The sequence below is a fragment of the Mercurialis annua genome, linkage group LG3 (assembly GCF_937616625.2).
Source record: "Mercurialis annua linkage group LG3, ddMerAnnu1.2, whole genome shotgun sequence".
Lineage (NCBI taxonomy): Eukaryota > Viridiplantae > Streptophyta > Magnoliopsida > Malpighiales > Euphorbiaceae > Mercurialis > Mercurialis annua.
This window is the reverse complement of record NC_065572.1, coordinates 12221224-12293312: the sequence shown is the minus strand read 5'-3', so window position 1 is coordinate 12293312 and position 72089 is coordinate 12221224. Positions and strand designations below refer to the sequence as shown.

Below are 72089 nucleotides of genomic sequence, written 5' to 3'. Positions count from 1 at the left end.
CCTCAGCTCTGGAACTGCTGGAAGTGCGATAGTCGATGAGGACAGTCCGCAGCTTTTGGACAGTGGGGATTCATTCTTTCAGAATGATAATTATGGGGATGAATGTGTAATCCCAGCAGATGGCATACTCTCAGAGGAAGATGACGGCAGTGATGATGGAGGGAGTTACTTCTCCGATGTGTTTGCCGCCGCAGCTGGGCAGCAGGAAGAGCCCTTGGTATGGTGGATGTGGTCATAAGGAGTTTTATTTTTATAATAATGTAATGCTACTATTATATTCCAGTTGCTTATTAAAAGAATGAAAGATAATAGAAAGGTAAACGGACAGTTAGGTGGCTGAGCTGAGATCTTTGAAAAGGATTTAAGGCCTAAATTAATAAATAAACTTGAAATGTTCTAAGTCAAACATGGCTTGAGCTAACTATTGTATCATTTCTAAATGAATTACTAGTGAATGACGTGATTGAAGCTTTGTTTATCATTCTGTGCGAAATAAGAGCATGAATTGACTATCTATAAATGTATCAAGAACAAGAAGGCAATACCTGCATTGCGTTGTATCTGATCAAGATGTCCGACTCGGATTATCGGAGAAATATATTGTCGATCGCAAATGAAATCTACACGGAAGCGTATAAGACGAGAACATGTCATTACTGACAACAGAAGCATTAGAACAATACAATTCATGAACCTGTGAGATACTTAAAATCGAGAGGATAAGAAATACTAAAGGAAAGAATGGTCATAAGAATAATAACCCCCAAGTTTCAACATTTAAAGTGACAAGCAAATAACACATAAATTGCAATGCATCACATAAATTAATACTAAACATTTTTTTAAGAACATAATAAAACATATAAGCGTAATCATCCACAAATACTCCACCTTTTTGACTTATTCCGTTTATATCCTAAACTTTTATCGTCAATTTTACTCTTTCTTTTTTGAATTTTTGGTTTCAATTTATACTCATTTATTCAAATTGGAAATTTTTTACTCGAAAAAAGATTTGAATGTCCTTCAAATTTGGCACGTGGTATAAATAAGACCTTAATGTTCTTTTTTAATTATACTAAAAATTGAGACCATGTGTCAAATATAAAAGACATTTGAAACTTTTGAAATATTTCGATTGGAAAAGATGGGTAGAATTAAAACAAAAAATTGAAAAATGAGGTAAGAATAACGCTTTTAAAATTTTGGGATATAAACGAAAAAAGTCAAAAAGAAATAAATACTCGTTAATGGTTAAGCTTAAAACATATCTACAAGGTCATTTTGCTGTAAGAAGAACCGGTGGCTTTAGTTTTTCTAATATATGGTAAATGCAACTTGATACTTCATCTTCCATTTATAGAATATTTTTGACTTAATTCTTGTTTTTTTACCATCCTCGATTAAAATCTTTTAAAGAAAAAAAATAGTGAAATATAAAATGTTTGTTGTAATAAAAGAATCTAAAACTAAGTACCGGGACAGAGAGCATATCAAATTTCTTAAGTTTATGTTCCTAAAGCCTGAGCATGAAATGGTATCACATTAATCCCTGTATGCCAACACCACACCTCGGAATAAAGAAATTAAAACTTGCTAAGACTTTGCATACAGTTGAAGATTTCTATACTATTAAGGCATTCATCTAACTAAGGGGTGGGGTCTAACTGTCCACTCAACAACAATATTTCCATGTGAAGGGCTTCAACCTCACGTCACAAGCCACTTCCAACTTGCTATTATTAGAATCTGTTCCTCCCACTCTCTCTTACCTTTCTTTTGATTTCTTGTCCTATTCCTTCCATCTCTCTCTGTCATAGCTAATGCCCCCTCTTTTGACAATATTCTTGGTTTTGTGAACCTCCATGTTCGTTCAATCATGACTCTATCTATGATCAGACCTTAACATTCGAGAGCACTAAAATTGCAGTGTGTAATAGCATCAAGTCTATAAAATCTCACACGGAAGAATGCGTCAATAAGATTAGATTCCGCTATCACTAAAGAGCTGTCAACTAACTACTACTTAAATGATGGTCAAAAAATAAATTAGAACCGGATAAAAAATATATCACAAAGAGCTTCTAAAGGAGAAGAAACTGAGAGCGAAAAGAAACAAACCATAAAATTAATGAATCATAATTCTATCATGAAATATCCAGAGAATATTTAAATCAGAAACTGACCAATATTCTGCGAGAGGTTCATCAGCCACGCTCTGCGTAGATAGGTTAATCAGCTGCCATATGCCTACATAGGTTCATCATTTACCCCATGACTATCTCGGCTTCGCAATTTCTCTGAAATTCTGAAGCTTTATAAATCCATAAAACAGGGGGGTAAGAGCTTCAGTGAATTTTCAGAATGCAGAATTGAAAAAAAAAAGCTTATTACTTATTGCAAATGAGATATGAAGGAGCAAGAAATGACTTCATTTGTTGTCTAATCATATTGCTACCCCAAGATATCAAAAAAAAAAAACAACTGCCCCTGTCTAGTTAGCAATCAAATTTGAGGCAAGACTTATAGCACATGAAATATAAACACCTAAACAGTTTGCACAGCAAGGTTTCCATTTGCTATTGGTACTAAGGGACTTCTAGTCAGAAAAAACCAATTACCTGCCAAATATGCAGAAGCAGTTCCAGGCTTTTTAATAATCACTCAATGCTTTGTGCAGTGACCCATAGTAAAAGGCCAAACTCGTTGGAGAATTATCTTATTCTCATTTGACCGCAAGCTCCTTGTTCTCTTGTTTTTATGTAAAGTAATACACACCTAGAAAAGGTAGGACTAATATGCTGCACGAAGAGTTAGATTGAGAGAGAACCACTTCTTTTTCAGATTAAAGACAAAAACCTCAATTTATACAAGGAAAAAACGTTAAAATTTGAAAACCCAAATGAGAGACAACTGCAACGTGATAGATCTTTATTCCTTTCTGTAATGTGACATATGAGGGACAAATTGAAATCTATAAAGAATGAAAAATTGCCTAAATCTAATAGTATACAGATCTTTTCCAGTTGCTCCCTTTCCAAATCAAACTTCTCCATGTATGTATATGGAACTTCTCAAAAGAAATTAATTTTCCTTTCATCCTATAAGCAACAAAACAAAATTTGCAGAACAAATGAGTCAAAAATTGTGAAATTGCTTATGCTACAGGTCCTTGTGCTTTCAACTCTGAAATAAATAATTCCACATGGTCAGCTCCAGAATCCATCATCTGTGTTAGCATGTCATCTCTGTATATGGATCAGAATCAGCGCAGCACAATCAGCAGAAACTGTACATTAAGACCGGATCAATCTTAAGAAAAACAACCCACATTGTCATTTTGACACCAATACCACAGCGTCTCCAAAAACACAGCCCTGGCGCCCCCTTCCATTCAACTATAGATTCCATTGCAACCAATAAAATTTCCACATCAACTCCAAGCCGGCATATGCTGAAGTTACCCTTCAGGTTCTTTCCTTTTCTTGTTAGATGTCCTTGTTATCTTGCACTTTTCTGCAGACTCTAAGTCATGCAATGGCTGCTGTTTTACCATGCTGCTAGGCTTCAAATTTTCACTTGGACCTAGACTGAAGGTCTTCTCATAAATAATGCAAGCATCAAGGGAGTATATACGTAGAGCAAGGGATGCAACCGTGGACGTTTTGGCAGCAGCAGTAAGAGATGACCAGTACCACCACTCATTCCGCAAATACTCTGTCTTAATCATCTCCTCCAACATAACTGTTGCTTGGACCATCTGGGGAAGCGAAAACAAGACAATTACAAAGGAGAAATAGCTAAACATACATTGGGAGCAAGATTAAAATCTATCTCATTATTTTAATAATAAGAGAAATAAGATTAAACAGATCTAGCAAAAGATGGAAGCAGAACCAATTAAAGAAGAGTTCAGGAAAAATGTTTCACAATGTTTAGAGACATCCAAGTTCCAAAATAGACATTTAGACATGCCAAAAATAGTACACACATTTAAATTGATTGTAATAGAAGGCCAGACACGAACTAAAAATCAATTGATTTGAATTAATGAGAATTATTGATTTCATGTTTTCTCAGTAAATTTCACAGCCAGATAAAGCAAAATGAAAATGAAAATAAAAAACAAAAAAAAAAGCAGGTGAAAATTGAATTATCACCAATAATAGTTCCTGGTGGCAGCTAGTGTTTGAAAAACCTAAATATAACAGATAAAATCAACAGCTAAAAAGAAATTTCTACTACTGAACAGTGACCAACATTACTAATACAACACTGCCATTGTGGCCAAATTTCTGCTAAAACACCCACATTAAATTTGTCAAAAAAAAAAACCCACATTAAAAGACACCATTCCTATGTACCACTACAGTCATCATAACCACGGGTAATAACACATGCACGCACATATTCTTTCTAATTTGTTTTTTATTTAAACTTCCACTTTCTGTGTTAGCCTGGTGAGGTTATAGTGAAACATAAAATCAATAGCTTCCCTTCAATTAGAGACATGAACATGATACAAAAGTAAATCCAAGGAGGGTCTACGAAATATTTAAATGTAGCTTTAACAGACAGAGAATCATAATAACCTGATATATGGACTCTGAAAATTTAACATGTGTACGCCAGGCCCATCTCCTACTCACATGTCCCTTTGCTGGTCTCAGGGCTTCTTCATGAAGTGCAGCTTCCATGTCAAGCAAATCGATCTTTAATTTTTTTAGGATATATGAAACTTTACCAACTAATGGCCTTAAAGAAGCCTCTGAGACAACACAGTAGTGACCAGGTCCCATTTCAAATGAACTATTGTCTAAAGAGGACTTTTCCTCCCATTGTCGCAAACGTCCTAGAGATGGCTTATTGGTTTTTACTACTCTGTCAATTTCCTGTGTAGAAGCTTTCCTGGTACAATTGTTGGATAAGCTCTCAATACCTGCATTGCTTTCCCTCCTACTGCCTTGTGTAAACACGCGCCTTTCATCAGTATAGCACTCATCATCTAGAATTATGATATCCTTCTCAGGAGATATCGCCATTAACACAGAATCATCGAGGTAAGGAGAGATAGATGTGATAAATGAGAGAATCCCATTCGAACCAATAAGACCAATATCCTGCACTAATTCTTTGTTGGAATCTTTAGTTGCAAACTTGGAACAGATGTCTAATAGGTCGAACGGGCATTTAATCCCTTCATTTTGAAATTTAATCATCCTTGAGCCAAGTTCTGATAGACTGCTTTTAATCTTGTTTGCTTTGCTGATGTTCTCTTTTCGAGAAACTTCAATTTTGACATTTCCACTCCCTTTTGAGGAACCATTAGTCTCTTCACTTTTCTCGTGGGGATGTGTAACTGAACTGCACCTACCATTGTTATGCTTCTCAAATTCAACATCAGTGAAAAAAGTTCTATGGCAAGAGCGGCAATGGAGTCTCGATGGCCAGATAAGCTCCAAGCAATCACACCGGTATGTTTTCTCTTCATTTTTCCATCCAGACCTCTTTCTTCGCTTTTTTGGCATGTCAGTGATGTCTAACTCAGTACAGGCACCATGCTTCTTCTCCAGAAACAACGTGGCCTTGGTAACAAGAGGATTAGAAAATGTATTTTCATCATTCTTCCTGATTATTGACCAATCTATTTGGCATTCTTCTTCATTCTGGTCTGTGGTTTGTTGAGCCTCTCGAAATCTTGGCTTTAACCATTGCATAATTGTTTCTTTCAGCTCAATTTCCTTCTGGCTGCTATCTGATAACCAGCCAATAAGCTCTTTAATCTCTGAATCAGTTTCATAAGAAACCCATGCTGAACTCACACCAACAGCAAAGTTAGGATTAAACAGGGATGGAAAACAAGCTCTTGAGCCCTCCAAATTCAAAGAGGTGTCTGTTCCAGATGAAGCAGTCTCAAACCTATAATTCTCCTGTGCAAATGTGAAACTCCCATCGACTTTAATCAGAGGACGCCCACCAGGTGTTGCCGAAGCCCAGTACATACGACCTCTGGAATCCCAACCCAAGAACTCCATCCTCATAGATTGTTTCAATAGCTGTGATTCTATGCTGCGAATCAAATGCTGCACACGGAAAACACCATCCTTAATTGTGCTCAGCTCAGTATGGTATGCTTGCGACTCGGTCATATTAGCAGAGGGAAGATTATCAACAATATGAATGTTCATCTCTGATTGGTGAGAAGATCCTGAATGATCTGGAGGTGGTATAAGAATTGAAGAATCTCTTTCCATAGATCTTTGAAAATTATCCCGGCAGAGAGTCTCGTCCCTTTGACCTAGTTGTGGCAAGTGATTTGATAAAAGCAACTGACTTTGTTTTAGGGGTTTATTGGTATCTTTAGAAGGTGCATTACTGTCATCCATGACAGCATCAAGATCTTTAATTTGAACTTGATTACAAAGAGGATCGATGGTTTGGCTATCCCGACTAGGGTTTTTCTCATAGTTATTTTCAGAAGAGTTTTCAACAAAGCCATTAACCTCATTTCCATGTTGACTACTATCTACTGATGGTGCAGCACTAAAATCAGGTGGCGGTCCAACAGACTTGCCCTGGTCCGTGACTGCAGAAACAAGTCCATCCTTAACTCTCAAAGCCAGAAACTCTTCCCTGGACTTGAGATTTTTCCATTCCACAGATAATGACCGCAATTTCTGCTGCAATTCAGCCGTGACTTCCACACACTGCTCGAGGTGCTGACGAACAAGAGCTGAGTTAAGAAATTCATCACAAAGAAACTTAAGAAGAAAGGTTCGCTGCATTCACAAAAACAGGAACTTTGTTAACCGAGAATGACAAAGAGATGAAGCAGAGAACAAGGAAGACAAACTCATGTTCAATGAAAGCAAATAGTAGTGCCTCAGAACGAAAAAAAAAATGAAAAAAATTACACCTCATTCATTGACAGAAAATTTGGATGACACACTATAATCTTTCTAAATGCACCAAATTTCACTCTCCAATCCTCAAAGCAGCAAATATCATGAAACAGATGCAAGGTTCTATCTCCACAAATAGTAATTTTTTCTTAAAAAATAATCGTTTTATGCAGTAAGTACAATTGTATGAAAGCTGTAATAAATTTTACAAAGACGCTATATTTGGCCAACAATTTATAGTTTTTCCAGCACCCTAAGGACATGATCAATGTTTTAAAACCCGGACCGCTGAAACCACTGGTTCAAGGTCTAACCAGTCCAACCGGTTCAACCACCAGTTGAACCTTTAAATTATAATAAAAATATAAATGTATATACATAAAAAAATTAATTGGCAAGAGAATAATATTCTCTTTGGGCTTTTAATGAATATGGCGGGCTGTGTAATTTTATATCAGACAGCAGCCCTTTTATATTTCATAAAATGCAATTATAATTTATTAGGGTTTTATCTTTTATGTTTACTTTTACAAACATTGTTGACCGCGCTTCTTCTAAAATCTGCGATGCTATTTCTACAACCTGTGGTGCATTGTAGAACCGGAAATCATAGTTAATTATTTTGGTTTTGTTCAAACAAATATAATTTTATACAGACACGGGCCATCTTCATCTCAAATTAAAAGCTGGTTAGTTGTTTTTGCTTATGAGTAATTGGAACACAGATCTATACTTGGATTTAGAATTATGGATATCCATTTGAAGTTTTTTTCTTTTTGATGGATCGTATCGTTGGAATAAATCTAACCGGACAGGTCTTATGGTTTAACCGGTTCTGTGGTTTCTGGTTTTTTACGGTTCAAAGAGGGCGAACCGGATTTCCGGGTTTTAAGGTACAATCGGACTGGAGTGGCCTCCGTTTCCTGGTCTAACCGGTTGAGCCGGCCGGTCCGGTCCGGTTTTGAAAACCATGTACAAGATTCACAACAATTTTAATTCAGGGAGTACTCCATTCCACATTTAAGTCTATAAATTTAGTGTTACCGTTTCCCAATTAAGGGCAGTATTTGGTCTCTAGGGTAGGTTAACAATCTAGCAAGGAAACATTGACACTAGAAAGTGTACGAAAGGATCCACAAACCTCATCTATGCCAAAATCCCAATAATCTTTTTCTTCCATTGCAGCTGCAAACTGCATAAGTGTCTCAAAGAAAGCACGAGTAATTTCTCCCTGATGCCTTTTACTGCTGGCTTGGCTAGTGATCCGAGTCCTTACTGATGCCTCTTGATTGATATGTACACCAACACAAGAAGGACAATACCAATTTCCTTCAGGAATCTTTGCAAGTGGAGGATTCAAGCAATAAGTATGATATTCAGCATCACATGTATCACATAGAAGAACACTATTATCATCCCTGTCAACACCACACACTTTGCAGATACCTTCATCCCAAGGAGCTTTTGGAATCTCACTTGTTGATGCAAGAATATTATCTAAATCCTTCTTTGTTTCTGCACTCAAGTGATCCAATTTTGCAAATTCTTCAAATTTCTGAATTAGACTGACCACCTATAACGAAGAAGAAACTTTCAGAGAGATGCAAGTAGAAGAGAAAACATTCATGTGCAAAAAAGGAGGAGATGGACCCAGGTGGCTGTTCAAGGGCATATGTGTGTAAATTAACCTATTAAAATCATCTTTTCTGTTTCCTACGTAAAATTTACAATCTTTTCTAATCCTTGTTATCCTTATCAAATGAATACTCTGATAGTAATACACTTCATGTTTCATTCCAAAGTATAAAGTGAGAATTCCAAGTTCAGATACACAGAACTAAGTTTCATATCAACAGCAAATTTAAAGATTAACAGCATGATTATCCACGACAGTATACAAAGGTGACATTAATACATATATTGAACCTACAAACTTCCAAGCATACATGTATATCTTTTGATTTCAAGCAGCAACAACATTCTAAACTGCATGAGATGATAAATAAACACAAATAACTTCACTACCCAGGGGAAATGAAGATTGGGGAAGAACTCTTAAACAAGATTTGAATATGTGGAATAATTCAGTACCTCCTTTTTATACAGGGTTTCAAAATTCTGTGATATTTTCTCAGCCAATTCAATCACATCAGACTGATCTTTAAATGCAGTTTGTACATTGTTCCATAACTGCCAGATGATAAAATAAAAAGTCAGTAGATAGGTCTTTAATATCCCACATATCATACTAAAACATGGGATGACAATTCAATCGACAAACAATGAAAAGCATCCAATAGAAGAACTTAGCACTATAAATCATATAATTCCTAAAGAAGCACCGGATGATGGGTAAAAGAGAGTATTTAAGTATTTCAATCATCCTCTATAATTAGCTACATGGATAAGACACGTCAATAAGAACTTCCAGTCAAGCAGTTCTAGTATCATAATTTTGACTGCCAAATTACAAGGAAATGTTTCAAAATCGAAATCAAAAATCATAAAGAAAGTCTGCCTACATAGCTCTAAGTCTTCACCATCTTCATAAATTGTGGACATATCAGAATTCTGAAGCAATTAAATTGGGGAGAAAAAGAATAACTGTTTGCATCAGCCACCAAGGAACTGACAGCTGTAGAATCTGCTAAAACTATTTAGCAATTAGGTTAACTTTGCACCAATAACAAAATTGTCACCATGGTTGAAAGGAAGTACATTAAAGCAGACACCACAATCTGTAACAGAAAAACCCATAAAATATGTAGGACTATCCTTCAAATTAAAATTAGAATCTTTCACCCGCATTTTTCCCCCAGGTTACAGGAAAGGAAGATCAGAAAACCCAGGCAACCGCAGTGGGATACACAATCTTTTCAGGAATCATGCAATTCAGTCTGAGCTAAATTGGAAAGTAGGCAGTAGAATACAATTAATTTCCTCAATAGGAAAAAGTTAATCAGCACAAGATGATACCCAGCATTTTATGGTAATATTACATACAACTAATTTCAGCAATTCATACACATATTTAAGTTGCTCCTTGAAACAGATAACTTATAAAATTATGTATTTAACATATGATTTTCAAATGTTTCAATAGTGCATAAACTAACTAAGCATGCTCATAAACAAGAGAAAAAAATAAGAATTAAGAAAAAAACTAGAGCAGGCCAATTGTACTCAACAGACAAACCTCTAGAACGTCCTCAAGGAAAGATTCATGTGATCCACCATAAGCTCCTACTGCCAATCTCAAATCAATAGTCCTAAAATCTAGAGGGCGAGATATCATGGCTGGAGATCCAAGAAGCCCCTCATCATCATGATCGCAAGAATTTACATTTCTTCCCAACAACGTACAGAAAACTTTTGCACCATCAGCAGCAGCAGCACGACGCAGTATGATGCGACACTGTTTCATTATGATGTCAGATACACGAATAGTAATCTTTCTTTTTTCTCTCTCATGAAATTTCTGAGGCAATCCATCACGCAGAACATCCTCGAGAACTGAAATAACAGCTTTCTGTGTTCAATCAAAAATCAGCATTCAATTCAGTAAGATGCCTATGAATAACTGGCTTTAAACAAAAATATGAACTAAGCTCCACAAGTATAGTACTATATCGTTTTCTGTTTATTTAACAGCAGGCAAGAATGTCGAGATAGAAAAAAAGGACAAGAAATCCAGATTTTTGGCTTATTGGGTATTAAAACAGAAAGCTCACACCCTCGTCATACCACGAGCGGAATCTATAAGATCAATCCATTGGTAAGCTTTGCTAAAATACAGAACTAAGGGCATCTCTCCAAATGAACATTCTTTAAATTATGGAACCATGCAATGTAAGTATAAGAGCAAGTGACACTTTGGTGCACAACATCCTAAGTCTGTAAATCAAAGGTTTCCCTGACAAAAGGAAAAAGTGTAGTACACTTAAAATGCTAGACAATGTCCAGCAGTTCACAATAATATCGATTATTATAAAATTTCAAACAACCCAACGTATGGGCACCCCGACTTGCTTTGCAGAAAAAAAAAATGGAATGAAGCATGTGTTTTCTGATTGATGAATGAACGAATTCACTAACCTTTTCAAGTCCATATCAAAACTTTCACTATAGTAAAATAAAAATTATAACAGGTTTATACGATTTGGTATTAAATTTTTAAACCAGTACATCATTTAAACATGTAAGATACAAATAGTTTAAGCCTAGGTGTGAACAATTTTTTCCCACCAAATCTTGCAAGGATCCAAATTGTTTCGGCACAGCTTTCAAGAAAACTATTGCATGTCTACACATTCAATATTACTAGTACAGCTTAAGCCTTTTCCATCATTAAAATTTCAACATCACTAAGCATTTCTAGCTGATTAACATAAATGATAACAGAATTTTCTAGTAGGGGATAGTGATTGGTGGAGAAGGCTACTAGTAACTATGATCTTGAAGATAGTATTTCACATTAAAACTTCTATTCTTATGTTAGATAAAGATTTCATGGTTTCGAATATGGTGACGGTCACAGAGTTGGAGAAGAAAGGTTTACCCTAGTCCTTAAATTAGCAGTTGAAACCATCAATTCAGCAATGAAGCCTACAATTACTCTCGCTAACTAGCCAAAATAAGTTTGTAATACTGAGTAAATTGCAAAATTCAAGACTTGAAACCTCAAACGATTTCACTGAAAAACAAGTTGTCAAAAGAAGCACCTTAGTAGGACCGGATGCATTGCCCTTGTAGACACCCTTACTGATTGAATGTTCCAACCTCTTCTTCGCCCATTCTGGAGGACATTTCTCCAATGCATTATTGACGCACTTTCTAATTCTGGTCCCAACATTGGTTGGTAGCTTTCTAACAGGTTCTAGCAGTTGTACCCACTCCGGTATATTACCATCATTCACATTGTTCTTTCCACAAGAATTACTAGCAGCAGTCTCTTCATCCTCAATGGTAAGAACATCCTTTTCCATGCTCAATGAACCATAAATTTGCTTTGTAGCCTCCGCAAGCAGCTAAACACCAAATATACAACACTAATAAAAGTTTCCATAATTCATCATATGCCATGTCTTTTTACTGCAACTAGAAGCAAAACAAAGTACATGCCAAAGAACAAAATGTAATATGTGCATTTGCACACATGCAAGGCACAGAGCATCCACATGCATAAATACGTTGGACCACATTGACTAATGGATGCAGAGCAGTAATTTATGATTCTAAGGAAGCCTCCATATCCATTAAAAGATAAAATAGTTCTAATGTGTTAAATTAATAAAGCATATAAAAAGGAAAAGGATTCAATCTTACAAGTGCATCTGCCTCCATTCCTGCAACGCCAACAAGTGAGCCACAAAACATTCCGCCGTCACCTTGTAAGCAGCGAAACACTCTACCACTTTCACGAGCAGTAATCTCAGCTGATTCGAGATTACCAACCATTGATAAGACAGCCAAGATATATCTCCGAGCTAATTCTGGCCAAGTCAGTTCATTAATGGGGAGAGTAGTAAGCTTACTTCTTCTCAATGGAGTCCAGCTATCAATGTCTTTCTTCCTTCCACGCCTAGATTTTACTTCTCCAGAATTGAAATTTGGATCAACAAGTGCAGCAACTTTGGATTGTAGCTCACCTATCAGCACAGATAGGAGTGAACTGTGAACCTCTGTCAATGCTGCACCAAAACATTTGCTGTGAGTAACAGATGCAAGTCTATCTTCAGAATAATCAAATGTCCCTCCTTTATCCACCTGCATTAACACCTGTGAAGTATCCTCATTGATGCTCTTAGATGATTCTTGGAATGAAGATGAAATTGGTCCTGTCATACCATCAACTTTGTCTAAATTTACTACTTGACCTCCAATGATCTTTCGAAAATTTTCTGAAAATTTTATGCAGTCAAACCATGGATTAATAAGCTCTTCTTCTAATTCCCTTAATGACAAAGGCTCTTTCAACCCCAGTGTTCCATGGAATCGGCATAATAACTCCCACACCTGCAAGCCACACCAATAAACTGTGAGGCCTATATGATCCTAGTAATCCAGACACTACAAAATGGGTTCCCTTAATCCGATACAGCATTAGCAATCAGCATACAAGTACCTGATATAGATCACCAACAAGAACATCAGGAAGCTTGGAGCACAGTAGCCTCCCTTGAGGTCGACAATGGTCATCTGTCTGGCAATGTTTTCCCAGTCTGGGGATTTTGCATCTCCGAGATGACTCGCCTAAATCTGCTCCACCTTTAATTTTCGCCATTATGACTCCATTTCCAACTGTTAAGGACATAGAGTGATTGCTTCTATTGACTAGGACTTCATACTTTGAGCATGCATCAACACCAGGGAGCTGTTCTATAATTTCTTGCACAAAATCTGCATCAAACCCAAATCTGTCCTGATCCAACCATTTTGATAGAGCAATAGACAAACTATCAGCCTCGCCATGGTATTCCAATGGGATGCCTATCAGCCTGGGGGAACTACAAAACTTGGCCAATGAAGCAAAACTTATTATGCCTGTTTTCTCCTCAGTATCCTGAGTCACTGACCCCGTTTCATAATCAACGTGTTTACAGTATAACTTAATCATACCTTTTTGCTTATATAATTCAAAGCAAACGTCAATTAATTTCTGAGACACCAATCTCCATGCAGAAGAAGATGAACGTGCTTCCACTGAGAACTCACCAATCTCGTCTCCCATCCTTTTACTACAGGATGGAAGGCCTTCACACCTGCTATCTAGGGAGCTATTTTGCAAAATGTCTGATGTCTGATTACTACAATTTCCAATTGATGTGTGCCTAAGGCAAGTCAATATATCATATTCTGTTGGTGGGGGAGCATATGAAAGAATCATCTCAATGCTGCTATTATTGTCATGGTCCATATCATCATAAATCACATCATTTAACTCTTTGCTGTTTAGTCCAGCAAACTGGTCAGGATTTTTGCTAGATAAGATTGTCGAAACATCAGGAAGAGGCATTGCTGAGCATGAAAACCTCCTGACCTTAAAGACAGGTCCAGAATCACCACCATCCAACACATCACATATGAAAAGAGATCCAGTAACTCTATCATGCCAACAAGATCTAAAACCTACAGGCCAAATCAGCTGATGATCATGATATGAAGGTCTCCTATCAATTTCTCCCAAAGATATAATAAAAAAATCTTCAAACTGAATAGAGAGTCTTTCCTGAAATGTAAAGCATAGTGGTTTGCAGACAAATCAGATAATCAACGGACATGCAACATCGTGAAAAAAAATAAAATTTACTTATTGTCACAGAATAAGATGAAAATGTAACCATATCACCTTAGGCTCAATAAATAGAAAAAATACTTACATCTGATGGCAAAGGCTTGGCATTTTCCTCTCTTCTAGCATAAATTTCTGTAACTTTACCAAATTCCGCATCACCTTCTATATTCTGATGACCATTGGGCAAGAGCCCTTTGTGATAGCCATTTACTGAAGCTTGTTTATCTTCACTAAAACAATTGGCAAGTGGAATTCTTTTCGACTTTCTCTTTTTGAATAAATGTGATCTTTCTTGCAGATAAGGAGACGCATCACTTCTAGTGTCAGTGTCCACTGCATTGCAACTAGGCGACAGCCCAAGATAACAAGCAACCTCAGACATTGAACCAAACGTCTTCCCATCTGGAGAAGAATAAGCTGCATATAATTCATAATCAATCATGGAATGTTTAAGTTCCACATGCCAACCTTCCTCTAATATGCCATGCCTTTCAGAAACGTATTCTTTAAGACCCTGCAGAAGAATCTCATTTGTACTGCGAGACGGTAATCTAATGGCTGTATTATTACTACTCCTAAGCCTTCCTAAAGGAAAATCTAAATCTTTCTCCTCCAAACTTCTATCTACAGTCTGTGCATGATGCAATATATCTGCATAACCCACACCGGATGCCATCATAAGCCCAGAACCTTTCTTACAGTCAAAAGGCTGAAATTCATTCCCCGCATGCATGCAGTTAGAGTATGTCACTTGAGCATCACATATACTTCCACTGGCAGAACTATCACCCAAAGCGTCCTTCCTAAGACAAAGTAAATGCAGCCACTATATATTTATTGCATCTCATATTAAATGAATTGCACACAAGAGACTGAGAAACAGAAAAATAAAATTCCAATAAATTTTAAAAAAAGAACACTAATGGATTACTAAAAACCACTAACATTTTCATCTAGTCAATGAGCATCTAAATACTCCCAAGTTGCTTGCAACAATTTTTTTTTTTTTAAAAAAAAAGGAAAGGAAGGCAGAGCTATTTGTATGGAACAAAACCATAAATCTGATTGCATTTTATTTTAATGATTGAGAAGCATCCATATTAACAAACACGAGAATAAAGGTCTTCTACAGAAATGTGGTGATAGATATGATCTACAAGGACCAAAATGTGTTGCTTCATAAGCTATGTTTTACATAATTACTTAAAAGATCACCTCAATGCGTGAAGCACAGCAAAGAACAGACGAATATGATGTAGTTGACATGTTCTCTTAAAAGTTTCAATAAATTAATACTACTAAACTCCCATGCATCACAAACAGTTCATTGATTCCTTAAGGTGTTAGCCTAGGCTATTTTAATAAAATCGGGACTCATTTCACGTAGAAGAAACCTTCTATTTATTATTTAAGAAGCACATAGTCTCCAAATACATTATTAAATTTCTTTAGTGAACTGCCAAATAAATTGTTTGAGATGTTTTACTCGCAAGACACATTGAAGAGATTAAAATACTACAAGCTGTAGTGGCCTGTAACAATTTTATGCATAAACCACAGGAAAAGAAATTAGCACTGTTTCGGAAGATCTCATCCACCATGTACTGGGCCATATTACCGATCCTCTTGTTAGCTAAAGCAATGCTCAGGCTACTTATTTAATAGAGCACAGAAAGGTTGTGCCACATAATTGAAAAGCTGCAAGCTTCGTGTGACATGTCTAAGAAGTCAATAAATAAGCACCACAATGATCAACATCTTCCAAGAATAATTGGTGTTTCTGTTAATTTCATCTTCAAGGAAACAGAGATTCCCAATTGGGTTATACACAAGACTATGCTAAAAGGAATTGACATGAATTCCCTATCTTCTACTTTCATTTGCAAGAAGATTGATTTGAAGTTAACCAAAATGCAGTCTAGAGCTATATCAACCGAGTGTTGTGAGGAAGTTTTATTGGTAATAAGCATCTAAGAAAAAAGCTTCTAAAAAATAATTTAATACAGCCAAAAGCAATTGATTAGGTTTAAAACTGTTACGAAGCCACTGCCTTGTATGATTCTAAAAGACCCAATTGTGACTATAAAGATTTCTCGTTTACGTTCATAATAATAATTCAATATCCTAATAAGCAGTTTCAAGAAATTGTTGCTTCAACCTGATAACTACATAATTGTAATCATATTAGCATCTCATTCCAACTCATTGAATTAGCAATTAGTAAAAGAAATTATATGTTTTATTATCAAAAAGATTACTTTCACTATCCAAAGCGGAGTTGCTGTAGTTTAGTAATCATCATCTCGCGGCTATTTTATTATCGTCTCTCAAGCTCATTAATTTTACTAATTTTGATCTAATTCATAGTCATCATCGTTTAATTTATTCTAGTTTATCACACTAAACACCTCATTAACACATTTAAACAAACATTCAAACAAAAAAAAACATTTAAAAGATAAACAAAAAAATAATCCAAACATAAACAATACAATACCTGACATAAGAACATTCATCACTATCAACGTCACAATCCTTAGGAGGAGAAGCGTTGATATCCAAAATTCTGTTACTCTTATTAGCACCTAAACGCCACCGTTTACTCTTAACGCCGTCATTAACGCACTCTACACATATCCAATCCCCGAACTGCTCTGCCACCTCATCACGTACTCCTGCACACGCTAAATGAAACGCTCGCTCACAGCCGTCGCAAATAACAGCCTCTTCTTCCTTGCACGCCTCCGGCTTCCCGCAACGGCCGCACGCTAGCGTGCTCTCTTCCTCCGATAAGCACGCGGCGGCTCCCGAGGCAGGGCCTGGATTCTGGTAGAAGGAACGGACTACGGAATAAGGATCGAGTTGAGCCCGGTCGGGTCGGGAGGGTGTGGATTCGGGTACGGGTACGGGTACGGGCGGAGATGAATGGGTAGGGATTTCATTGAGATCGATTGCGAGAGCAGAGCGAGTTGCTATCGCGGTTGAATCGGTGAGTTCCATTATCGGCGACGTTGCTGCGAGTGCAACGCTGTTAACATTGTTTGGCTTTTTGAATTTTGAGTTAAGTCGAGGGTTTTTGGTGGCTTTTTTTATTTTTCTTTAAAAAGAGGAGACACGTAGGCAATATGACGTCAGCTGTAACTGAAATTTTAGAGAAGATTTTTCGTAGTACATGTTCACGAACAAATGTTATTTATCTACACTAGTATCACCGTACGTGCTACGCATATGTCTCGTAATATGACTCATCAATTTTTATATTTATTATTTTAATATTTAATTTAAAATGGATAGGATAGATATAGTGGAATTTGAGATTTTTTTATTATTATAATCCTGACATTTTTTTATTTGAATGTACTGATAGGTTTATGCTTTAATTCATAGATGGTGATGCAATGAGGAGCTACAGATTTTCTTCGAGAATTTGATGGAATTTTTAAAGGGTTAATGTTAAAAAGAATCACGAACTTTACACGTTTTTTCATTTTAATCACGCAGTTTAAATTTTTTTATTTTCATGCACGAACTACCACATTTTCTCAGATTCATGCACGGTGCTGAGGTGGCACTCATTCACTGGTGTAAAATGACCTCCACCTCAGTGAATTACACCAATGGAGCCGTGACACCTCAGTACCGTGCATGATTTTGAGAAAAAGTGGTAGTTCATGCATGAAAATGAGAAAATTTAAACTGCGTGATTAAAATGAGAAAACGTGTAAAGTTGATGAATTTTTATGACATTAACCCATTTTTAAATTGTAATAATTTAAAAGAATTTTCAAAATTTAAATAAAAAAATATAAAACCTAATAATTATTAGTTTTCTAAATGTACGATAACTTCTTCATTAGTACACCGGCTCGCTGCAAAAGTAAAAAAATTGAAAATTAGAATATTAACATTTACATACTTCAATATATAAATTAAAGGACGTTTATTTTTTTAAGAAAATTTTACCCTTCAGAGTTGAAAACTTCTTTGTAGACCACATTTTTTGTATACGTATCTTTCTTGCGAAGATTACAAAACTACACAAAAAAACTAATAAAGTTTACAAAAATGCTAGCTAAACTCATTTATTACACTAGCACCTAAAAATTTTAAAAGTTTATATTTTATACATAATCACTAAATAAGAGACAATGTCTTACTCAAATAGCAAAAAAAAAAAAACATGCCAAACAGCTGTCAAAACGCGTCAGAAGAGCGTCTGACGCGCGTATTACATGTGCGTCAGTTACGCGTCAGTTTGTCAAAATTATTCAAACATGTATCGGATATGTATCTGTTATGTATCTGTTATGTATCAGATATGTATCGAGAACATATTTGATTATTATTTTTTCATATTTCTAAAATAAAAATAAATAAATTATTAATATGTATTATTTATGTGTCTCTAAGCAATATGTATAATATATATTAAATAAAAAGATATATATATCACATGTTTTAATTAAAATTCACGCATCAAATAATAGCAATAGAACATCTTTATATACATGTAATATATAAAAAAGAATTAATAACAATATTTATCCCCTTCATTAAATTTATCACCATTGATAAAAATAATAAATGTATATATTATTAATATATATTATGTATGTGTTTCAAAATTATATTATTTATATGTATTATTTATGTGTCTCAAAACTATATTTCTAATATGGAGTATTATTTATGCGTCTCAAAAACTATTCAAACGGACACAATTTACTTCAGAATCTTTTCATATTAAATACACTTTTAATGGTCTATCTTAAAATACACCAAAAATACTAATTAAATACACAAATAATATCATTTCTCTACTACTGTAATGTAGAATATTAAATACACTATTGTGCCATCAATTATATAAGAAAAATAGAGCAAAAAATCAGAAAAAAATTCAATAGATATCATGTAATGCGTACAAATACACAAACAATACATTTTTGATATGCTATTTATACATAATGCATATCAAAATACACAAATAATATATATTAAATTTAATTTTAATAATATAGCTATGATACATATTAAATATAATTTTAATAATCCATTTATTTTAATATAAAAATTACAATGTATAAATTATATATCGAAGATGTATCAATAATGTATCATAACTTAACGCCTATGTTATAAAAAAATTATAATTTTAAAAAAGTTCAATTTGCAATGTATCATAAGAGGGAATGCTTTACTCATGGTCTCATTTTCTAACACTCTCTCGAGCGTAATAATTTTAACTTTGTGATCAAAGATGCACTAGCGTATAATTATCACTTGTATGGGCTACTTCACTAGTTTAAAAATCGATTGATGTATCTACGATGTATCGATAGTGTATTATTGATGTATTTATAATGTATTAGTAATATATCTACAATGTACCGGTGGTACATCTATGACGTATCAAGTGATGTATCTATAATGTATCATTAATGTATCCAATATGTATATACATGATATATAAATAAATAAAAAGATGAACTAATAACAATATAATGTCGTCATAAAATTTATCACAAACTGAAATTAATCTTTGAGTTTATATAAAAAAAATGTAAACATTTTACAGCTTTATATTTTTCAGCTATTTAACGTTTATTTTTTGTATATTAAAAGATTCAGTAAAGTTTAAGTTTAATGATAAATAGTTATATTTCATTCAATAATTATTTAAATATATTTTTTAGTTTTATGTGATATATATTTTAATTTATATAAAATATTTCTTTTTATATTTCTTTTTTTTTGGTAAGTTTCTTTTTTTCTTTCAAATATACCTCATTTCCTATTTTACACAAGAAATAGAAAAGGAGAAGGGTTGCATTTACTAGAAATTTATATAATTATAAATATATAATTAAATTTGACATATTCTATTGTTTCTTTTGTAAAATTAATATGACAAGTAACATTTGTGTTAAATGATTATTCAATTTTGTAAACACTGCCTCCACTTCCTTTTTTTAATTAATTTACGTTTCATAATTTTAGATTTTTTTTCTCTATCAACTATTGGGGTTAATTTTGTAGAGACAACTATTGTGCTATTTATATAATGCTATACTCTATTTATAAAAAGCGATTTAACAATTAAAAGTAAGAAAATGATTAAAAAAAACTGTCAGAATTGTAAGTAGAGTTAGAAAATAACCAATAAATAAGAATGACATTTAGTGAAAAATTGAAAGAATTTGAAAAAGAAAAAAAAGGCGAGAGATAGAAATAAAATATGGAAAAGAAATTGAAAAAAAATTGAAAGAAAAAAAATAGTGAGAGAAATTGAAAGAGAAAAAATGGTGAAAGAAATTGAAAGAGAAAAAAATTGTGAGAGACGTGAAGTGTGGAGAAGAAAATAAATGAGAGAGAGACCACGTGCATAAGGGACCATGTGCATGAGTTAACAAAATTAAAGGGACCGCGTGCATGAGTTGACAAAATAGTGACATGTGTAGCTTTTTTAATCAATTATTTTCAATGGTTTGCTACGTGTAGAGCTAGGATCAAGTATGTATTTAGTGTAAATTATTTCTCTTTTAGGCTATTAAATGTAAATAACAACTTAATGTTGAGTGAAAAGAATTAGACATGTTAGCATTTTTGTAAACAATTCCCTTTTTTAGTATTTTTGTGCAATTTTTCTGTCTTTCTTTATATTTGGCTTATCCGCCTTGACCAATATTTTAGTGATCGATGCTGACACTCCTCTTAATAATGCCATACAAAGCTGTCCATGCGAGAATACATCATGCGGCAAGTAAACTCCGACGTTTGGTTTTGTCCTTGTGCCTTGTTGATCGTCATTGCAAAACATAATCTTATTGGGAATTGCTTTCTTTTGAAGTGAAAGGGGTATCCTTCATTTTCTGCTGGGAATAAATGAATTTTTGGTAATAAAACTTGTTACACTGTAAAAACACTATATATACACTATTGTTACATTGTAAAAAATAAAATAAAAGTCCATGAAAAATCTATAAAAAAGAATAAATTATTAAAAACTGAAAAATAGAGCTGTGCAATCGGTCTGTTCATTCGGTTTGGTCGACCGGACCAAAAAACCGGAAATCGAAATTGGAAAACCGAAAAAGATATTTGTGAAATTAAAAAAAAATCGTAAATAAAAAAAGTCATAAAAAAAGTCAAAAGTTGACAGGTAAAAGAGTAAATAAATTACCGAAACATGTATTTCAGGATATTACAACTAAATTAAATCATATCAACTTAAATCACATTATTAAGGCAATTCATTTTGTTTTAAAAAAATGAGTTTAGTATTTTTTTTAAATGTTTCTTATTAAATCGAATAATATAGATGTTAACTGTAACTATAAAATGTAAATTTATATAATTTGCAATGAACTGTAGGCATCATTTTTAAAAAAATAATAATAATCAAGTAATCTAACAACTGATGATATTATAAACCTGTCTCTTTTTTTTTGGTTATAATCATCAATTATTCAAACATATTACATATTACAAAATAATCATACCGTAACCTTACCTTGACTATTTTTTTATATTTTTGAAATTTGAACTTCGGAATAGTGATCTGAGCTCGGAATACTGTAAAATAAGGGTATTGCTATTCGCCGCCCCCTTTTGCTTACCACCGCACAGGCAAAAGACATTTTCTGCCCTTTTAGAAAAATTTCGAAAAAAAAAAAACCAAGATTCTCTCAACTTATTCGAACACATTCGGAAAAATATGTAAAAAGCCGAGTAAAATGACGGATAACGAGTATAATTCGTCGGGAAACGAGTATCGACATTCGGAAACAAGTTTTTCCGGCTTTTCTGGGGTAATAATTAAATTTTTTAAATATTTTTTTAAATTTTTTCAAGGGGGACGATTGGATTTCACGTTCCCTCCAGAGGAGGAGACGATTGGATTTCACGTTCCCTCCAGAGGAGAGGACGTGAAATTCAACGTCCTCTCCTCTAGAGGGGACGCCAATTTTGGGCGTCCCCTCTTCTAGAGAGGACGCTCGGCGTCCTCTCTAGAAGAGGGGACGCCCAAAATGGCGTCCCCTCTAGAGGAGGGGACGCCCAGCTTTACGTCCCCTCTTCTAGAGAGGACGTAAAGCTGGGCGTCCCCTCCTCTAGAGGGGACGCCCAACGCCGGCGTCCTCTCCTCTGGAGAGGACGCCGGCGTCCCCTTTTCCGGCCGCGACCGAAACGTCGCGGCCGGAAATTAATTAATGCTAAAAAATTTAATAATTACAGTAATTTTTTATTCCATATTATTACGACTTTTTATTACATATTATTTCGATTTGTTAAACGTAAGTATTTATGTTTTGCAGGTTGATTTAGAAGATTATGGCGGTGATGGAATTGATTACAGCGATTGGTTTAAGCTAGATCATGGGTTTGATAGTGATGTTGAAGCAATTACTTGGGCTAAGAGTACTGCTATAAAGATTGGATTTGAATTAGTCATTTCGTCACATAAGAACGAGGGGAAAAAGAAGCTTCTACGATGTGCTCGGGGTGAGCGTTACAGAGGTTCATTCACAGATTCTGATTCCTTCGTACGGAAAAATACGAAGACAAAAGCGTGTAAGTGCAAATTTAAAATTATTGTCAAATTAGGAAAGACTGCATGGTTTATACTTACAGATCCTGGTATTTCGAGTACACACAACCATGCTCTAGCTGTGTATCCTGAAGGATACCGTCAGATGAGTGGGCTGAGTGGCGAGGCGAAAGAAATTGTGCGAGATATGACTGCGGCACAAGCGAAGCCGTGTTCTATCATGGCAGCTTTAAAAGATAAAGTACCATCTGACAACCCTAGAATAAAGCAAGTGTACAACTATAGAGAGACTTTGAGAAAGTCTAGCTTTGAGGGTAGAGATGTGGTTGGGCAATTTTATCACATGGCTCAGCAAAATGATTATGTACACTGGACTCTTGCTGAGGAGGATACAGGTGTGTTGACCCATATTTTCATGGCTCATCCTGATTCAGTGAGACTACTTCGTACGTACTACTGGATCATCGGCATGGACTCCACGTACAAGACGAACAAGTACAAGCTGCCTTTTTTGAGATTATTGGAATGACTCCTTGCAACAAGAACTTCATAATTGCATATGCAATTATGAAGGATGAGACTGAAGGGAGCTACAGATGGGTATTGGAGAGACTGGGGTATTTAATTATAATTATGTTATTTGATATTTTAATGATATTCAAATTCAAATTACTTATTAAATCATCGGGCAATAATGCAGGTGCTTGATTGGGGAACATATTCATCCGAGCGCTATTCTTACTGATCGAGAATTGGGGCTTATGAGACCAGTGTCAGAGGTTTTCCCACGTTCTTCTCATCTACTATGTACGTGGCACATAAATAAGGACGTAGAAGATAGAGTGTACAGAATTAGTGGGAAAAACCAAGAGTTTGCTGAAATTTTCAAGAATAGTACATGGAAGAAAATTATCAGAGCGCCAAGTTTTGATCAATATAACATAGCTGTGGAGCACTTCAGAGATCGGTTTAAAGGTTTTCCAGGGTTGATACAGTACATTGAGGGGACTTGGATGGGACACAGAGAGAAGTTCGTATCTTGCTGGACGGACTTAGTCCTACATTTTGGAAACACCACCACATGTAGAGTCGAGAGCGCACATGCTCAGCTTAAGCAGTGGCTCAACTCTAGCACCGGTGCTCTGGACACAGTCTGGACGAAGGTCGACAAAGTTATACAGTCGCAGCTGATAGATATCCGGTAACATTCTTCTCGAGTAATATTAGTACTTATACAAACTATGTGGACATTGTTATTAACATAAATGTTTTAAAATTACTGCAGCAAAACACTTGAGGACTCCAGACGGACTATTGGCGTACATCGACGCGGTTTTCCATTTGACAAGCTCTCATGCAGAGTGTCGCATTACTGTCTGGATTTAATATCGAAAGAACTAAGGCGTATGCGAGATTTGAGTACCGATGTCTACGATCGCTGTGGTTGTGTGGTTAGATCAACACATCAGATCCCCTGTGCATGTGAGCTGCGAGCGGTGGTCGATTCAGGTATCACGCACCACTTTCATTGAATACTAATATTAAAAATATTAATATTGTTATTGAAAGCTAATATGTGTTATTTGTAGGTAACCCGATCAGCCTTGACAGTATACACCCGTTTTGGACGAAACTTGTTATTCTCGGCGATGGGTTGGACGCATCTGCGCAACCCGATTTTGCTGGTTTTCAGACTGAGGAACATCAGTATTTTCACGAGGTCGCCGAGGAGGTCATGACTAAGGATCCTTCAGTGTTGCGTGATATTTCTCGTATTGTTCGAGAGCGACTTCACCCCGAAGACTTAGGCTACATGGAACCAGAAGTTAAAACAAATGTCAAAGGTCGACCAAAGGGGAGCAAATCAACGAAGCGGGATCCGAGTCGTCATGAGTACAAGGACCGTGTACCTGGTCGTCCTAAATCTTCCAAAGCTCAGAAAAATCGTACATCCGCGTCAGGTAATTATCATCCACTAATATTCGTTATGTACGTCTACTGTAGTAGTATCCTTGTTATTTATAATAATATTTTTTTTATTTCCCGCAGCTGGTTTGCAAAATGCGGAGGTTATTCCAGGATTCCTTTTACCATTCGTTGACGAGCTTGTGGACGTGCGTGGAGACGGCAACTGTGGATTTCGCGTGGTGGCAGACCACATATATGGTGACGAGAAGATGTGGGGAATGACTAGAATGAACATTGCAAACGAAATCTCCGCCCACCCTTATCGATACGAGGGTATTTTCATTGATGGGTTGCAAGCGGCCATTACACGTATTAGCTGGGAAGGCGGAGAGTGTGGCCCTAGCTACTGGATGCAGGTATTTAATTGAATTATATAAATTTATCACAAAGTTATTATATTTTTTTAAAAAAATGATATTTATATTCTGACTTATTAAATGGATGCAGGTATTGGATGACTTGTTCCCTATTGCCACTATCTTCAATGCAGCTGTTATTTACATACAAGGCGGGACGCTACAACAGACTCGGTTCTCTTCGTTTACTGTTCTGCCTTTGCATTCCTCTGAGGTTCACTCACGACCATCCAAGGAGATAGTGATATTGTATATTAGTGGACGCGCACATTTTGTTAGGTTGAATTTGCAGGATAATTTTCCTGTCCCACCAATTCCCACGCTGTGGTTCCAGCACAGGGACCATACTGTTCAGTCTTGGCATACTTTATATGCTAATAGGAGAGAGCAATGGGATAGTTTGATAGGTATGGCAGATTGAGTTGATTGTAAAATGTTTATTCGGTAATTATGCTGATTGTGTGTTTTATTATTATACGTGTAATATTTTTGAACTCCACAGTACGTAATATTTAAAAATGTTCATGAAATTGCATAAAAACAAACACGTACATAATATAAAAAAATTCTTTAGAAACTAACATCTAAAGAAAACAAGTCCATAATCAGAAAAAAGTACTAATAATATAAACATACAACATATACTAACAACACTCAGTCAGCAATGCGCCAAGCGGGCATGATTCTCTCCAAATCCGTGCTGGCCTCCTCCGACTCAGTCTCCAACTCCGGAATGCCGTCAAAGTCGCAGTGCTGTCTATGTTGGCCGGTAATCGTGCTGACTTTTTGGATGAAATTCTCGTACCTCGTGGTCACCAGTGTCATCCACTGTAATACCACAAATAGACAAGTAAATTCAATATGTTAAATATATGTAATATTCACTAAATTATAAAATGAAAACTTACATAATCGTTGTTGCTGCGGGGAGGATGTCGTCGTGGAACATCTCTGCCAGGAAGGACACGGGGGTGCGAATGGCGCTCGAACCAGTCCAGGTAAGCTGGATGGCATCCTCCAGCAATAACGTGGGCTTCCTCAAATCCCATTAACGGCAGCTTGTACATGACCGGAAAAGCGTTCCACATGTCAACCGCAATCGTCACACTCATGTCCACAGAGTACTTGATTGACTTCCAGGACCTAACAGCCCCTATTGGCCGACAAATTGGCACAGGTACAGTCTGCACATAACCCAGCTGTCGCAGCACCCTAGACGGCATGTACGGCTCGACAATGTCCCGGTACGCTATCCAGCCATAATATGCAGTGTGCTCTACGGTGGCAGCAGGCTCGCCGCCAAAAGGGAGCCATGTGATCTGTTAAAAAATTACAAAACAAAAATTAAAATATAGCGATCGTAATAAAATAAAATTTAACTAATAGATTAACAAATTTACATACCTCCTCAGCAGTCAGCGTGTCCAAACGAGCTCGCAAGGACCGAAGTCGGGTGGCTGAGCAATCAGACGCAATAGCACTCCAGCTAGAACATCGAGGAAGATGAGACTCGATCAACAACCGCTCTCGCTGGGGCCGAAAGCATGGAAAGTACTCATAAATCCATGTCTGCAGCAGTGTCAGACAGCCAGTCAAACCGGAGCAGTCTCCTCTCGATGAGATTCCAAGCTGCCGATAGAGATAAGCTAGTGTAGCTGATCCCCAGGAAACTGTACTCGTATCTGTGACTCCTTCCCGCACCTCCCATATGGTTGCAGGTCTAATCCGATGGCCACTCTTGTCAGTGAATAGAGTGCAACCTAACGTCAACCAGATCCAGGCTATTGCCTCCACCTCTGCAGTACGGTCACGCCTACATAAGCTGATGATCGACTCAATCAGCACACCTCCCTGGGCAAAATGCTTGCTCGTCTTACTCACAAGATCCTCTGGTGAAATACCTAAAATCTGTACGCAGTAAGCCATCAGCTGAGCCTTGTTCGGCTGACCTGAAATCATAATTTCGCAATTTAAATTAATATCACGCAATAAGTACAGTAAATTTCTAGAAAAAATTGGGCAGCACTTCCCCTAAAAATGAGCATCACCCATTTTTCAGGGAAGTCCTGCAAAGAAATTACAATTGGCAAACCAAAACACAATCCACATTAAACAACTAATTTGTCTAAATATTTTATTAAATAACCTAAAACAATTAACTTATTCTAAATAACATTAAATGTAAAAAATATAACAGAATATCGCACCTGAAACCATAGCCCCAGCAACTGGAATCCGAAGAATATGCCACACGTCATGTAATGTGATGGTCATCTCCCCGAATGGCATGTGAAAAGAGTTTGTATCTGGCTGCCATCGCTCCACAAATGCAGAAAGGAGCGGGATATCCAGATGATCAAACATGATAAACGGGAGATGTGATATCTCAGTCCCGTCTATCAGCACCTTAACCTCCTCTGAGGCCGTCTCATACCACTGCCTCAGCTTCTTCAGAGCTCCATGTCTAGTCTGACACTTCAGCACGCCTCTGTCCGCCCCATCCCATAGCCGAGAAGCGACATGCCCGAGAAAACTAGGAATAACAGTGTCATCCTCGGGTCCACCAGGTACTGGACCAGTAACGGTCCACACGTCAACCTCTTCAGGTCGTCTGTTCGACCCTGAAAGTAACAGTAAACATAATTAAATTACATTTAATTTTTTAACAATATTATTAAATTAATTATAATCATTTAATTATATTTACCTGATGACGAGTCGCCAACGAACCGACCACCTGCACCCTTTTTCCGTTTAGAAATGTAAATTTTTTCACTTGGCTCGTCCTCTGGCTCGTCCTCTGGCTCGTCCTCTGAGCTCACAAAATCATCAGACTCTCTAAGATCCTCAACAGAAATGCGGACCTCATCGGGAGAAGTATGCGCTTGTTTCTTCCGTCGAGCCGAGGCAGAAACTTTACGCGTCGTAACGTGACGGGCTCCCGATCCCCCTAATTCTGGGGCCAAAAACGTCTTCCCCATACGTTTTCTGCCCTGCAATTATAATAATTTAAATTATAGAAATAATATATATTAAATTAAATAAATTTGTAAAATTATTTAATATATTTTTAAATTTAATTTTTTTTTTTAAAAAAAAAAATTATATTAAATTACGGAACGGGCGTCCGGCGTCCCCTCCGGAAGAGGGGACGCCGGACGCCCGGCGTCTCCTCCGGATGGGGGGGACGCCGGACGCCCGGCGTCCTCCCTTCCGGAGGGGACGCCAGCGTCCCTTGTCCCCTCCGGAAGGGGGGACGCCGTTTCCGGCGTCCCCCCTTCCGGAGGGGACGCCGCACGTTCCCTCCGGAAGAGGGAACGTGGGAAATCCACGTTCCCTCTTCCGGAGGGAACGTCGGATTTCACGTCCCCTCCGGAAGAGGGGACGTGAAATCCCGTTTTCTATTTTTTAAATTATTTTTTTAAAAAAAAAAACCGAAATTAATAAAAAAAAATACTTACCGGAGGTTGTCGATTTCTATCTCGTTCCAAATCCGACATTTTCGTAAAATATGAATTTGTGAAAAGTTGAATGAGTTGAGAGGATTTAGTTTTTTTTTTATGAATTGGTTATCTATTGAAAATGTGAAAAGGGTAAAATTGTCCTTTGCCCGTGCGGTGCTAAGCAAAAGGGGGCGGCGAATAGCAATCCAGTAAAATAACTGAAGAAATTTCAATTATTTCAAAAAATATTTAGAGGGTTAAGATATGGTATACGAAGGAACGAAACTTTCTTTGCCTAAAACTAAAACGGAACCTGGTAAGATTTATATAAGAAAAATATATTACCAATAAGTGGCAAAGTAATTCATGCATGGACACATGCATAGTGACACGTCCACTTTAAGATAGCTACTTATCATTTTAAATTTGAACAAATGATCAATTAACCCCTCAACTTGGCATAAAATATCAAATGAGTCATTCTCACAGTTTTTGATACAAATAAACTTAAAATTTGCGTTTTCATATCAAATAAAACCCGCAACTTGCGTTTTCGTATTAAAGATGCCCCTTTAACACAAAAAAGAGAGTGGAATTAACTAATTACAAATTCTGATCCTAATTCATCCTAATTCATCACTAATTTAACATAATTAACATTTGAATTAATTCTAATTAATAAAAATAGTAATTAATAAAAAAATAGCTTTTTCTGCCCTTTTTCCTGAATAAACCTAATTCAACCCAAGCTAGACCTATTAAACCCTAAATTAGACCTAATTAAACCTAAAATCCTAATTAAATTCTAACAAATTCTAGTTAAATTTATTAACCCAAATAAAACCCTAATTTAACACACATTAAACCCTAAAAAAACTCAAATTGAACCAAATTCCGCTGCCATCGTCTTCCACTTGCTGTCGACCAACCGCAGCTGACCCACCAACTGTAAATCCGCCAACAACCAGCAGCAGACCAAACGCATAAAATTATTGCAAAAATCACAAAAATCGGACTCCAAATATTTAATTGTTGCAAAAATCAACTTTGGATCTATTTTATTAGCAATAATCACTAACAAATATTCTCTAATAATCGAGCAGCAACCATTCGACTAGACCAACAACTCTTCATCAGTAGCATAGCAGCAATCGTGTGGCGTTCGTCGATTGCAGCCGTTCGTCAACCTTCCACCTTAGCCATTCTCTTGTTGTTCTCGGTGGTGATATTGGTGGCGTTGCGGTGTGAAGCTCTATGTAGTTGAGTTTGTTGCAACGGAAAGGACATGTTTGTTGAAGGAGAGGCTTCATTGTGTTGCAAAGATCAATGAAGAAGCTTCACTTTGGAAGCTGAGAAGACAAAGAGACAGTGACTATGAAAATCTGAAGATTAAATAAAGAAGCTTGTCTTAGGTGGCTTGTATGGTTGGAACAAGAAAGAAAAAGGGATTTGAGTGGATGGAGCAGCGGCTGGGTTTTAGATTTAGAAAAAAAAATTGAACCGAAAAAATTAGATTCCTGAATTTTTGTTTAAAAATTAATTTGATTTTTAAACTTTAAAAATAAAAGGATTATAAATGAAAATTAAAAATAATTAAATGTCAATTTGAAAAATAAAATAAAGTTAGGTGTCATTTTAACCTTTTTTACATTTTAAAATGGAGAGTGTATCTCACTTGTGGAAGTGAGCGTGGAGGAGGGCCTATTTGATATGAAAACGCAAGTTTTGGGTCTTTTTGTACTAAACATTGCGAGAGTGACTCATTTAATATTTTGTGCCAAATTAAGGGGGTGAATTGATCCTTACATTCTTTTAAGTTTACCATAATATAAAACATTATGTATATCTATTTATGCCCTTTTATCATTTTCTCACTTTTAAAGTATAATGATTTGGCTACATCATCATTTTGACTTCAATCTTTTATCCAATTCTGAAAGTTATTAGGCGGTAATATTTGGCATAACGACATTCAGTTTTCTCCATATAATTTGTAACTCTTATTTTTTCTGCTGTCATTTATATTTTGCTGTCGTTTTTCTTCTACTTTAATGTATAGTATAATAAAATAGAAGTCTAATATTGAATAGAATATAGTATTGAATAGAATATAATATTGAATTAGAATATAGAATTGTATGAATCTAATAGTATATAGAAGTCCATTATTAAAGATAATATAATAGGAGTCTTAGGTTATAATATATAGATAATTGAAATACTAACGTAAAATATTAGGCTTAATGACTAAAACACCCCCACCTTTAGCCCCTTTTGCAAATATGCCCCCTCCTAAAAATTTCTCCAATTTTACTTCAGTTTGGGGTTTTGTATTTTAATTGTACCCCAAAAAAAAATTGGCACACGCATTTGTCCACGGTGGCAGCCATGTCACGCGAATTTTGTGCAATTACCATTTTACCCGATGCTGACTCACCTTTTATTTACCAAACCATGGTTGGTGACTTGGGTGTAATTAAAACGGTGTGTTTTATTTTCTTTTCCCTAATTTACTAATTTCCTTCGTTTACCTTTATTCTTCCTCAGACCTTTAAATTTAAAACAGAAAACCCTAACTTATCAAATTCCCAAATTTGAGCAAGGAAAACACGAGGTAATTCGAAAGTTAAAATATGTGTTCAATGTCCGAATCTTTCAGGGTCCTTGAGAATGTGAACAACGAGCAGTTCAATCTTCCTCCAACGCGAGAACGCAGCACGTGTATGCATGGAAGGTTGCTTTTGTACACTTCATGGACCAAAACGAATCCGGAGAGAAGATTTTGGCGCTGTTCTAAGTCAAGGGTAAGTTTTTTTTAATCGTATCTTTTCTTCTAACTTTCATTCAAGTTAAGGGTATGTTTTTGTATTAATTTTTGTTAATGTTACCTTCTTTTTTTTGCCGATTTCAAGCTAAAAATATATGTTGTTTGATAATTTGTCCCAAATACTAAGTGAGGAGATTTATTTCAATTAACAACTGTTGAAAACCTCTAGTTGCAAAAATCCTAATTTCATACTTTTGATTATTCTGGTAAAAAAAGTAGTAGCTTTGGCTACTAGATTTGAGTGATCGACTACACCTCTAATTTTTGTTGTTTAAAAATTCACTGGCCATAGCTATGTTGTGTTTGTAATTCTGTTAATGTTTTTTATAATGAATGAACTTACTAACTTAAACTGATTGAGTGTTTTATTTGGCTATTTTGTTGTTCCATAGACCCCGGAAGACTGTGGAGCTTTTCGCTGGTATGACGAGAAGGTGTCGTATGAGGATATCATGAAGTTCACTATCCTGTTGGACAAAGCTAAAATATTGAATGATCAGCTTAAGGACAGCCAAAAAGAAATTGAAAATTTGAGCAGAACAATTAAGAATATGAAGGAGGATCGAGAGAAAGCTAAAATTGCTGTTAAGGATTTACTAGATGAGAGTGATCGACTGTTGAAGGAGAACGAAGAATTGAAATCACAAGTGGTCGGGTCTCAGTCTTGTTCCAAGTTTTACAAGAAAGCTTTGATGATGCTAATGTGTTTTTATGTTTTATTTTATTTTGCAATACCATCGCCAAGCAATAGTCATACATTGATGTTATTACCCTAGTAAGCGAACCTTGTTATTTATATGTCTTCTTGTAGGTCCTGAACGTGTAAGATGTCGAAGTTGTGGTGGTGGGATGCTGACATTATATTGAACAAGTGTACTAATTAGTGTAGTGCTTTTGTTAGTTTAATACTAATTAGCAATGTAGTTTGGTAATTTATATAATATAATGGCGTGTGATGGTATGTAAAACATTGCCTATGTTATGGTATCGACAATCATCTATGTAATATAATAGTGTATATTTATGTAATGTTATCAACAATTAGTTAATTTAGTTCTTGACATGTATCTATTGTATGTTACAGAATTAAATATTTTTATGTACACATTTCGTTTAAAGGGTTGTACAAGATGTATTAAAATATAGATGTGACGACAGTACAATAAGTGATTCTATTGATTAGTAAGCCAAAATGTTACCTGTTTAAAAAGATAAAATGTTACCTGTTTAAAAATAGTTACAATATTGATTGTGTTGCTTAGCCATAATGAGACCGATAAAGCTAACATGTATATAGATTATTATTATAAGCCATGATAAACTGTCACCCAAAATAGTAAATATGTTATATATTAACTAACCAAAAAAGCAAAGTTTATACAAACACCTTTGCTATACATATTACTTCACATCTCGGTGAAGCCAAAAAAAGGTGATCGCCCTACATATACCCATTATTTCACATCCTGTTTAAAGCCCAAAAAGGTGCCTATTGCTTCACACAATGGTGAAGCCAAAAAAAGGTTTATATTATCACCTTTTGTATACCTATTGCTTCATATCAACTTGAAGCAAACAAAAAACAAAGGTTTATACTAACACCTCTATACCCAGAAGTTACAAAATCCAAAATAGACTTCCTACTACTGTCATATCTTCTGTTTCCCTTTCCTTGCTGGAAGTTTGTTTACTCTCAGTGTCGCAGCTTGTGATGCCGTAGACTTGAACATAACAGACGTGTCCACACGGCAACCCGGATTTGTTGTTGATCCTTTCTATGATAATTTGGCATCTCGGCCACCTTCAGTAGTTGTTGAACCTTGCTGCGATAACATGGGTGGTCTATTACTTTTTTTAGCCGCAGCGGCTGTTGACACTGCTCTAGTAACGTATCGGTTGCCATCACTAGTAGCAGGCTCCATAAAGGACAACAACTCTATAAATTTAATTACAATATTCAATAACAGTCTATATGCAACACATTTAATAAAAGGCTGCACTTGTTGAATAAGAGAACATTTAATAACATCCTACACCTATATCATTTATACCCAATAATATTCAGCCAAATTGCAATCATATCATTTAGTTAAGTCTATATCCAACAATATTGAGCCAAAATGCAATTGTATCATCTAGTTAAGTTTATATGCAAAATATGTAATAGCAGGAAGCAATCCCTAATAAAAATCAAAGGTAGAATATACCAAAAAAGGATATAATTGCATTTACGACTACCAACTAAAATAGAAAATCAGAATATACCCTTGCAAAAATAAAGCCAGATGATGTATTAACACTTATCCCAATATTTTCAGCAACCTGTCAAACCAAAACAGAAAATCACAACCATGCCAGCCAAAACAAAAAATTAGAATTACTTGGTTTGTGAGGTGTGAATGGACCTCTTCTCTTTGCTCAGGAGTTGATGCATTCCTTTGACTTGAAATGGTTCTATCAAGTAGTTGTTCTTTTCTTTGTTTTCTCATTCTTGAAGCAGAAGCCACACTCTCACTTCCTTCAACCTTAGGGGATTTGGCTGACCACTTTGCACCTCTTGGTCTACCATTCTTACGCTGGAAAAAGAATCCATTAACAACAATTAGAACAATGATAATTTCAATAAAAGAATGAGAAAATGTTATACCTTGGGTCTTTCAGTAGGAGCTTTGTCCTTATTAAGACATGAACGTATGTTATGCCCTTCCATAAGGCAATGATTGCACGTCATCGCCACCCCCTTTCTTGCAACCTTGGAGGCATCTTAGGCTCCTCGTCAGGATCTTTCCTCATATTCTCCTTCAGACGGCCAGGAATCTTACGATACGGTGGTGGCATTATAGCATTGCCTTCTATAATGGGCCACATTTTGAACCCATTTATTGGCTGTAGACAGAATTTATATGCCTCTTTGTATTTCTCCTTCTTATAGAAATCATCGACGTAGTCCGCAACATTATACCGCATAAAGTTTATACAAGCCAGAGCATGGGCACAAAGTATACCAGATATGTCCCATGCTCTACATGTGCAGGTCTTGCTGTTGAGGTAAACCACATACTGGTCTTCATCACAACTGACTTGAAATGCCCCCTTTGCTGGTTTAACTTTGCAATATCTCGTAGAAATCCGATTCTTGTCTAGCCTCTATCTTATCCCTGGACAAATATCTTCAAAATGGTTGTCTATCAACTCTGACTTCACGTACATTCTTTCCATCAAAGAAGTGCGTATGTCCTCGAGCATGTGAATTGCTTGTAGTTGCCTCGACTTAGAAATGTACCCGTTGAATGTCTCCACCAAATTGCTAGTAATTGCATCACACTTTGTAAAATCCCTAACAAATGCTTTGCAAAATATGTTCTCTAACTGCTCCATAAAATCTTCATAAGCTTTGACCTTCTCATTTTTCATCATCTTCATAACATTGTCAAATTCTAGCAGATTAGTTGTATTCACAGCCTTCCAAAAGATCCGCTTCAGCTCAGGGTCTTTATGCTTCTTTTTCCAATTAGCGAATATATGGCGGACACAATTACGGTGCTCAGCCATAGGAACCACATTCTTAATAGCATTTTTCAATCCTTGTAACAAGTTAAAGTGATATCAACACATGAAAATACCAACACATGAAAAAATATAATAAAGAGCAAGCATTATAGGACTTTGGGGTTTAAAAATACATAAGTTTGGGGGTTTAAAAATACATAAATACAGTACATGCTAATAAATACATAACATCAGTTTGCAAACAAAACACCTAAACATGAACGGCTAACATTTGTTTGATAAACTAATTTGGGAACTAAACAACTAGCAAATAATATCATTTTTTTACAAACTAAACAGCTAACATCAGTTTGATAATTTAACATGCAAACTAAACATGAACATACTAATAACAATTTGCAAACTGATAAACTAATTTGGGAACTAAACAACAAGCAAACAATATCATTTTTTACAAACTAAAAAGTGATCAGAGTACGGTTAACCATCTTAGGCATAGGATCACCATTAAAAAATACCTTTCACAAAATTGCAAATGCTCTCCCCCACAAGATCCCACTAACTCTAATAGAACATGGCTTGCAAACCATCAACTCATGGAGCTTTTAACAGCTTCATAACCATCAACTCATGGAGCTTTTAACAGCTTCATATCCTAGAGAGCTTTTTTAATCTAGTCCGAGTGAACTGGCTTAGCCAGATCTTTTAAAAAAAGTGCTCTCTAATAATACAGAACCCACTATGAAGAGGGAACGGTTTTTCAAGTACAACAATTTTATAGAATAGTTTTGCATAATAGTTTCTGGCCATATGCTTCAAAAAAAAAGTCTAATATAGTCTCTCCCTCCGAATTTTGTAAAACCCGGATTCTATCGAGCCTCCGTCTTTAATTCACTTTTCTATGGAAGAATTTTGTGTTACAGTCACCATCAACAACCCAATCATTTCATGATTACTATAACCAGAAGAGCTTTTCCTGGTAAAAAGTCTCATCCAGCTCATAACTAAACAAAACCTCAAGGTCAATCAGCTTTTGTGAATTGTAATTCTCTTTAACACTTTGAATACTATAAGGCCTAGCCAACATGTTATCTTTTCTCTTAAAGATATTACCAAACTCATTAGCATTTCACCTTCTAGTTGTATCCAAGAACGTCGAGATGGAATCAACAAAAGAACTAGAGTTAGTCCAATTATTTCAGACCAACTCTTTAAACCCACTATTACTAATTAACGCTACTTGAAACTTAAATTGCTTGACTCCCGAGTAACTATCCTGTTGAGAATTAAATTGAACAAATATGTGATTATTTTTCTGACTGAAGTCTAAAGAAAGGATCAATCAATACCATCGTTAACTTTAACATGAATAAAGTATTTATTATTTTCCAAAATCGAGTTATAGCCATGCTTCCACACAAAATCCAGCTGCCACCGGAGAAGCCCGCAACCTCTACTCTATGGGAAAAACACACACATTGTATATTCTACACCATTGTATATTCCACACCATAATATTTTTATTGTCTGACATCAATAACAAAAGAGAGAAAATGGACACAAGCATAATTATAATGCACTACGCAAAATCCCCTCCAATCCTTCACCTTCAACATCAATCTCACTAGGCTAATCACCTTAAAAACTACTGACCTTTCATTTTTTTTTTCAATAACACCATGACCTTGCAATTTCGTCAATTGCACCCTATTTCGTATTTTTACGTTTCAATAGCACCCTAATTTAAAAAAAGATGATTTTACTATTATAAGGATTAAATTTTATAAAACAAACAAATTTAAAGGTCATTTTATACCTTTTTCTACTTGGACAAATTCTAATAAGTTCCTTAACTTAAAAAACTTTCAAATAAATCCTAAATAAAAACATTAATTAAATACATATATTATTAATTATTTAATTAAAGACCAGCGAATCTATTGCTGGTCTTCCATGGGGAAGACCAGCCGTCTTCCCCATGGAAGACGAGACACTACTAGAATACAGGCGATTTGCGACGGACATTAGCGACGGACTGTATATCCGTCGCTAAATCCACATAATAGCGACGAATTTAGCGACCGATAACACACCCGTCGCTGCATCGCCAAAAAAGTGTGGCGGGAGAGTGCCCGCCATTTTAGCGACGGACAGTCCATCGCCAATTCGTCGCAACTTTGGCAGGAAAAAGGAGGGAAGCCTTTCCGTAAATTTTTTTGGTGAAAGTTTGTGAATAATCCGTCGTTTCATTAAAAAAATCTTAAACTAGCCGTTTCATTAAAAAAATCTTAAACGCGCCGTTTCATTAAAAAAATTAGCGACAGAATTAGGTGTCCGTCGCTAATATCTTTAATGAAACGGCGCGTTTCATTTGTTTTCGATTTTAGCGACGGAATTAGGTGTCCGTCGCTAAAAACGAAAATTACTTAAACCTACAGCGCCTCTCCTTCATTCACTTTCTGAAAGTTTAAAAAAAAAAGAAATGAGTGATGTTTTTAAAACGCTGCGTTTAGGGCGGCTCATTTAGCGACGGATAACATAATTCCGTCGCTAAATGCTCTGCCCAAAACACACTGTTTAAATTAACTCGATTTTAGTGACGGACTGTATAATCCGTCGCTAAGATCGAGTTAATTAAAACTGTCGAACCCTTCCTCTTCCTCTCTTTTTCTCTTTTCTTTTCCGGCGCCCATTCTCTTCTTCTCAGATTTCCTCTCTTCATCTCTTCCTCTCTTCCTCTCTTTTCGTCATCCCATTCTTTTCCGGCGTCATTCTCCTTTCTCCTCCGTCATCCCGTCAGCCCCAGTCCGTTTTCCGCCGCTCCTCTCCACCGGCGCCGCTTCCACTGCCGCTCCTCTCCACCGCTGTCAGGCCGTTTTTCTTGCCGGCCACTACTGATTCTCAGGTATGTGTTTTTAATTTTTCTTAATTTATTTACAGATCAAATATAAAAATATAGCATATTAATTTTTTTGTTGAAAACAGCCATTCCCGCTGCCTCCGGCGTCGTCCTGCTGCTGCCTCCGGTGTTGCCCGCCGCTTCGTGAGGTAAGTTTTTTAATTTTTAATTATTTCTAAATATTTTATTAATTAGATTAGTTAATTTAAATTAGGGTTAATTTCAAATTAGGTTTAATTTTAAATTAGGGTTAATTTTGTGGTTTTTAAGTAATATTAAAGTAATTTAGGGTTAGGTTTTAAATTATAATTGTATAATTAGTTTAATTTATTTAGCTTAGGATTAGTATTATAGGGTTAATTTTTTTTTTAAATTATATAAAATTTGTTTAGGGTTAGGTTAATTTAATTATATTTGAATTAGTTGAATTTAATTAGATTGGGGTTAGTTTTCTTTAATTAGTTTGGGGTTAGGTTTTTTTATTAGGGTTAATTATATATTTTTTTAAAAATTTATATTAAAGGTTAAGGGTTTAGGTTTAAATTAGTAATTTATATTAATTAATATTTATTTGTTTATAATTATTGTTTGTATATTAATTAGTTGATTAAATTAGGTTATTGAATTTGAGATAAAATTGATTAGTTAGTGCAATTGACGTTATAAATATAATTTTTGACGTAATTGGGTTGTATTGTTGGTTTGTGTTTGCTTGCAGGACTTCCCTGAAAAATGGGTGATGCTCATTTTTTAGGGGAAGTTCTGTCAATTTTTTTAAAAATTAATTAATGTATTTACTTATATAATAACAAAATATTGAATCTAATTGTGTGATAGGTTAATTTGATAGCCGTCCATTTTTTGCATCGGTCCGATATTTTACATCTTTCGTTATCTATTGCGGTTCTGCTCTGCAACAAGTAAGTACTGTGATTTTTTTTATTTTTCATTTAGTAGTTAAATTACAAATTTCAACCTAAATTGACCGCGATTTTATTCCCACCGAATAAAATCGCAAACCTAGCCTTAGAGTTCCCGTCCCGTTTGTTCAAGAGATTGAACGTCACGGGATTGTACAGTTTGCAAAATTGGTCCTCCCGTAACTCGATCACGAAAACCATATATGTCTAGTAGCGGTAGAAAAATATTCGGTTGTTTTACAGCGTTTGTTCTCCGGGTGGATGTATAGTATATGTTTTGTAACGCTTATTCCTCGCGGAATATATAATTAGCGTTACAGCGCATATACTAAATATCTCACTGAAGGAGAACGACGCCGGAAGGCTGCCGAATATTTTTCTCCGTTATTAGGCATATATCGTGGCCGAGTTAAGGGGAGCCAGTTTTGCGAATGGGATAGATCCATACCTTTAAAGCAGTTAATTACATTGACTTTGCTATTTTCGAGCGAAAACCCTCCTAATTATCCGTGCTACAGAAATGGATACAGACCGAAGTTGGATGTATAGGCGGCTCCAGGGCGGGTTGCTGTACCCTGGTTTTGACGAGCGCGTCCAAGAGTTTGTTAATTTCGCTTTACGCCATCCAGCATGTATGAGCGGGCGCGAGATTAAATGCCCCTGTCCTAGGGTGGGATGTAAAAATACGAGTTACCGAGATGTCGAAACAGTGAAGCTCCACATTTTGCAGAAAGGGTTTGTCAAAGATTATCAAGTTTGGGTTTTTCATGGGGAGGGAAATATTTTAAATCCCCGTCCTGTTACACAACTACCGGAGTATGACGTTAACATGGAATATGAGGGGGGTGACGAGTTCAGCTCAGTTCAGAGAATGGTTATCGATGCTGCCGGTCCAGAAGTAGTGTTCACGGAGGAGGAACCAAATAATGAAGCTAAACATTTTTATGATATGATGCGTGCGGCCGAAGAACCTGTATGCGCCGGTAATAGCAAACACTCTCCCTTGTCTGCAGCTGCTAAAATGTTGGACATTAAATGTCGACATAGTGGGTCAGTAACTTTAGTAGATGATGTGACCAAATTTATACAAGAGCTGCTCCTAGAAGACAACAAGATGCCGAAGAACTTTGCTGAAATTAAGAAAATGGTTAGAGGTCTTGGGTTGCCGGTTGAAGTTATCGATTGCTGTTTCCGCAACTGCATGATTTACTGGGGGTCAGATGCGAAGTTAAGATGCAAAATTTGCCATCACGAGCGGTGGAAACCGCCCCCTAAAGGAAATTATGTGAAAAGACGAGTTAACGTCCCTTATAGGAAAATGTTTTATTTTCCTATAACTCCGAGACTGCAGAGGTTGTACGCTTCTAAAGCCACCGCCAAGCATATGACGTGGCACGCAGAACACGAAATGGTTGATGGAAAGATGTGTCACCCGTCAGACTCCCCGGCGTGGAAACATTTTAGTGAATTGCATACAGAATTGAATAGTGGAGTCTGCGTAAGGGGAACTCAATATGTCGATAGCGAAAATGACTTTTATGGATTTCTGACAAACAAGAGTTAGAGTATCCAGCGCTTCCAATGAAAACGACTGTCTTATTTAAATGCGAATGGTTCGACCCAGCGCCAAATTCAGGCACAATTAGTAACAAAAAATACAACATGGTGGATATTAATAACAGAAAGAGATACAACAAGTATGAACTGTTCATCTTAGCTGAACAGGCCGACCAAGTTCATTACCTGCCATATCCGAGTAAAAGAAGGGATAAAATAAATTGGTGGGCAGTTTGCAGGATAAAGGCGCGATCAGAACTTGACATGCCCGAGGGGATTATCCCGGCATTTCAAGATGACATAGAAGAAAATCCTCTCTTTGTTGCAACAGAAGACAATCCGACATATTTGGCCGATCAAACTGGAGAAGCTGAGGAAGATGCGTTGTTCATGCCTCCTGAACAAGAAACAGAAGATGAGTTCATCTCATCCTCATCAGACGAAGATGAAAGCGAAGAACTTTAGTAGTTTAGTAAATTTTATGTATTAGATTTTTTGCAAACATAATCAATTGTTAAAGATGATGTATTAACGCTGCTCGAAATTATGTTTTTTAATTATATTATTCAAGTGTATACTTGTTGAATTTGAATTTATATTTCTTAGTTTTATATTTCACGAAGGAATGTATAATTTTATTAATAAATGTGTTGGTTGTTTGTCGAACATTTAAAATTGATGTATGTGCAGGTATGAGGGGTCGAGGTCGAGGATCAGGCACAGGCCGAGGATCAGCCTCAGGACGAGGACGCGGACGGGGATCAGACCATGTTCCTGGCGATGACGACGTTGCTGAGGAGCAGCAGTAGTTAGAGGCTGGAGCACCTGTTCAGCCTCGGCAGCAGCGTGAGCCTGGCGAGCCCCCGGCTTTTTTGGACGACCGGGGTAGGGCGAGGGTTCACCCGGACCCTAGCAGGTATGTTTACAATTTAGTTATCCACGTGTGAATTGTAATATGTATATATACTAAACTATGCCTAAAAATCACAGGACGATGTTGATCGACTTTGGGCCTGTTTCACGGGCTATGCGGGAGATTTTTAGGAAGTGCTGGTTCGATAATGGAACAGCATGGCGCTTTCTAACAGCGGAGCAGAGAGAGTTCTACTTCCAGGAGTTCCAGGTAATTCAATTTACAACTTCGTAACGTTTAAATTATGTTTTTTTTAAAAAACTAACTAATGCAACATGTGTGTACTGTTTGCAGAAAGAGTTCTGGTGGGATAGTGCGCGTACAGCGAGGAGGTCATCAGACAGGTCTTCATGGTCCACGCAGCCAACCGCTACAAAGACAACATCCACAGAATAAGGAGGACGCAACATAAGCATATTTCTGTGACCCAGGATATCTGGGATGCTTGGAACGCGTTCTGGAACTCAGAGAAAGAGAAGAAAAGGTCAGAAACCGCCCGAGCAAATCGGATGAGCGAGCCAGCGGGCGCCGGTTCTGGACCTGTCCGCCATACTGGTGGATCTCGCTCTGCTCTGAAGCATATGGATGTGATGGTTTGTTTTAAAATTCAGTAATTAAAATACTTAAATAACGTATTTGTTTTATTTTGATACTAATTGAATTGTATTTTTTCTTTTAGGAAAGGGAGCTTGGCCGGAAACCGAGTGCGACGGAGTTGTACACTCGCCTTCACTCCACGAAGGCTGACAAGAAGCCGGTCGACAAACGGGCTCAGGATATGACTGTAAGTTTTTATTAAACTTGTAATTCTCTAAGTTGAATTTAATAATTCGGAAATGATATATTAGATTGAAAATGCTTGTTGGTTAGCTGTTAAACATGTTTATTGTTGGATTATATACTGGAATTTGCTTGCAGGACTTCCCTGAAAAATGGGTGATGCTCATATTACAGAGGAAATGCTGTCAAAATTTCGTTAGAAATTAGGTTTACTTTGTAATATGTTATGCATTTTTGGTTGCTTTAAAACTAAACTGATATCTTTTTTATTGTTTTGTAGGACGCCATCACTGAGAGGCTTGCTGCGGCGACACAGCCTCAGACCGGAGAGGGTAGCTCCTCGAGCCCAGCTGCAGTGGACTAGACCCAGGTGTTTCTAGACATCGAGGGCATCAACAAGAAGAAACGCGTGTACGGCTTGGGTTCTGCGAGCAACAGGTACGCCGGGCCAAGCACCAGGGTGCAGCGAGGCAGCTCTTCTAGGACGTCGCAGCAGGCAGACGAGGAGGTCGAGTGCCGTGTGCAGGCCGGCATTCAGGAGGGTCGGCGACTGGCTCGGGAACAGCAGGCTGCGAACATGGCCCAGATGATACGCGAGGAGATTGCCAGAATGATACCTAACCTTCCGGCAGAGTATCGGCCACAGCGCCCACCTACCCCACCAGACAATGACAACACTCCAGCTTTGTAGTGTCGTGTTAGTTTATTTTATTACAAACATATAATACGGTTTTTTTTATATTTTGATGTTTATATGTATACTCTTATATATATATATATATATATATATATATATATATATATATATATATATATATATATATATATATATATATATATATATATATATATATATATATATATATATATATATATATATATATATATATATATATATAAGTTTCAATTGATTGTAATTTATAAATGAATTGTTTTACTGTATTTAAAACGACAGGGGAAAACGGCAAAAAATAGCATAAAACGGCAGAAAAGTGCCGAAAAATTAACAAATTTGCGACGGACTTTGTGGGATTTGCGACGGACTTGTCCGTCGCAAATGGCATCATCCTTGGAGACAAAAGCTGATGAATTTGCGACGGATATGGTCCGTCGCTGATTTGCGATGGATTTATCCGTCGCAAATGCCTCAGCTTTTGTCTCCAAGGCTGAGACAATTGGCGACGGACAGTTCCGTCGCAAATCCCACAAAGTCCGTCGCCAATTTGTCTCCAAATCATATCGTTTGGAGACAAATTGGCGACGGAATTTGATATGATTAGCAACAGGACTGTCCGTCGCTAATTTAGCCACGGACACGGTATTGGTCGCAAACTGTGTTTGCGACCAATTATGTTGCGACGGACACAGTCCGTCACAAATCCGTCGCAAAACCACTTTTGCGACGGATTAGAGGGCTTTAGCGACAGATATTTCCATCGCTAAAGCCCTGTTTTCTTGTAGTGAGATCTGCTCGTCTTCCATGGGGAAGACCAGCAGATCTGGTCTTCCATGGAAGACCGGTGCTCGTCTTCCATGGAAGACCGGTGACGGAGTTTAAACGGACGGGGTGACGGAAAGCGGCGGCGGGTCCGAAGGGAGGCGATGATTTTTTATTTAATATATTTATTTATATATTTTTTGTTATAGAGAAGAGGGTTTATATGTATAATTTTAAAACATCATTTCACATTTAGAGTTTTTTAAAAATATGAAATTTTTTTTTTTGAACTTTATCCAAACGAAAAGAGTTCAATTTAATATTTTAGGGTGCTATTGAAACATAAAAACACAAAATAGGGTGCACTTGACGAAATTATAAGGTCAGGGTGTTATTGAAAAAAAATATGAAAAATCGGTAGTTTTTGAGGTAATTAGCCATCTCACTATTAAAGCCACTACATATATCCACAGCATTCATGTCAGGGGCTTTAGGCTTAACTATTTTATAAAGGCTTAATAGCATAAAAAATCAAGAGTTTTAGCGTGTTTGAAAATTTAACTCGCACTTTCAATTTTGGTAAATTTGGACATCATTTTTCTGTAATTTTACATACTAGGTAATTTTCTGTCAGAAAAATGCTGACATGACCACTAGAACCGTGTTTATTAACACGTCGGTATTTTTTCTAACAGAATTGCTCGGTGTCTAAAATAGCAAAAAATAGTAGTTCATTTATTTGTTGTCAAAATTTAAAATTCGTGTTAAATATGCAAAACGCGCTAAAGTCTAAAAAATTTATGCTATTAATCATTTTTTAAATATAAACCTTTGCGTATTTTATCAATTACTAGAAATTCTTTCAATTTCTACAATTATATCCAATTTGAAAGCCTTTTTTTGTAATTATAACCAAAATATTAAATTTTATTATTTATATTTAAACTTTTGCATTTTTTATTAATTGTGATCAAACGTTTATATTAATTTTTTTAGAAGTTAGACAAAAAATTTGAAATCTAATTGTAATTAATGAAAGACGTAAATGTTTGAACTTCAAAAATAAAACGCAAAGTTTTGGTCACAATTAAAAAAACTTTCAAATTGGATATAATTGTAAAAATTAAAAGATTTGGTCGTAATCGATAAAATATTTAAATGTTTGGATTTAAAATATAATTTCTCTAAATTTTAAATTATAACAAAAAAAGAAAATTTGTTTGTCAAAAGACAGTCTAAAATATATATGTTTTTTTCAATAATTATAAAGCGGAAAAGATAAATAATTATTTATAAAATACCTCATTTTAAAACATATATACAGCTTTTTCACCTATCTTTCTATAATTTATTTATCTACCCTTATTTATAAGATAATATCAAAAATACCCTACTATATATTAGGGTTTTATCCCATTTTAGGTCATTTGATTCTCATAGCCATCGTACTACTTTTCTCACACAAATTCTCTCTTTCTTTCTATTTTTCTCTCTCTATCGAATTTCTCTCTTCCTTTCCACTTCTCTCTCTATCAAAATTTTCTTCCTCTCTTATTGTTTTCCGATCGCCGCTTTCTTCCATCTCGCCGTCGCATGTCTTCCGATGGATTTTTTGACTTATTTTTTCACTGTCGCGTTTTTTTGGTGGATCTCTCATCGTCGCGATTCTTCCAATGATTTTTCTGTCGCCGCGTTTCTTTATATGGATTGTTCGACATCGTTTTTAGATATTTTGTAATTTGTTTTTAGATTTTTTTATGATAAATTAGATTTTTTATAAATAGATTATTGCAGATCTATTATTTTGAGGCCAAATGTTATAAAAAGGCAAAACCTTTCATAAAAGTTTGAGATAAATAGACAAAACACGGGCTTAGCCCGAAATAATTAGATAATTACGGTGTTAACTTTGAAAATTGATATTTGTCATTCTATCTCATATTCTTCAATTCTTAACTTTTCTAATTTCAATTTTTACACTTTCAAAATGAGAAAAATACGATCCTAATCGCTGAGTCTTTCTTCTTCAACTTCGATCATTTGCTTCGCCGGGTCGTTTTTCTCCGCCGCGAATCATCTTCATGTTTTTCTAGCCGCCGCTCGTCAAAACAATATGCGGCTCGTCAAAACCATCATTATCATCATCCACTGGGTAAATCAGTTTCTTGTTAGGGTTGTGGTTGGAATCTTAAGGATGAAACTGAAAGGGGTTCGAATGGGAGAATTAGAGCGATGGATGAGATTTGATTTGAATTGACAAATGACATCGGTTAAAGTTTGCTCAAGGTGGAATTGGCTTCCTCTGCTCTCTATGCCTTCTTCTTTCTCAGGTAAATTTACTAAACCCATTTCACATTTCGAATTTTATTTTCTTTATGTTTTATTTGATGTTTTTTTGAGTTCAAGTATAGTTAATCGTGAATTTTGTTTGTAAATCAGTTTGTTTTAAATTGTTAAGCTTTAATTTTGGATAGATAGATGTTGGTAGAGCTTTAATTTTGGATAAGTGTTGTGCTTCTATACATCGCTGACAGCAGAAATCGTCGTAAGCCCGCTTCCGACACAAGCCCTCCGCCATCACTGAAGCAGCCAAGTAGCAACCACTAAAGCAGCCACCTTGAATGTAGATAATTATTTTTGGGGCAGGTGCTTTGTGTATTACCAGCAAAGTCATTACTGAATTAAGATGAAGAAATGCTTATGAGAATAGAACGTTAATGTGTGTAATGTTTTAGGTGTTGGTTAACCAATGGTTATCATTGGATAAACTGTTGGATAACTTGTAATAAATTTTTTGACGTTGTAGTCATTTTTATTTTATTTTTGTAAACGACGGTGGTGATGTGGTGGTGGTTCGATTTTTTGGTGTTGCACAACCTGCAATTTTGGTGTTTGAAGAAATGCTTATGAAATATCTATTAATGTCTGTAATATATTGGGCATTGATTAACCAATGGTTAATATTAGGTAAACTTTTGGTTAACTTGTAATAACTTTTATTTTGAATACATCATTAATAAAATCGTTAGTAAACTGTTGCTGATTTTTTTTGCTAGTTAATCATTATACCATAAATTGCAATATAGTTTGTGACTTCAGATTGCGATAGATTTTGATTTTGTTAGCTATACGGCTTTATGATTGAATGGGAACTTCAATTAGTTAAATTGTATGTTAATTAATTCACAATGTTTTAGCACACAGTTGGTTATTGTTTAATATAATGAAGTGTTGATGAATTTTTTTTCTCTATTATTATATTTTATTGAATTAAATATTTTTCTATACTATCAACTGTATAGTTGGTGTTATATTGGTAAACCAATAAATAAATCGTTTTGTTAGTATCTATAACATTTAATCAGCTTTTGGTTAACTTTTAAAACACTAATGAACTAGTTTAATTCAGCATATAGTTGGTCATCGTTTGGTTGACCATTAGATAATTAATTAATAGATTATAAATTTATTTGCGTTTTACTCACAGTTCACTAATGGAGTACTAAGAATAAAATTAATAATTTATTTTCAAAGGTATGTTTAAAATACACAATTTAAATTTACCAACAATTTACTAATTCAGTATATAGTTGGTCATCGTCTTGACCATTAGATAACTGATTAATAAACTATATATTTATTAGCGACTAAAAGTAAAATTAATAATTTTTTAGAAAGGTACAATTTGTTTAAAATTCAAGTTTAACAACAATTTGCTAACGATATTATTCAAAATACACAATTCAAGTTTACCAACAAGTTAACCAACAGTTTACTCAATATTAACCATTGGTTAACCAACACCAGAAACAATATAGATACTCATAAGCATTTATTCAAACACGAAGAGTGCAACATTAAAATCAGACCACCACTGACAATGCTTTCTTCAAACACCTCAGTAACTCATTTTTTTATGAAATAATGCTTTTTACGATGCACAAGACAATTATGAAGTCTTTGAAAATTAGAATCATTAGCCAAAACACTATAGTTTCATTCATCTTCAGATCTAAAATCTTTGGCAGCTATAGAGACAACATAAAATCAAATCAAAATCTCCAAGAACGGCGACTTTGTATTTCACTCATGGCGGCACTGATTTTTCTCTTCAGCGTCAATAATGTTTCTCTCAGCGGCAGCGGCAGCGGCAACGATGGCTTTATGAAAACGAAATCTAGATTCTTGAATTTTGAAAAGATTTTAATTGTAATCTTAAAATTTAATTTTCATAGAGATTGTAGGAGAAGATTTGATTATCAAGTGAAACTTACATTATTCAATAACTGCGTATTTTGTTAATTTAGAAAAGTTAATTTTGCAAAATAAAAGATGGACATGATAGTTTTCAATTTTGAAAGATAGTCCCGTAATTTTCTAATTATTGTTGTATAAGTTAGGTATTTCTCAATTTTTCTCTAAAAGTTTCACAAAAGTCCCGACCTTTCAATTTTATCGATTTTGGCCAAAAACAAATTATTTGGTTTCAATTGTGGCCAACTCTCAATTTGATTTCAATTTGCCTATGTGGCGCCTATGTGGCATGCCAAATATTGAAAGGTCAGGAATTTTGTGAAACCAAATAATCCATTTTTGGCCAAAATCGACAAAATTGAAAGGTCTGTACTTTTGTGAAACCAAATAATCAGTTTTTGGCCAAAATCGACAAAATTGAAAGGTCAGGACTTTTGTGAAACTTTTGCGAAAGGTTTGGCCTTTTTACAACATTTGGCTTTATTTTTATATTTATAATTTTTTTCTATTATTCATATAATTATTTTATCTTTTTTTTCATAGATTTGTTTTTTTATTTTATTTTATTTTTGATGCTACTGATTTATAAAAATGAATTGATTTATGGTGTATTTGTAGTGTTTTTATGTTTTATTTACGTTATATTGTAATTTTGGTGTATTTATAGTGCATTTCTTGTATTTTTCTGGTGTATCTATGTTTTTCTGGTGTATTTGTAGTGTTTATGGTGTATTTGCAGTGTTTTTGTGGTATACACTACAAAAACACTATAAAAATACTATAGATACACTATATGTACACTATTATTATACTATAAAAACACCATAGTCACACAAAAAAAAACACAATAAATACACTATAATACACCATAATTATACCCAAAAATACAATAAACAAATAAAAAATCACCAGAAAAAAAATCTATAAAAAAGAGAATAAATCATTTGAAAGTGTAGGAAATTTAGAAAAGTAAAGACAATGTAAAATTGTAAATAAAATACTAGAAAATAGTGTAGTGTAGAAAAAATTTTCAAAATCATTTTTAAAAAATTAAATTTCTCAATTTTTAAATTTATTTAAAGTGCCAGTTAATATGAGAAAGAGGCATGCGATAATTTATGTAAAATGAGACGTAATGGATATTAATTTTATTCAATGCATTCACATGTTACCATATAAAAATTGTGTTTGTCTCATCTCATGCATTCTAAGATTTGTCAAAACCAAGAGTGAACACATTTTGTATACTATTTTACTACTTCTTCTATATAATACAGCTACTCATCTCTCTTCTCTTTACATAACCAATCCCAAACAACACCGCCATTAAAATCCTTGAAACATTGAGCTACAAAGAATAACAAGAACAAAATCTGAAAATGATTCGTCTGAAAGACGGAGATATGTTAGCCCAAGTCGGATCATTAATCGCCAGTTTAATGTTCGTATGGGCTATGTTCAAGCAATACTTCCCCTATGAACTACGAGACCGTCTCGAGAAATACACTCAAAGAGCCTTCACTTTTGTTTACCCTTACATCCAAATCACATTCCATGAGTTCACCGGGGAGCGTTTGATGCGAAGCGAAGCTTATTCCGCCATCGAAACGTATCTTAGCTCGAGTACTTCTACGCAGGCGAAGAGACTAAAGGCTGAAGTTGTTAAGAACAATCAATCACTTGTTCTTAGTATGGATGATCATGAAGAAGTTTCTGATGAATTTAAAGGAGTAAAACTTTGGTGGGCTTCTGGCAAAAATGTTTTTAAGTCTCAAACATTATCTTTCCATCAGGTATTAATCTTATGAGTTTCCGAGTTTTGTTTTCGCTGTTTTTTGTGTCGTTTTGTTTCAGCGTTTCTGTTTCCGTGCAGGTGACGGATGAGAAAAGGTATACAAGCTTAGATTCCATAAGAAACATAGAGATCTAATAGTTGGGCCGTATTTGAATCATGTTCTGAAAGAAGGAAAGGCAATAAAAGTGCGAAATCGACAGAAAAAACTCTACACCAACAACGGATCGCATTGGAGTCATGTAGTTTTCGAGCATCCTGCGAGTTTCAAGACATTAGCAATGGAAGCAGAGAAGAAGAAAGAAATAATGGATGATTTGATTACATTCAGCCAAGCTGAAGATTTCTACGCGAGAATCGGAAGGGCGTGGAAACGAGGTTATCTTCTTTACGGGCCACCCGGGACTGGGAAATCTACTATGATTGCAGCAATGGCAAATCTTTTGAACTATGACATTTATGATCTGGAGTTAACTGCTGTGAAAGACAATACAGAGCTACGAAAGCTACTAATCGAGACATCGAGCAGATCGATAATTGTGATCGAAGATATAGATTGCTCGCTTGATTTAACCGGTCAGAGAAGCAAAAAAAAGGAAAAAACAGAAGAAGGGGACGAAGCTAACAAAGAACAAAAGGCGAAACCGCCGAAAGAAGATGGAAAATACATCCAGGTTACGTTATCAGGGTTATTGAACTTCATTGATGGGTTATGGTCAGCTTGTGGAGGAGAAAGACTAATAGTATTCACCACTAATTTCTTAGAAAAACTCGATCCGGCGCTAATTCGGAAGGGTAGAATGGATAAACATGTAGAATTGTCATATTGCAGCTTTGAGGCATTCAAGGATTTGGCCAAGAATTATCTTCAAATTGAGTCTCATAATCTGTTTGATAAAATCAGGGAGGCGTTACGGGAAGCGAAGATGACGCCTGCGGACGTTGCGGAGCATTTGATGCCGAAGACTCTTCCTGGGAATGCTGAGGTTTGCTTGGAGAGTCTCATTGCTGGGCTTGAAAAGGCGAAAGAGGAAGCAAAATTGCAAACAGAGGACGAAGTAAAAAAAGAGACAGAGGAAGACTTAAGCAAGTAGTTTTGTTAATAGCATTCAGTATAAATATGTAATCTAACTCTGTTACTTTCATCAGGATGTGAATTGAGCAATGTAAGTAGTGATTGATTGCAGTTCTGTATAAGTTGGTATTGCAGTGAACATGTTCGACGGAATGCCACAATGAACTTGGATGTTCCTTTTCATAAACAATTTCACACTATGTTTGAAGAATCAGTTTCATAACTCTTTCATAACTGTTTCAGGAAAATTCAGGAAAAAATTTTCCCAATCAATCTAATTGTTTCAATTTTTAGTTTAATTAAAATTAACTCCGTAATGAGAAAAACTCATTTTTCATAGTTTCAAAATTTAACTTGTAATATTTTAAAAAAAAAATAACGTTAAAATTTAATTATAAATTCTCTAACTTTTTAATGATTGGAGGAAAAAAGAAAGAGTTTGAAGCTAAAAATAACCAGAAAAGTCAAACGAAATTAATAGATATTATATTGAAGTAAAAAATTGAGAACATCAGAGTATACTGCATAGCCACATTTTTATGTTGTATTAAGAACATCAGAGTCGTAATGAAAAAACAAGAACATCAGAGTCGTAATTTGATGATTTCTTTTGTTGGGTGATTTGAATATTTAACCATAATCTGTGAGATTAACTAACAAGCAGGATTAGTGAAGAGTAATCATTAATGTTAACCAAAATTTGCAGAAATAATTAGAAGCTAATGAACTGAATTTACAGTAAGCACATTTTGTGAAATTGGATTACAGATATTGTCACATCTTCTTATTTCAAAACTTCCTACTTCAGAAGTGAGCAAAATTTTATTATATGTTAACAGTGGGAACTTTGAATATAAATTTATATAGAACACTAATCTAAGTGTTCCTCTCAACTTTCACAGAAAGACTTCATCATGTGAATTTATTTGTTATTAGGATCATAACTGCACAAGTATGTAAAATATGTTTGGGATAAAAACCAATTTAAAAGAATGAGATTGAAAGCATTGAATTTATGTTTGGGATAAAAACCACAGATTAACTTGAAGATCAAGTAAGACATCTTTTACAGCAAGACTTCATGATAATGCACTCTGAACTTTGAGTAAGCAGATTTTACGAAATGAAAATGCAGCCCAAAGGATGACTAAATTAAATGAAATTAACTGTAAGCCCTCATGCACCAACTTTACACTAATCAGTTGGCCTCATAATCAGCATTATCATATCAAAACTTGCTGTTTCAGAATCCAGCAACTTTCACAGCAACAGTACTTTAATATTATAAATAGACAACCAAACACTAATTAACAAACAACTAAGAATGATAACACAATACCAATGAATCATTATATGTGAACTTTGAATATGAAGATACATTGACAACCAAATACTAACAATGATAATCTGTGTCAAATGATTAAAACTATACATAACAAAAACTGGTCTAGAAAAAATAAAAACAATTAATGTCCCTAATTAGCATCATAAAGCGGCAGTTCAAAATCCATCAGCTCCAAAAAATTCCCACTGAAGTTAAGATCTTCCAATCCCTCAAAAAATCCATCCAAATTCTCCTCACCTCCCTCTTTTACCTCTCCATTCATCTCAGTGTTCTTCTCGGCAAAGTTAGATGGCGGCAGCGGCTCAGAATTGAGCAATTCATCAAGACGTTCCCATTCCAATGCATCTTCTCCATTCTCAGAATATGTGCCCTCTTGATTGTCTTGCAAAGTTACTGTACCCTCATCATAACAATTTGCTTCTTCTGCTACGTATTCTTCAGTTAAGCCATCACCATAATTCGGATATTCTTGATTGTACTCTTGTTCAATCCTGCATCCTTTCTCATTTGTTTCAGTTGCAACGGCCTGATCTCCATTGTCTTGTTCAATCCTGCATCTTTTTGCTTCACTCTCAAGAACTGCAGCCTCATGATTTCTTTTCTTGGGTTGTTTTCTGCCAGGTTTCAGTTCACAAATCACAAACTCCCAGCCCCTCCCCTCCACACTGTATTCCGTCATGATCCAACAGCGGTCTTGGTCGGGTCTCGATTTGTTCCAATAGCTGAAACTCTTCTTGTAGCCTACTAAATCAGAAACATGAATGGGTGATTTGTCACCGGAAGTCGCACCGTGCCATCCTCCGCCTCCAGAACCAAACTTGCGATCAATGTTGGTGCCGTTGCCCCTGGTAGCTTTCTTCTTTAGCTTGGTGTGGAAGAAAAGACGTTCAAGATTATTCTTCTGCTCTCCACCGAATCTCTTCCAAATTTGCCAAGGCTCTTCTCCACCGTAGAAATCGCAGAACGGAACAGGAAACTGGTGATCAATGTGGAACGCAGAGTCTTTTTGGTTGTTGATGTGGAGAAGATAGAAGCCCACAAGTTCTTGATCAGTAGGGTTAAATCTAAATCCAGGCAACATGTTTGTGAAACCCTAGAAATATTTGTTTCAGAAAATATAATTTGTTTCACTGCATAGTGTGGCTTTATATAAGCCTTACTGATCAACCGACTGCGCAAGGAGTTTCATCCGAATCCAACACTTACTTACAATTCTCAGTTGACTGTGTTTCTTCTTACTTCCTAGATTAGAAGAGGTTGATGATTTCTGTACTGCACGTTTCGTTTTTAGGAAAAATCACAAATATTACTTGATATCACTTATCTTTCATGCAAAATCCGATAAAATTCCACTCATTTTGGACTATTTTGCTTCTTTCCATACTTTAATTTGTTATTCGATTTGAATAATTTTTATTTATGAGTTTAATCCTAATGCAACACTCTACTTAATTATTTGATTATTTTGCTTCTTTTTCATTCATAAAAAAAAAGTCGAATTCTTATCATATGTGGTATTTTATTTAATATTCACTTCGAAACATAAAACGAATTTTAGGAAAAATCTCAAATATTTATAGTTTAATAATCATTTATAAATATTTTATTATCTATAACTTGCTTATTTGGGCTTAGTCAGGGGCGGAAAGGAAAAGAACCGGGAAAAAGTTTATTTGTTTTGTTCATTTCTTTTATCTTATATTAATTCTTTATTTCTTATTAAAATGAGGGTATTTTTATAATTTTATTTGTTATTTTTTTTACATTTTTGAATAATAATATCATAAGAATACCCTCATTTTAATGAGGTGTTATAATATTATTGGCTCAGTCTACGGATGACGTGTTAGACTGACTTTATCTAAAAAATTCTCGTAATTTCAGCTCTGGAAATAGCGTCACTCTTCTATCATCTTAATAAATGAATTTTTAAAGAAAATACTATTTTAGAATTTAATTATTTGATTTTTTTTACTCAAGCAACAATCTCTTTAGTAATTATTTTTTCGAGTCATGTACACTTTTGAACCAGATAAATTCTAATTTTATATGATTCATGTGCACCACTAGAAACGTTGAATTTTACCGATGAATTCAAGTTCATCGCTAAATTTACTTTTACCGACTTATTTAACGACAAATTATGAATCCGTCGCTAAATTCAAAAAATAATTTGGCGCCAATTTTAGCGACGGGAGAGGCAAATTTAGCAACGAATTAGCAAATCTGTCGCTAAATCATCCCTTAATGAAACGGATTTCAGTCCGCCGCCAAAATTAAACCTAATACCCCGTAGTGCCCTTCTTCTTCCTCATTATTTTTCTTCTCACTGTGGCTCCTCTCCTCCTCTCCCTTAAATGATATCGAGTTTTTTCCCGTAAATGATAATGATTAATTCGTTCAATTTAGTAAATCAATTAAGCTACTGTGATAGCACTCTTGGTGATATCAAATTATGTCATTTGAATTGCATTTATCATTTGTTTGCATCGGTAATGGTTGTTAGTTTTAGAAACGGGTATTCATTCAATTCATTGGTTTGGGAGTTTGATTTTTGACTTGTGTTTGATACATTTTAATATTTATCTAGTGTGATTTTTGAGTAAGATTAATTTCTTGCTTGAGTACTAGTAAAGGTTAATTGTGAGAATGTTTGACAGGAGTAGAATTACTCCTATTCTACGAGTCAATTTGTATCACATTATCGTGTTTTTCTATGCATTTTGAGGTGTTTTGTGTCTCATTTGATGCTTGAGCATTTCGGGTCCGGTAATGGTGATTACAAAGTTAAATTAGCGGAAAATAGTATGGAATCGTGAAATAGATTTTTTTTTTTGCCAGAAAGACGTAATCTTCATTGATAATCGACTATGAGAATCTAAAATCTAGCCACGTCAATTCGGCCAAATAATTAAGGGCTTTTTTGGCCACCATGTGTGCCACCCAGCTACAGTTTCTTCTAACGAAATTAAAACGACTAAATTCAGAATTTAAAAGAGCCTTACAATCTTGCACTATAATATCAGAATCCTTATTTGGATATTAAACTTCACATGTCACTGAGTTATCTGAAAATTACAGATTGGATACTGAGTTTCAAATCATTAAAAGATGGTCACCGTCTTTTTGAATTATTTACCGGGAGGGTACTCGAGCCAAAACGCACCAATTATCTGCGTTTTTGCCTACGTGGATCACCTGAGTTGGGGGAAAAACCTTCTCTCCTCCACATCCCACACTAAGAATGCCACCTGTTGCCACATCGCCCAAGGGAAAAAGTTATTCACTGCAATGATAACAAATTAAACGATTCTTTTCAAATTCCTTATTTATACTTTTTTTCCCACCACATTTCTTTCATTAATTTTTTTCATTCCAAACATTTCTTTTTCTCATAACCATCCACGAAGATATCTGATCCATAAATGTTTTGTTTTTTTCAATTACTCTTCTCACCTCAAACTTAAGCTTTAAAATCGTTTGCCCCTAACCTATACAAAACCCCTGCAAATCTGAAAATCCTAAATTTTTTTCTTTCAATTGAACTGTAACAGGTGAAAAATGGAGTATAAAATCTCGATCCCCAATTGTGATTGCAATCGACTGACTATATTAAGAACATCTTGGACTGAGACTAACCCAGGAAGACGTGTTTTTGGCTAATATGGTTATCATTTAATATTTTAGTTGCTGGTTGTAAATTTTGATTTCTGTAATCTTGTTATTCATCAAACTGAATCTTTGAATTTTGTATGTCATAGTTTATTTGTGGCTGCAATTTTTTCTATTGGTTGGATCCACCCTTGTCTCATAATGCTAAAGCTGTCAAACTTGGATCACTGAGGAAGTTGGAAAAGGAAGCAAATTGTAAGAAGATGAAGAAATCAAGCTACTTTGATGGTTTTTTTGGTTGCATTTTATCTGCAATTAGGTTGATGATGTGTTGATAAAAATACCCATGCGTACCTAGTGAACATGTAATACAGACGAAGTCCGGATATCGTACCCACATATAGGGTAGAGCATCGGTCGGTTTGCTTCGATTCCTAATTGACCACAACAGACCAAGCCGAATTACACCAAATCTTTCACTGAACCGTAAATTAATTAACCAAACACCAAAATTATTTTTGACCAAAAATTTCAGTCGGTTCGGTATTTGTTTTTTTAATCGGTTTGGGCTTTTTATAAAGCCCATCAAATTTTAACCCAAATTCTTTCAGGCCACAAAAACATGATGCAGAGCAAAATACAAATGACAATATATTAACTTGCAATTAAATTTACATCAAGACCAATGTTGTTAAAACCGGACTGGACCGGCCGGTCGGACCGGCTTAACCGTGAACCGGTCGGGTGTCTGGTCCGATTATGGATAAAAACCCTATAGTTGGAAAATCGGTCAAAAACTGGGTTAAACCGGAAAAATCCGGTTTCTGACCAAAACCGGATAAACCCGGTTTTCTGAAAAATGAGTGGAAAAGTCACTTTTTCATTTAATTTGTAGTCTCCTACACATGTGTCAATTCTTTAACCACACAACACGTTTATTTTTCTCTTTCTTACACAATACTTTCTTTTTCTCTCTCTTATATAATATTTTTTTTCTCTCTCTTATCCGCAACATATTTTTTCTCTCTTACACAACACTTTTTTTTTTCTTATATACATTAGTTATTCTATATCTTCTTAAAATATTTATTATTCTTAATAAATTTCACACAATAAAATTTAACATATGTTTTTATTAAAATAAATTATCAAAAAATTAACTATTTTATATAATAAAATTATTTTATATACACTTAAATATTGATCAATTATAATTACACTTCACAAAGTGAATAATTAATTTTAATTAAATATACCATTGTATTTTTTATTTATAAATTTTATTTATATAATTTTAATTTAATTAACAATGAAAAAAATTATTCTTTTTTCTCATAAAAAGTATTTATTCTATATATTTTAAAACATTGATCACTTATAATCATATTTTGCATAATAAAATTTTGAAAATAATTTTATATAAATATTTTTTATTTTTTATTTATAAAATTAAGTATTTTTAATTTAAATTATTTATATTTATTAAAAGTAAAAAATCCGATCCAACCCGATTGAACCGATCGAACCGTAAACCCCCGATGAAGCCGGTTCGCTATCCCTTAAACATATTGAAAAATTACCTCTAATAGGACCAGTACCAGCGGCATTATCATCATCTTGTTGCTGCTGAAAGGGCTGAGATGAGCCCTCGGCAGCAGCAACATGTTGCTGCTGCTAAGATGAAAGGGGTAACTCAAGAGGTGAGCCATCAACCCTATCATTAGAAGCAACAACAACTTGTTGTTTATCAGAGCCAGACATCTGCGTGAGCAATGAAAGTATATATAAATCAATAAAAGCTTCCAACCATTACACCAACACAAACAATCATGAAATAACAATAATAACATTATCAAGACAAGTAAAATTAATATTTTTTAAATAAATATTTTTTTTAAAAATTAATATATTTTAATAAATATTTTTTTAAATTAAAAATTAATTTTTTTAAGTTAATTTAGCGACGGATTTTTAATCTGTCGCTAAAATCCGTCGCTAAAACGCAGTTTTCTAGTAGTGAACCCTAAACTAAAAACCTTCGACCACAAACTTTGGCCAACCTCAAGCCTTCTTCTTATCATCATCAACATTAGCAGAAATCAATCCATCATTCAGGTAGTTAATCGTATGAACACAGTATCAATAGGGTCCTTCAGAATCAGGGCTTTTGTTTCAAAGTTCCCCAAGCCTTTTATTCACGTCGGGCATGGCAGAAAACAACAAAAACCCATGCAAAACCCTATGACATTTCCATCCGCACGCAACAATTCCAAACCCTTTAAGGAATGAGTCAGAGACTTTAGATCATATGCCAATGTTTTATCCCATAAATCAGTGATTTCTCAATCGCTAATCTTGTTTGCTGAATCGAGACATACTTTGATTGTTTAAGTTACCAATATTGCTGACATTCAAAAGGTGAAACATGAGCTGCTGAATAAGGGAGTTTCTTTTTCTTTAATGTCCTACCTAGAGGGTCGTTCTATTATGCTGAATTTTGAGGAGTCTGCACATTTGGAGGATTTCAAGTCTAACACTACCGTTTTGTTGCCAAATTATTCCTCCGGTATTCAAGCTTGGGATGGTTATTTCATTGCCAAGGAATGTTATACCTGGATAACGTTCGCTGAAATCCCTCTTTGTGCATGAAATGCGAAGTTTTTTACCATCACATGTAATCATTTTGGGGAGGTTATTTCTGCACATAATATGTGCTTATCTTATGAACTGATGAAAACGTGTTTACTGCTTTTGTCTACTTTGTTGCCCTTTATTTATTGTTCATTCCCAGCTGAATTCAATGGGAAAGAGTTTCTGATTAAAGCTCGGGAATCAGATTTACCAATGTTTTTACCTTTAGAAACCGATGAGGCTGTTGATAACACATGCTCAGATTCAGACTCAGATTCTGTAGATAAAGAGCCACCTCCTACCTCTAAGATCCCTCATGTTTCATCAACTCGCTCTACTGATTTGCAACTAAACAACAGCCCAATCTTTATTCTGCATTCACCTCCAAAATCTCCAGCTCAGGCAATTTTAATAGCAAATGAGGCAACATCTTCTTCAGTTCCAGGTCTCACTAACGTTACACTAAGGAGGAAGACCAAACACATTGATAACAAGGGTAATTTGATTTCAGTATCACAAAATTCTAGGTCTGATAACACTATTATAGCTAGTACAATTTGTGATCGTGTCTTAATGGTTAAAGAGGCCAAAATTCAGTCGGATATTGAGGTGGAGGCGAGGAAAACATGGGAAGTGGGGCTTAATTTGGGTTTGTTTAAAGAGGAAAACGAGAAGCAAATTATTTCTCTCATCTCACAAAGCATTAAGAATATCTCTTGAAGAGATTTTTCTTTCCAAGTTACCCTTCTCTTATTGTCTTGATCTTTCAATTTTATTTCGTGGAATTGTCGAAGGGGTATGTCCTTTGCCCGTAAAATATATTTATTCGTTCATTGGTGTCTTCGAATAGTTTATTGCTTTTGGGTCTTATTGAGACCAAAATGGAGCATTTTGATGATTTTATGGTTCAGTTTCTTTGGCCAATTCTTGATTTCATTATGCTTTTGTTTCCTGTATTGGTGCTTCGGGTGGTTTGATTTGCATTTAGAATCCGAAACTTATCTTCCCCTCTAGGATTGTTAAAACTAATATATGGATTAGCTTGGATTTTATTTGGTCAAATATTAACATCAAATTTATCTTAGTTTATGCTAATAATTGTCCTAAGGGCTGAGCGTCTTTATGATTTGATATTCTTCCTGAGCTTGCTACTCATACGTTATGTATTTTGGTTGGTGATTTGAATGAGATTTTGAAGCCTTCTAGGAGGCTTAATTGTAGCAGTTTTACTCCTTCAGTACTTGATCTTTTGGCATTTGTTCAGCTTCTAATCTTGTTACATCCAACCTTCAAGGTAGATTCTTTACCAGGCAGCACATAATTGCAAGATCAAAGATTGAAAAATGCTTCTTATCCCCTTCGGTTTTTTCAGTTTGGCTAAATAATGTTATGAAATCCTTGCCAAGATCTTAGTAGGGTTATGTATGTAGACACCTATTTTATGGACAGGTAAAAAGTGATGAGGGACTGAAGCGTTCAATGATGATTTCCAAAGAAATCTGTCTAGGTGACGAGCTATCAATTTACTTGCTGGAATCTAAGCAGGCGGAATATGCGCATAGCTGCAAACTTGGAGGATTAAAACATGATTAGCCATAATAACCTATAAAAATCCAAAAAGATTCTAGTCTACGTCTAGAAGTTAGACAAATTGCAATATCTTAGAAGTGTATGGGCCAATTGGTAAGTTTTACGGATTAAAATTGACCATACCCAAACACATAAGATCTTAGGAGCCTTTTTGACACTTTTAGGCACCTAAATTGACTTTTAGCATCTTTTTAACTAGCTAGCAAGTTCATCCGAAAATTAAAAGTAAAATGCTAAGGTAAATAATTAGAAGCTAATTCTAATCCTAATCCTAAAACACTTATCACTTAACACTTCTTCAACCATAACCCAAACTCTAACTAGGCAAAATGTTAAATCAACTTAAGTAAAACCAAAACCGTAATCACCTCTATATAAACAACTTTAAGACAAATGAGACAAGGGTCGGACAAGAGACGTAAAAACCATACATGCAAAAATTGATCCCCTCCCTTAGAAAACCCCTAATTTGGCCAAACACCCTAACACACACATAAATCACACCTGATTCCAGTCTTAAAAACACTAAATACATGTTAATTCTGAAAGAACACTACCCTGCATAGACTCAAAGCTGGATTCGGTATCCACTTTGCCAGCAAACGAGCCAAGGACTCAGACTGGTAATTCCGAGGATCCTCTCTTTATTGCTTTTTATGTTCATGAATGTTGAATTTAATTGCTCAAAACTGTATATTTAGCTTGTTATTGATTTTGCCATGAAAATTTCATATTTTTATCAAATTTCCATGAATTCGATGAATAAGCATGTTAATGACTGAATTAATATTTTTTGTGTGCATAAATCTAGAAACTTAGTAGTTTAGAGCACCCAGAATGCATGTTTATGCTGTTTTTAAGCTTTTTTGCCATGAAAATAAACACCAGGAGCTGCTGTAAATTGATGATTTCAGTGTTTAATTCGCGTTTAAACACTTTCAGACCATTATATTTGTTTCCCTTGTTTGTTTTTATGCGCGTTTTTGACTATTTTTGCACGAAAAATGGAGCTGAAACAATCCGAAACGAGCTGAAAAACTGTTGTTGCTGTCCCTGCTGTCCGCCGTTGCTGTCGTCGCTGTAATTAGCGCTGCCTCCAGAACAAAATGGCAGTGCCGCCACCCTGTCTTCCCAGCCCGGAAGTCACATCGACGCTGTGTGCATCGTGCCTAAACTCCCAGAACTTGACTCTTAGATCTCCTATACTTCGATCAAGACTTCCAAATGTGTTTTCAGGCTCGTTCGGGCTCAGAATTAGGCCCGGTTTGAAACCAGACATAGATAATTTAATGTAGTTTAATTTTATGCACTGTAATTTGTCAAACCCACTGTAGATCGGGCTCATGAGCCCAGATATCTAAAATAAAGTATAAACCCGGCCCACGAGCCCCGCAAACCCATTAATTTCCAGAACAGATAACGAGTTCACAAAACTTGGAATTAATTGCGGTTTGAACCGATAGAGCTGTAACAACGAGACGGACAACTTCCATGTTCTAACCGAGAACTAGTGCTTACCACACTGACGGTCAAACCAACGCGAGTGCAAGGCACTGAAAAACTCAACGAGATTTAAAAGTATTTCTAACCTTGTATGCATACCAACTTCCCATGAGCATGAAAAAAGCATGCCAAATCTAATATTAATAGGGCAAAGGACTAACCATGTTAGATTAACAAATAAAATCAAATCCAGCCAGTCACTTAGACATCTTAGAACTAACACGAAAAAGTAGTAATGGTTATACAAGGCATTCAAGATGACTTATTAAAATCAATCAAATTTAGACATCTGGTTTTTAGGTTTTGTGCATGTAATCAATCCAGACCAGCCAGACTTATGTTATTTGCTAGAAACCGCCAGGTTTAGATGTATGCTTAGGAGTACAAATTACTTTCTTTGCATGTCCAGTCAAAATCGAGTCATATACGCGTTAAACATGTTTATTTCTTTCCAGACTTGTTTATTTCCAAATTATATCCTATAACCTGTTATTGAATGTTGCGATGAGAATAAACCGAATATGTCCAGTAAATAAAACCGGTAACTGATAAGCCAAGCACACGAGTATCGGGGAGGTCCACGAACCCGGTCTTTTTGGTCCGGCGTACGATAATCTTACGAGAGGCGAGTAAGGTTATACAGTCGGTAGAAAAGGCATTCCTAGTTGAACTAGATGGCGAATCCGTTTTCCAAACCATTTCCAGATCAAGAAGTCAGCCATAAGTCTGGACGAGCGGCCCCCGAACCCCTCTCCGCTCACAATGTCCCTCTTCTCTTTTGTTCAGATGTGGCTACGGATTGGGGTCATAAGCCATTTAAATAGATTAACGCTTTATGGAGTCACAAAGATTTTTACTCTTTTGTGGATGCTTCTTGGTCCTCTAATTCTAATAGGCTGTCGGCAGCTAACTTGGTGATCAAGTTCAGAGAACTCAAAAATGCTATTAGAATTTGGAACCGAGAGATATTTGGTGATTTAAATTCTAGACTTCTGCAAGTTCAGTCAGATATTACGGTTTTGGAAGCTCAATCTGACTTCCAGAGCCTTTTTGAAGGGGACGGTACGAGACTTGTCGATCTTAATTTTGAGTTTAATTGTCTCTCTAAGAATTTAGAATCTCTCAGACATCAAAAATTAAGGGTTAATTGGAATTTACATGGTGACAAAAATTCCAAGTTTTTTCATGCAGTGGCCTCGATTCATTCTAAAAGCAATGTATTTCTGAAATTAATATTGATGGGTTATCTTTCACAAATCCATTAGCAATTAAGCAGCATGTACACCTTTAATACAAGGGTTTGTTTCGGCACTCCTCATCAGATTCTCTTTGGTTTCTTTGCTTGTTCGGTCTCTAACTGATTTGCAGTCTGTTTCACTTTTGGTTCCTTTTTCGGAGGAGGAAGTGTTTGCTACTCTTAAGGGTTGTGATGACAATAAAGCTCAAGGTCTTGATGCATTCAGTCAGTTCTTCTATAAAAAGGCTTGGAACATCATAAAAGTGGATATTCTTGCTCTTTTTCATGAGTTTTTTTACGACTGCTTTTTTTCCTATTGGTTTGAATATAGCGTTTCTTGTGTTGATTTTGAAATTTTGTGGTACTTCTGAGATCAAAGACTTTTTCCCAATCATCTTGATGAATGGTGTTTTTAAATTACTCTGCAAGGTTCTGGCTAACACACTTTGTCCTTTGCTTCCTTAGGTTATTTTTGAGAATCTATTTGGATTCATTAAAGGGGGGAGTATACATGATTGACATATGATTGTTTCTGAGATTATTCATCTTGTCAAGCGTAGGAGAGATCAAGTATTTCTTATTAAACTTGACTTCAGGAAGGCATTTGACACCATTTGTTGGCAAATTATTATGCAAACGCTTCACAGGATAAATTTTGATGGGAGATGGATTACATGGGTCTTTTTTTTAACTCTACATAGCTTTCAGTTCTTCTGAATGGATGTCCAACAGAAAAAGAATTCATGGGCAAAGAAGTTTGATAGGGGGATCCTATATCTCCAATGTTATTCGTTTTAGCGGTTGAGGAATTGTAAGCTATGCTTATTAAAGCTTCCAATTTCTGTGTCTTAACAGGTATTCATATTGATGGTTTGACGGATCGGGTTTCAATCCCTCAATTTGTGGATGATGCTCTTTTGTTTGTCCCTGATGATTTGTCAATGATTAAGAATTTGTTATGAATTATAAGGTGTTTTGAGCTTATCTCTAGTCTTAAAATGAATTATAACAAATCATCCATTGTTGGTATTAATGTTGATCAATCCTCCTTGTTTAGAGCTTACGACATAATTCACTGCAAAATTGAGGAACTACAAATTGCGTATCTTGATATGCCTTTATCGAAGAGATCAGTGGGTGCAAAATTATGGGATCCGGTGGTGTCTAATATATATTCCATTTCCAAGAGATCACCACAGCAGAATTATATATTCCATTTCCAAGCGGTTCTCCAACGTGGACTCCCCATCATTGAAAGAAGCGATGGCATTGAGGGAGGCCATATAACTAGCATTACAGATCCAATTACCCGAGCCTATTTTCGAAGGAGATACAAAGAACATAATCGATCCTATGAGGTTTACCAGCTCAGTGGATAAGGAAGGATATTAAACTCCATAGCTCACTAAGTTATTTGAAGATTACAAAATGGGTACTGAGTTTCAAATTGTTAAAAAATGGCCATTGTCTTTTTAAATGATTTCACCGGTAGGGTATTCGAGCCAAAACGCACCAATTATCTTCGTTTTTGCCTACGTGGATCGCCTGAGTTGGGGGAAAAACCTTCTCTCCTCCACATCCCACACCAAGGATGCCACTTGTTGTCACATCACCCAAGTTAAAAAAATATTCACTGCAACAGTAACAGGCAAATGAAAGGGTAAACAAACAAACCTAATGTTCTCAAACCTAAGTTTCAACCTCTTCCACTTTGTCTTTCATCACGATGTTGATAGAACTAGAACCCTAATTTTCATTTCTTCGATTAGAACCCTTAATTTCTCTTTTCTTCGACTAGAACCCCAATTTAAGTCGGCTAGCTTCGTTGAAGACATGGACAAGCAATGTTGTATTCGACTCCATGGATTTGCACCTCCAGTTTACAGTAATTGCTTATCTATATACTCTCTTTATTGTATTTTCTTCTTCTATCTAATTTCTTTTTGTACATGATTTCTTTTTGTAACCCTAATTTAAATTTCTTCTTGTAGTACCTGATTCTGATTACTTCACCATCCGTATTCATAAAACTATTATGGGTCCAGAGATAGGTTATGATCACTCTATAATAGGATGCATTGATTATTGTACTGCGCCAACTTGTTTAATGTCCGAGATTGTTAGTAAGAGTAGCATTTTAGAGTTAGGGTTTAAGGTATAAAATTATAAGTACTACCATGATTTTGATAGAGGTAAGATGTAGTTAATACCTTTAAAGAATGATGACGATGTTCAAATAATGGCATTAAGTTTGGGTGAAGGAAGTGGTGGTAGATGTGCCTGTTGTCTTGGAAATGTTTGATGAGATTGGAGTTGAACCACATGAGATTTGTGTTGAATGCAACTCTGATAGTGATCTAGGGAAATCTGAATACAGTTATGATCACAACTTTAATAGGGATGAGGATATGTAAGCAGAAGATGAACTTGCTCTTGAAAGGGAAATGACAGGAAGTGAAGGTATAATTGAGCTAGTGCATGAAGATGAGACCAATGGTGCACATGAAGTTATACATCTGGATGCAATTGAGACTGAGGCTGAAGCTCAGGGTACAGCAGCTCAGGGTACAACAAATCAGGGTACAACATATCAGGGTACAACAACTCAGGGTACAACAGCTCAGGGTAGTACAACTCAGGGCAGTAAAGCTCAGGGTAGCAGAGCTCAGGGTGCATCTCAAGGTGGCTCTCAAGTTCAGAATGAAGATCTTGATTCATATTTTGTAGTTTCTAATGAGGTTTACTCATGCTCAGACAGTGACTCTGATGTTGAGTCTACGAAGCCTAGGTTTTCTGAGTTCAATGAAGAGAATATGGATAATCCAGAATTTCAAATTGGGGTGAAACTTGGAAGTTTTGGGGAGTTTAAAGAGGCTGTTAGAAATTATGGGATTAGGAATCGTTATGTCATGAAGTTTAAGCGTAATAACAAGACTAGATGTAGGGCTTTTCTACAAGAATGGATACCCTTTCTACCTATGGGCATCACATATGAAAGATGATGTGAACATAGTTCATATTAAGGCATGAAAACTAGAGCATCAATATACCAGAGATCACAATATTAGACATGTGAATCCCAAGTAGCTGTCAAAAAAATATCTTAAGCAATTTAGGGCTGATCCTAATTGGAGTCTAGATGGAATAATGCAAGCAGTAAGGAGTAATTAGAAGGCTAATATTTCTAAGGTGACAACATATAGGGAAAAATCTGCAGCTTTCTTGGAGATCAATGGTGATGAAACTGAGCAAATGAAGATGCTCCTTGACTATTGATTGGAGCTGATAAGGACACATCCAACTTCTACAGTTATGTTTAAAAGAGCAGAGGGTGTGTTTGAGGCAATGTATGTATGTCTTGCACCATTGAGGGATGGATTTTTGGATGGTTGTAGGAGGGTAATTTAAGTGGATGGTTGCTGGTTTAAGGGGTTATATGGAGGGCAGTTACTTGCAGCTGTGGGTATTTATGCTAATGACTGCACCTACCCTATAGCCTGGTGTGTTATAGACAGGGAGATTAAGGAGAATTGGATGTGGTTTCTTGGGCTTCTAGCACATGACTTGCAAATTTGCAACCATGGATGGTGCTTCATGGGCGATAGGCAAAAAGTATCATTACTCTTCTGACTAATATGTTTGAACTGTAGTTGTTAGTTTGATGATTAGGTTTTGTTTATTAGCTATGGTGATTAGTTGTTTGGTTCTTAAAGCTTTAACCATGTGATTCTCGAAGCTAGAACTAAGTGGATAATATCAATGAATGAGATGATGAGGACCAAGTTGATGGTTAGGATTCACCAAAAAGATATGCAATGCTTAAGTTGGAAACCATATACTAACCCAAGATTCTTAGAAAGCTAAAAAAAGGCAAGGCAAATTAGTTGATATTATAGAGGTGTATTTGATGGAGGTGATACTTATCAAGTGTTTGGTTCTAATGGTCAGTTTATAGTTGACAAGAAAGAGATGACATGTTCTTGTAGGAGATGTATCACCTCCATCAAATACACCTCTATAATAGCAACTAATTTAGCTTACTACATAATCTGCATAATATTACCTTACTACATAATCTGCCTAATACATCATGATAGGAGTAGAAATACTCCTCCCTTTAGGCGTGTTTAGAACTCGGTAATTGTATGTTTTGATCATTTTATTGGTGTTTTAATGGCTTATTATTACTCTGAGATTTTCAGGTAAAATATGCAATTATAGCGAGTATCGGAGTATTTTTGGTGAAATTCAGGAGTTAGGGGTCATAAAGCAAGTCAGAGCAGAATTGGAGGGCCAAAAGTGAATTTTTCAAAACCAATTTAAGGGGTGTGCGAACGCACACTCCCTTATGAATAAAGTGTGCGATCGCACACTAGTATGAGAACGGGGAATGCTACTCGAGCTCATCACGAGCTGGGGACCAAGTTACATGAGCTGAAGAAGGATTTGGATGGCCAAGTAGAACGCACACCCCCAAGGGAAACTGGAGTGTGCGTTCGCACACTCCCAGTCCAAAGCATTGTGATCGAACGCACACTCCCATATGTGTGATCGCATACTACGCACAGAATCAATTATAATTGGACAAAAATGCCCTTATTCACCAGCGATCTCTACCAAATTCGAGGGCAATTTTGGGATTTCATTACCATTCCACCTAATGACATTAGAGACATCGGGAGCCATATAAATACTATTTTTAATCATTGTACTATGGTTCGCTTAATTTTGTATTAGACAAAACCCTAGTTTTAATATAGCTTAATCATCTTTTGCGTTCTTGGATCAATTTTTCTGCATTATCACTTTAATTATAATTAGATTACTTGAGAACAAGGTTCGATTGATTTTAATATCAAATTCGATATTTACTTTCATTTCAGAATGATTTCCTTTATTATTTATTCAAGTTTACCTATTGTTATGCGTAACTAAACCCTTCGTTGGGAATTATTAATCAAAATTATGTCTGTCTAATTAAATTGGAATTATGGGTTAGCGATATGTCTTAATTAATGTGCCTAATGCTTAGCCTAAACTGATCACTTAGCCTATGCCATATGTTTTAGTTTTAGCTCGAGAGAGTAAAATTGGATTATAACAACATAATTAAGAACGTAGGAGCTAATTGTGTGAGAGTGAATTAACGAGTGCGTGTTCTTTGGATTCGCTTCATAAACATTCAATTAACTAATATTTAGGTTAGTCATTGTGCGAGAGTGAATAATTAATCTATTGTTAGTTAGTTTTATGCTTTTGCCTGCAATTGCCCGAGAGAGAATTTTAGGTGCTTCCGATTAGACGGAACCATATCAGAACAATACAATCCATAACCCGAATTAAGTAAACAGCATAACAAAGATTAATAATCCCTGTTTTTTCTATTATTGTTAAACACCATTCTAATTACAGCTTTAGTTTATTTAATTTACATTGCTTTAATTATGTCTTTTAATTTACTCAAACAAATAAAAATATCCTTTCGACTATCCAAATCGAGTTACTTGACTAGTTGTATTTAGAAGCTTTCTCTGTGGATACGATACCCGGACTTTGCAGTCTGTATTACAAGTTGGCTACGTACGCTTGCGTATTTTTACCAACAAGTTTTTGGCGCCACTGCGGGGAAAGCGTATCTTTAATAACTAAGTTAGGATAGCTTGACTTGTTTTAGTTTTTTTTATTTTTTCTTGTTTTACGCATGTGGTTTTTTGATTGTGTTGTTTCAGGTACCCTTCTCATAGTGTATGCATAATACACAGCTCAAAGGACTACCTCTAGAACCGTTTCAGCAAGATCTCACTACCTTTGAGCAGTGTCCGAAAATCAGCGCACTCAACTCAAAGGAACCTCAATATGGCTAACAAAAATGATGTCCCTCCTCGGTTCAACAATGGCTGGAAAACAGAGTAGTTCCACAGAATTAGCAGAATCCGTAGGATGCACAGGGCCAGAATAATAACGGGCAGAGAGTACCGACATTGATGGAGTTCTTCCAGCCAAATGTGGGCAATACTACTCATGGCTATTTTGCTCATCCTGTGTAAACACCTCACTATGAAATCAAGACGAGCATCATTCAGCTCTTAGAGACTCGCTGCCAGTTCTATGGGCTACCCATTGAAGATCCGAATGTGCATCTCGTGAACTTTCTAGAAGTGTGTAGTACATTCAAGCTCAGTAACATGACTGAGGATGAAGTGTTGCTGCGGTTATTCCCGTTTTCTCTGAGGGATAGAGCGAAGTAATAGATTCATGCACTACCTAGAGCGGGGATTAACAATTGGTCAGATTTGGCAAAAGCTTTCATGAGCAAGTACTTTTTTATGGAAAGACTGCAAAGTTGACAAGGGATATTATGCTCTATCAGCAAAATGATGGAGAATCGGTACATGAAGCATGGGAGCGATACAAGGAGATGTAGAGGAAAGTTCCTCATCATCATATCACTAGAGAGAATCTGATTCAAAATTTATACAATGGGTCAACTGAGTTGGGAAGAAGCAATATAGATGTAGTTGCAGGAGGGTCACTAATGAGGAAGACGACCGATGCAACATTTGCTCTATTAGACGAGATGGCTATAAATGGATGTACTTGGCCGACGGAGAGGGCGAAAGTACCTGCACATAGAGGAGTAATGGAAGTCAATATAGAACCAGCTATGGAGAGTCTGAAAGCGAAGAATGCCTCACTGCAAGTTCAGGTTGACATTCTTATGAGGCAAGCTGCAGGGATGAATATGGGCAATGTTGTTGTAGTGCAGAGTAGCTATGAAGTATGTGGAGATTCGAACCATGCGACAAATGACTACTATGTGATGGGGCAGGCCTTAAATGAGCAGGTCAATTTTGTGGGAGGCCAGAGGCCAGTCAATGGCCCATATGCCATTACTTACAATCCGGGATGGAGGAATCACCCAAATTTCTCATGAAATGATAATGGGGGAAATGCTAATAATCAGGCGGGTCCAAATTTTCAAGGAGGAAAAAGGCCACAACAAAACCAGGGCAACTTCCAAAATCATGGGAACTTCAAGAACTAGAGGAATTTCCAACATCAAAATAGTAGGCCACAACATCCACCTGGCTTTCAGCAGAGAGAGCATGGAGAGTCTCTCCATAGCAAGTTTGATAAGATGATGGAGATGAAAGATGCTGAGACACAGAAAACATTCAAAAATCATGCTGCTACAATTCATAATCTTGAGGTGCAGAATCAGCAGATGGCTAAAGCACCACAGAGCCAAAATCAAGGGGGTTTACCATCCACTACTGAGGAAAACCCTAGAGAGCATCTCAAGGCCATTGAATTGAGAAGTGGGAAGGCATAGGATGATCCATATGCACGACGTGCTACTGTTGAGGCGGAATAGGAATAGTAGAAGGGTGGTGATCCTGATAAGGCAATTGCTAAACCACCTCCACCACCTCCTTTTGTGTCAAAGGTGTCATTCCCACATAGAGTGAAGAAGCCGCAAGATACTTGGAAGTTTCACAAATTTCTTAAAACTTTCAAGAAGCTATAGATTAACATTAGTCTAGCAGACGCACTGAGAGAGATGACGCACTATGCCAAGTTTCTCAAGGAGATAATCACCAACAAACGGAGTTGGGAGACAGAGGGCACCGTGCCTATGACAGAGAACTGAAGCTCAATCATATTGATCAACCTACCGAAAAAGCTCAAGGATCCAGGGAGTTTCACTATCCCTTGTACTATCGGTAACATGCATTCTGTTAATTACCTTTGCGATTTAGGTGCTAGTATTAATTTGATTCCCTTATTCCTTTTTTGTAGTATGTTTGGTGATCAACAGGTACAGGCTACGCCGATGATGCTGCAGCTAGCGAATCACTCTCTGAAGAAGCCACATGGGATTGTGGAGGATATCTTAGTTAAGGTCAACAAATTCATATTTCCTATGGATTTTGTTGTCCTTGACTATGCAACGGACAGAGAGTGCCCGATGATATTGCGGCGACCATTTATGAACACTGGCAGAGCACTTATTGATGTTCATGATGTCAAGCTGACTCTGAGGATTGGAGATGAGAGCGTCGAGTTTAACATGAGGAAGATCACACGCCATCCCCTTACCGGAGGAGAGTGTATGCGGGTAGACATGGTGGATGAGTTAGTAGAAGAGAAACTATAAGAAAACAAGTCCACCATGCTTTCTATGCCAAGTAAAGAGGAAGATGCTAAAGAGGAAGAGTACATTAAGGAACCAGTCCTCGAACCATTGTTGAAGAGCAAGCACATTACTCCTCTCTAGGGATGAGCATAAACCGAATCGAACCGAGAAACCGAATCGGACCGAACCGATATTTGATGTTTGGATCGGTTGTTTGGTGAAAGCGGTGCGGTTTGGTTGTGTCACGACCCATTTTCATGAATCGCGACCGGCGCTAGGGTATGGGTAATGTAGTACCGAAACCCGTAGCTAGCCTCCCATATAAAGCATAAACACATAAACCTGCAGAAAACCAACGCTCGGGGGCAACCGAGACTTCAGCCTAAACTAGCAACTTTAATAATCAATAATTAATATAACGTACATATTCAATTCTAAATCTAAAATAGATTTGTCATACCCGATATAATAATATAACATGCCAAAGCAATATAACCAGTCGAACCAATCCGACAAAACAACTGTAATAATAGTAAAGACGTCTAGTCAACTACTGCGGTCTAAGAATAAAATAGTTTGACAGTATATCAAAATAATGGAACCTCCGAGGAAAAGTAAATGCGGAGATCACCCGACTCTCTCAGATCATAACCCTGGGAAAATTGGGAAAACAACGGGGTCAGATATACTGAGATGAGTTCATACCACTATCTACATTTATTAAGTGGAAAACCTTTAAAACGTTTAAAGCATTTAATAACAATATTACGAATAATAGTTGGAACCCTAATCCACAATTCTACCTAAATAACATAATCCAATAGGTCTGGTCCCGAGAGCTGAGCTACACCGAGTTACCACTGACCACACTTATACCAGAGTCCCGAGAGCCGAGCTACACCGAGTTACTCTACTTGGTCCCGAGAGCTACGCTCACACCGAGTTACCACATTACCATAATTACCTTTTCCAGATCTTTACCGGTGCGCACGCAGTCCTAATGATGCCCATTAGGTAGCACGTTCCAACTAAGAGCCATAATATAAAAACAGTTCGAAATATACGTACAGTATATATATTTAATATTAAAATAACAATTTACTTAATAAAGCGGTAAATAGTAAATATAAACTCACTGCTTGCTAATCCGCGTGAAATACCGGCAAGCAACTAACTCTGGTTCGCCTCTGAAGCACGAACAGTAGACGAGTCTAGACAAATAAAATAATTATTAAAATCAGACCCTAACTCTAGAGAGTACTAGACACCACATAAGACTAGCACAATTAACACGTCGAGGATAAACAATCCAAAGCAACACAAATATACCCAATAGGTATTAAAGCCTAATTAATATAAGTCTATTGAGTTCTCGCTTTAAAATCACATTTATAAATATTATTTAATAATCTTTAAATAATAATTAATTTTCAAATAGTGGGTTAGCCGAGTTATCATTAACTGCCAAGCTAACCTCACTTGTCGGGTGACCCAAGTCTAACCTGACTCAAAACGTTTATCAAATATAAACCCGAGTTTATATTTATAAAATAATTCC

The 72089-nt window shown here is 35.8% G+C and overlaps 6 protein-coding genes, 1 non-coding gene and 1 pseudogene across 10 annotated transcripts in view; 4 read left to right on the top strand and 4 right to left on the bottom strand.

The window, feature by feature from the left end:
* LOC126674012 (homeobox-leucine zipper protein HAT5) overlaps window positions 1-478 on the top strand; it is a 3054-nt gene extending 2576 nt beyond the window's left edge. Inside the window, exon 4 of the mRNA XM_050368363.2 lies at window positions 1-478. This exon is cut by the window's left edge and continues 134 nt beyond it. Within this exon, the coding sequence (XP_050224320.1) occupies window positions 1-238 (238 nt within the window). The 3' untranslated portion in view covers window positions 239-478.
* The window catches only part of LOC126674011 (methyl-CpG-binding domain-containing protein 9), a 19899-nt gene extending 2611 nt beyond the window's left edge, over window positions 1-17288 (bottom strand). Inside the window, exons 1-13 of one of the 4 annotated variants that reach the window (XM_056104978.1) lie at window positions 16694-17288; window positions 14282-14999; window positions 13027-14130; window positions 12437-12917; window positions 12228-12337; window positions 11624-11929; window positions 10099-10431; window positions 8994-9092; window positions 8044-8475; window positions 4593-6779; window positions 2622-3760; window positions 2187-2314; window positions 1-620 (exon numbers count right to left, since the gene is read on the bottom strand). The exon at window positions 1-620 is cut by the window's left edge and continues 2611 nt beyond it. In XM_056104978.1, the coding sequence (XP_055960953.1) occupies window positions 3461-3760; window positions 4593-6779; window positions 8044-8475; window positions 8994-9092; window positions 10099-10431; window positions 11624-11929; window positions 12228-12337; window positions 12437-12917; window positions 13027-14130; window positions 14282-14999; window positions 16694-17196 (6573 nt within the window). In that variant the 5' untranslated portion in view covers window positions 17197-17288 and the 3' untranslated portion in view covers window positions 1-620; window positions 2187-2314; window positions 2622-3460. Of the gene's footprint in view, window positions 621-2186; window positions 2315-2621; window positions 3761-4592; window positions 6780-8043; window positions 8476-8993; window positions 9093-10098; window positions 10432-11623; window positions 11930-12227; window positions 12918-13026; window positions 14131-14281; window positions 15000-16693 lie in introns of all 4 variants that reach the window. The other 3 variants (XM_050368361.2, XM_056104977.1, XM_056104979.1) reach the window with 3 other exon arrangements.
* A 4644-nt stretch (window positions 17289-21932) lies between these two features.
* Window positions 21933-25562, top strand: LOC126672276 (uncharacterized). The gene is made up of 8 exons (XM_050366224.2): window positions 21933-22007; window positions 22512-23074; window positions 23179-23361; window positions 23445-23945; window positions 24030-24253; window positions 24334-24705; window positions 24794-25068; window positions 25160-25562. Exons 1-8 carry the CDS (start codon window positions 21933-21935, stop codon window positions 25487-25489), a joined length of 2523 nt encoding a protein of 840 aa, XP_050222181.1. The 3' UTR covers window positions 25490-25562.
* Window positions 25563-25722: 160 nt separating this feature from the next.
* LOC126672275 (protein MAINTENANCE OF MERISTEMS-like) lies at window positions 25723-28568 on the bottom strand. Its single transcript, XM_050366223.1, has 6 exons — window positions 28530-28568; window positions 27776-28061; window positions 27276-27689; window positions 26473-27017; window positions 25977-26387; window positions 25723-25896 (listed from the first exon to the last, which is right to left on the bottom strand). Exons 1-6 carry the CDS (start codon window positions 28566-28568, stop codon window positions 25723-25725), a joined length of 1869 nt encoding a protein of 622 aa, XP_050222180.1.
* A 12651-nt stretch (window positions 28569-41219) lies between these two features.
* On the top strand, window positions 41220-42341 carry LOC126675433 (uncharacterized). The gene is made up of 4 exons (XM_050370074.2): window positions 41220-41347; window positions 41432-41730; window positions 41817-41921; window positions 42198-42341. The coding sequence occupies exons 2-4, from the start codon at window positions 41488-41490 to the stop codon at window positions 42279-42281; spliced, it is 432 nt and encodes a 143-aa protein (XP_050226031.1). The 5' UTR covers window positions 41220-41347; window positions 41432-41487; the 3' UTR covers window positions 42282-42341.
* A 6473-nt stretch (window positions 42342-48814) lies between these two features.
* On the top strand, window positions 48815-50710 carry LOC126675406 (AAA-ATPase ASD, mitochondrial-like; annotated as a pseudogene).
* A 1182-nt stretch (window positions 50711-51892) lies between these two features.
* On the bottom strand, window positions 51893-52919 carry LOC126675411 (NAC domain-containing protein 30-like). Its single transcript, XM_050370048.2, has one exon. It carries the CDS (start codon window positions 52900-52902, stop codon window positions 51952-51954), a length of 951 nt encoding a protein of 316 aa, XP_050226005.1. The 5' UTR covers window positions 52903-52919; the 3' UTR covers window positions 51893-51951.
* Window positions 52920-68734: 15815 nt separating this feature from the next.
* Window positions 68735-68841, bottom strand: LOC126676002 (small nucleolar RNA R71). Its single transcript, XR_007640180.1, has one exon. It is a non-coding gene; the product is annotated as a small nucleolar RNA R71 (small nucleolar RNA).
* Window positions 68842-72089: the final 3248 nt, after the last annotated feature.

What these genes read in the sequence shown, in the direction of transcription:
- LOC126672276 (XM_050366224.2), top strand. Translation starts at nt 21,933, where the DNA reads ATGACGGATAACGAGTATAATTCGTCGGGAAACGAGTATCGACATTCG. An exon ending in GAGGGTAGAGATGTGGTTGG is followed by an intron (nt 23,075 to 23,178) that starts GCAATTTTATCA and finishes ATCCTGATTCAG; the next exon opens with TGAGACTACTTCGTACGTAC. An exon ending in TGGGTATTGGAGAGACTGGG is followed by an intron (nt 23,362 to 23,444) that starts GTATTTAATTAT and finishes GCAATAATGCAG; the next exon opens with GTGCTTGATTGGGGAACATA.
- LOC126672275 (XM_050366223.1), bottom strand. Translation starts at nt 28,568, where the DNA reads ATGTCGGATTTGGAACGAGATAGAAATCGACAACCTCCG. An exon ending in TGCTGGGGCTATGGTTTCAG is followed by an intron (nt 27,018 to 27,275) that starts GTGCGATATTCT and finishes TTATGATTTCAG; the next exon opens with GTCAGCCGAACAAGGCTCAG. An exon ending in CCCGCAGCAACAACGATTAT is followed by an intron (nt 25,897 to 25,976) that starts GTAAGTTTTCAT and finishes GTGGTATTACAG; the next exon opens with TGGATGACACTGGTGACCAC.
- LOC126675433 (XM_050370074.2), top strand. Translation starts at nt 41,488, where the DNA reads ATGGTCCACGCAGCCAACCGCTACAAAGACAACATCCACAGAATAAGG. An exon ending in TGAAGCATATGGATGTGATG is followed by an intron (nt 41,731 to 41,816) that starts GTTTGTTTTAAA and finishes TTTTTCTTTTAG; the next exon opens with GAAAGGGAGCTTGGCCGGAA. An exon ending in AACGGGCTCAGGATATGACT is followed by an intron (nt 41,922 to 42,197) that starts GTAAGTTTTTAT and finishes ATTGTTTTGTAG; the next exon opens with GACGCCATCACTGAGAGGCT.
- LOC126675411 (XM_050370048.2), bottom strand. Translation starts at nt 52,902, where the DNA reads ATGTTGCCTGGATTTAGATTTAACCCTACTGATCAAGAACTTGTGGGC.